The sequence below is a fragment of the Rana temporaria genome, chromosome 12 (assembly GCF_905171775.1).
Source record: "Rana temporaria chromosome 12, aRanTem1.1, whole genome shotgun sequence".
Lineage (NCBI taxonomy): Eukaryota > Metazoa > Chordata > Amphibia > Anura > Ranidae > Rana > Rana temporaria.
In genome coordinates, this window is record NC_053500.1 from 103235051 (window position 1) to 103307139 (window position 72089).

Below are 72089 nucleotides of genomic sequence, written 5' to 3' on the forward strand. Positions count from 1 at the left end.
GATAAGGGTGGGGGAGTAGTGATACTTTCCAAGGAATACTATCAAAACCAGATTTCAGAGATGCTATCAGATGATGCTACATATGGCCTACTTGATAAAGATCCAACACAATCCTACAGGGATCAACTAAAAATATTGGTGAAAATAGGAGCATCCCTGGGAGTACTTTCCCAGAAAGAGAGGATGTATCTAACACCAATAAGCAGTAAGATCCCAACTATATACACACTGCCAAAAATCCACAAGGATCCCACCAACCCTCCAGCCCGTCCGATTGTGAACAGCATAGACTCTATATCCGCAAGAATGGGCCAATATCTGGACAAATTCCTACAAAAGAGTGTGAAAACAACCAGATCCTATCTAAAGGATACAAAGGATCTTTTAAACTGTCTGCACAATGTCACTTTCACAGAAAACCAGCAAATCCTCTTAGTCACAGCTGATGTGTCCTCTCTTTACTCGATCATACAGCATGACGATGCCACGTTAGCCCTAAATTGGGCTCTAAGCCAAAGGGATGACTTACCCCACAACCAAAAAGTTTTTATCGGTCATGCTTTAAATTTCTGTTTGTCACATAATTACTTTTGGTACGGGAACAATTTTTATACACAAAAACGAGGCGTGGCAATGGGGGCCAAATTTGCCCCGAGTATTGCCAATCTGTTTATGGCAGAGTGGGAGGACAAAACCATTTTTAAAGAAAGGAAAGCAGAACTGATTTTTTATAAACGTTTTATCGATGACCTGTTTTTTATCTGGGAGGGAACAGAAGAATCATTGAATATGTTTTTAAACGTTTTAAATAACAACAACAACAATATCAGACTGACATCAGAATGGCATAATAATACCATCAATTTCCTAGATGTGACTATCTTTCGGAAGAATAATAAACTAGAAACTAAGGTTTATTTTAAACAAACAGACAGGAACAGCTATCTACCAACTACAAGTGGACACCACCCCAAATGGCTAAAGAACATTCCAAAGGGACAAATTATGAGAGTCAAACGGAATTGTTCAGATAACAACGACTTTCTTAGCCAATCCAAAATCCTAACAGAAAGGTTCAAGGTGAAAGGATACAACCCCATTTTTTTGGAAAAGATTGTGGAAGAAGTCGAAAAGATCCCTAGAAGCAAATGTCTGGAAGAGAAAGCAATAAATGCAACTTGTGAATCAAACCCCAATGAATGGGGGTTCATTACGCAATTTCACAGCCAATATAAAGAGGTGGAGTCCATTTTCAAAGAACACTGGCACATCCTACTGTTAGACAAAAAATTAGGCCCTGTAATACCTCAGCAACCACGATTCATCTATAGAAGAGCCCCCACTTATGGTGATACAATTGTAAAAAAGATCTTAGACCTACCAATAAAACCGCAAAGTTTCTGGGACAAAAATGGCTTTTTTTCTTGCAGAAGATGCAAACCATGCAAAGAAGTCAAAAATCTGAAAAGAGGCTTGGATCGTTTTTCATCACCCACGAACCGCCAGGAATTTGAAATAAAGCAGTTCATTACTTGCAACACCACCCATGTGGTGTATGCACTTAGATGCCCTTGTGGTCTTCTTTACATCGGACGTACTAAGAGACAACTGAAAATTAGAATTGGAGAACACATCAAAAATATCAGAATAGGATATACTGAACATAATGTATCCCTCCACTTCAAAAAGGAACATAACCAGGACCCATCCGGACTGGAATTTTGGGGCATTGAGCACGTTGAAACACACTGGAGAGGCTCACATAGAGTACGAGAACTCTCAAAAAGAGAAACTAACTGGATATTTTTAACGGATGTCCTAACGCCGAAAGGATTAAATATAGAACTGGACATTAACTGTTTTATAAGTGACACTTGAGTAAAAATAGACCGATTACAGTAACAATTCTCAAGGGTGTTGGTTCCTTTTAGAACAACAGGAAGGGATTTCAATAAAGAGTGCAAGGATATTATTGAGTATATATAAATTAATGTAAGCATGGAATAACGGGTTATATTTTGTGTGGCTTTGCTGGTGCCATGGAGAATTTTTACACAAAAAAATATTTTCATATAAGTTTATTCCATCATGTTCACATTAATATTTCCATTGTGTTCAAAAAGTTTGCACATGGTCTTATATTTATGTATACACATGTAATCCCTCATTTACATCTTTGTGGTACCATGCGTTTTTTAGATTGATGTAATTTATTGATTTTATTAATTTTAATTTTAATTCTTACATCTATTTTATACTTTTAAAAATTAAAAAAATTAAAATTAAAATGTTTTAAAGCATTTTAATATATTTTACACCCTTATATATTTGATCAAGATTTAATTATAATTTTATATGTATACATGGATATGGGTCCATGTGTATGCTTACACACCACTTTCTGCGTGGGTGCATCACCTATATGTATAATCATGTTCAAGATTTAATAAGTTTTGTATGTATGCAGGAATTCTTTCCCCTCTAGTATATGTGCACATATATCATATATTATTTATTTATGTTTTGCTGTACAGACTAATTGGGCGTGTACATACTATAAAATAATCATCTATATATGAGATGCTTTCAGGGCACCCATGATATGGTATGAATATGTCCAATTTAAATGTGTCAGTGGCTGTTCTGGAGAGTGCGGATAATCCCTCACTTGACAGATCGCCTCACACGGAGCGTTCAAGCTCCTTTTATTTGTTCCAGCCCCCTGATGACAATAGCATACACTGCAATGCTCCCTGTCTCCGCTCACGAACGGGCTCTATGGTGGGAGCAGTGAGCTGCAATGGGAGCGCAGTACAAAGCACAGCCTCGCAGATCTCCTCCCCTCCGGGGGCGTGGTTATACACGGCACCAGGAGAGGAGGAATACACCAGTGACACACGGAGGGAGTGTCAGCACCATCCGGAGCTCCGTCATTGGCTGAAGGGCGGCTCAATGCTATTTATTTCCGGGGGATGCATAGGATTAGCACGCTCTTAGAGGAAGTCCGAACGGACGAAACGTCAGAGCGTTGCTATCCAGCATCCCGACCGGAAGTGATGTCATGCGCTCCACTTGGTAAAGGAAACCAGAAAGCAAGCTACAGGAAGGTGTTCCAAGCGGTCTTCAGGGGTCCTACCAGTAACAGTGAGAGTGACACTAACATCCACAATTATATTTATTTGCCTGACTATTTCACCAATCTGGTACGCATGTTGTCTTAAGGGGATACGCTTTTATATGTTTTTTGGGTGAAATTAAATTTTATCAAAACTATATTGCGCTATGTGGATTTTTCCTTCCCCTATGTAACTGCCATTATCTGGAGAGTGAAAATTACACGGTGATCAAGGAGATAGAGCGGTATGCTGATCCAATCAACTAACTGACAGAGATATGGTATATTGAAACGCGGTTTTTAATTAATCATCTGGTGAGTGCTTTCCCCGAAGGGGACCCCATATCCCCCCACGCGGTGAATTTCTTTGTGGTGATTGGAGCACATATCATTGATTCTTCTGATCTGGTTACTATACACAGCACACACAGCAATCCAGAGGTTTGCAGCGCTGCTGCAGGACTATATACAAGCTCTGTACGAGCATGGTTTTATTTTTCTGTCTTTTTACATGATTATTGTGTGGTCCGACATAGTGGCCCGGACGGCATGGCGTCTGGCAAGGTCGGTGGCAGGAATCAACAGAGCCCGTAGAAAAATCAATAGGGACGTGGCCAAGTTCATAGTGAGGAACGGGGGGTTGGTGGCTCGACATATGGAACTGGAGGAAGAAACGTGGAGGTACCTGAGAGGAGACGGGGTTCACCTGAACCCGGTGGGGATTGACATGTGGGTCTTGGGTTTGGAGGACGGGATTCAGAGGGCGATTAGGGTGTGGAGGGGCACCCAAGGGTAAGGTTTTACCTTTGGGTGCGGTGGCGTTGGTTGGTCCCTGCGGGTAAGGAGTAGGCTTTAAAAGTGGAATTAATGACCTGTCGGTGACAGGGGATGATGATGGTGATGCCAGTTAACGGAGGTTAGCTGGAGGAATGGATTATGGAGCACTGCGGTCGAGAGTCGCCTTTGAGCCAGTTCGGCTTGAGGCCTGTCAGAGGAATACAAAACCGGAGTGCAACAATAAAGTCATATATATATGTTTATATATATATATAGTTTACGGAAGGATAGAGGCGTTGCCTGCGGGGACCAACTTCAGGAAGTTCAGTTTATAGCAGATGTGTGCTTATGTTATTTGTTAACCTATTACGTTTTAATAAATCAGGCTGCTACGGCCTATTATTTTCCCCAACAAAATGGTGTGGTCTCAAGTTAATGGGTATAGAGGTTGGGGGGTTGTTAAGGTATGGGAAGGTAATAAGGTTAAGTGGTTTAAGTGGTTTAGGACATCTGTTATACTAGAGTCATGAGAGGTACTGCAGTCCCAGGTTTGCTATATGTGATTTGAGGTCCCAGCATAGACCAACGCTAGGATGGACAGGTTATTTGATGACAGGTGTTATTGTTATGTTATGTTTGAGTTTTTGATTTTTGAAAAAAAAAATATTTTTAATTAATTAGTTATTTTAAATAAATAAGGCTGTTACAGCCTATTTTACTCCAAAACTGCAGTTTGGTCTCGTTAATTAGGTTAAAGTGGATGTCACAATGTAGAGTATAAGATTTCCTATCATCTGTGCCCAGTCTTGCCACACAGAGTTAATCCAGCGCTGAGCAATCCTCTTTTAATGTTCAGTGAAAATTAACAGAATTCCAGATAAAAACTTGCCAAATTATAAAGTCCATTTCTCTGTTCTTGCTTTGTGTTACAGGTTATTTACATATCTAGCTTGGACATGTTTATCATATGTTATGTTATGTTTATTATAATATGAGGTGATCCAAAGTTCATTGTATATTACCAGGATGTGTTATGTGGGGGAGGGGTGGATTTCTCACTTTTTATACTGTGAATCACCTCCTATTATGATTAACATAACGTATGATAAACATGTCCAAGCTAGATATGTAAATAACCTGTCACTCAAAGCAAGGAGACAGAAACTGACTTTTTATTTAGGCAGGTTTTTATCTGTAATTCTGTTAATTTTCACTGAACATTAAAAGAGGATTGCTCAGCGCTGGATTAACTCTGTGTGGCAAGACTGGGCACAGATGATAGGAAATCTTATACTCTACATTGTGACATCAAAAAAATATATATTTTTTTGGGGTTTACATCCACTTTAACCCCTTAACGCCCGCCGCACGACTATTTACGTCCGCAAAATGGCATGGACAGGCAGATGGGCGTATATATACGTCTCTGCCTTCTAGCGGGTGGGGGGTCCGATCGGCACCCCCTCCGCTGCGTGCGGTGGGCGGATTCCCTCGGGGAGCGATCCGGGACGACGGCGCGGCTATTCGTTTATAGCCGATCCGTCGCGATCGCTCTATAAAGGAGACTCGATCGATGATGTCAGTCCTACAGCCACACCCCACTACAGTTGTAAACACACACTAGGTGAACCCTAACTCCTACAGCGCCCCCTGTGGTTAACTCCCAAACTGCAACTGTCATTTTCACAATAAACAATGCAATTTAAATGCATTTTTTGCTGTGAAAATGACAATAGTCCCAAAAATGTGTCAAAATTGTCCGAAGTGTCCGCCATAATGTCGCAGTCACGAAAATATCGCTGATCGCCGCCAATAGTAGTAAAAAAAATTATAAAAATGCAATAAAACTATGCCCTATTTTGTAAACGCTATAAATTTTGCGCAAACCAATCGATAAACGCTTATTGCAATTTTTTTTACCAAAAATAGGTAGAAGAATACGTATCGGCCTAAACTGAGGAATTTTTTTTTTTTTATATATATGTTTTTGGGGGATATTTATTATAGCAAAAAGTAAAAAAATATTGCATTTTTTTCAAAATTGTCGCTCTATTTTTGTTTATAGCGCAAAAAATAAAAACCGCAGAGGTGATCAAATACCACCAAAAGAAAGCTCTATTTGTGGGAAAAAAAGGACGCCAATTTTGTTTGGGAGCCATGTCGCACGACCGCGCAATTGTCTGTTAAAGCGACGCAGTGCCGAATTGTAAAAACCCCTTGGGTCATTTAGCTGCATATTGGTCCAGTCCTTAAGGCCCCTTTCACATTGAGGAGTTTTTCAGGCGGTACAGCGCTAAAAATAGCGCTGCTATCCCGCCTGAAAAACTCCTTCACTGCAGACTCAATGTGAAAGCCGGAGGGCTTTCACACTGAGGCGATGCGCTGGCGGGAGACAAAAAAATCTCCTGTCAGCAGCATCTTTGGAGCGGTGAGAGGAGCGGCATGTATACCGCTCCTTCACCGCTCCTTCCCATTGAAAACAGTGGGAAACCGCGGCAATACCGCCCGCAATGCGCCTCTATAGAGGCGCATTGCGGGCGGTATTAACCCTTTATCGGCCGCTAGCGGGGGTTAATACCGCACCGCTAGCGGCCGTTTCCCGCGGCAAACTCTGCGGTATAGCGCCGCTATTTTTAGCGGCGATATACCGCCAACGCAGCTACGGGTCCAATGTGAAAGGGGCCTAAGTGGTTAAGTATGGGGTTTGGAGTGATAAGGGGTTATTTCAGCAATAGACATCTGTTATACAATAGTCATGTTTTAAATGATAGCAGCAATACTTTTTGGACCATTCCACTACTCCACAAATCGGCCTACTGCTCAATCATCCATTTAAACCAAATCAAACTGTTTTCGGGCAACATCAGGTCAACCTGTAGCCTGTGAGCTAGCAGTCTTCCAGACAATTGAGGGATATTTAATTCATTCAGGCGGCTAATTTGTGTAACCAGATCACTGTTCTTCTGTCTGAATTATCCTTGAACTGGGCTGGAGCTGTTTCAATCACTTGTGCAGCCAGCTGTCTAAATTGCTTCATATTAAGTCGGTAATCAGCTCTCGCCTACAAGGCAAGAAGTCACCTCGTCCCTCTCTTTATTCATGTGGAATATAATATAGTTCATTATTAACATCTGCTAGTTTTATACATCACTGTGACATTTAATACGCCAATGTCCTGCATTTCCTCTCTTTTCTACGTCTGCTGTACACTAAGTAAAATATTTCCAGTGCTAATGATCTTCCGTTTTTTTTTATTTTCAAAGTATAAAGTATAGAAAGGTTTAAGAGGCCGTATGCATCTAAACTTAGATTCAGAGGTGAGTACAGAGCAATGCGTGGTATTGGCAACAGATTGACGTACCATATATAAATATTACAATGAAGTGCTCCTATTAAATGGCTGAAGGCCCCGTGCTAGATATTCATGACCAACGCTTGTTCATGCACCCGTTCCAGATGTAGCAATATGGACTATAATTGCCTGGAAAAGCTATTCCCTTCCATATCTTAGACCAGAGGACTCCAAACTGTGGCCCGAGGGCCAGATGTGGCCCTTTGCTTGCCTTTATCCGGCTCTTAGGACACTATTCTCCCACTGTTCTGCCACTGTTCTACCAACTGACACCAACAATGGGGCACTATTCCTCCTAATGATTCTAATGATGGGCACTATTCCTCTCAATGATACCAATGATGGGGTACTATTCCTCGCAATGATGGGGCACTATTCCTCCTATTGATACCAATGATAGGGTACTATTCCTCCCAATGATGGGCACTATCCCTCTCAATGATGCCAATGATGGGGGACTATTCCTCCCAATGATGGGTACTATTCCTCCCAATGATGCAGCACTATTCCTCCTAATGATACCAATGATGGGGTACTATTCCTCCCAATGATGGGCACTTTTCCTCCTAATGATACCAATGATGGGGTACTATTCCTCCCAATGATGGGCACTTTTCCTCCTAATGATACCAATGATGGGGTACTATTCCTCCTAATGATACCAATAATGGGGTACTATTCATTCCAATGGTGGGCACTATTCCTCCTAATGATACCAATGATGGGATACTATTCCTCCCAATGACGGGGCACTATTCCTCCCACTGACACCAATGATGGGCCACTATTCCTCCCACTGACACCAATGATGGGGCACAATTCCTCCCACTGACACCAATGATGGGGCACAATTCCTCCTAATGATACCAATGATGGGCACTATTCCTCCTAATGATACCAATGATGGGCACTATTCCTCTCAATGATGGGGTACTATTCCTCCCAATGATAGGGTACTATTCCTCTCAATGATACCAATAATGGGGTACTATTCCTCCCAATGATGGGCACTATTCCTCTCAATGATACCAATGATGGGGCACTATTCCGCCCACTGATACCAATAATGGGGTACTATTCCTCCCAATGATGGGCACTATTACGCTCAATGATACCAATAATGGGGTACTATTACTCCCAATGATGGGCACTTTTGCTCCTAATGATACCAATGATGGGCATGGGCACTATTCCTCTCAATGATTGGACACTATTCCTCTCAATGATGGGCACTATTCCTCTCGATGATACCAATAATGGGGCACTATTCATCCTAATGATACCAATGATGGGGTACTATTCCTCCCAATGATGGACACTATTCCTCCTAATGATACCAATGGTGGGGTACTATTCCTCCCAATAATGGGCACTATTCCTCCTAATGATACCAATGATGGGGTACTATTCCTCCCAATGATGTGCACTATTCCTCCTAATGATACCAATGATGGGGTACTATTCCTCCCAATGATGGGGCACTATTCCTCCTAATGACACCAATGATGGGGCACAATTCCTCCTAATGACACCAATGATGGGGCACAATTCCTCCTAATGATACCAATGATGGGCACTATTCCTCCTAATGATACCAATTATAGGCACTATTCCTCTCAATGATGGGGTACTATTCCTCCCAATGATAGGGTACGATTCCTCTCAATGATACCTATAATGGGGTACTATTCCTCCCAATGATGGGCACTATTCCTCCCACTGATACCAAAAATGGGGTACTATTCCGCTCAATGATTCCAATATTGGGGGTACTATTACTCCCAATGATGGGAACTTTTGCTCCTAATGATACCAATGATGGGCATAGGCACTATTCCTTTCGATGATTGGGTACTGTTCCTCCCAATGATACCAATGATGGAGCACTATTCCTCCACCTTATACCAAATGTTGTGATGTTTACTCCTGATGACCACAGTCCGGCCCCCCTAAAGTTTGATGGTCAGTAAACTGGCCCTTTGTTTAGAAAGTTTGGAGACCCCTGTCTTAGACCACATTATTCCTCTAGTGCTCAGCGTTATAAGACTGACATGCAGTTCCGGCACCTCCAGCACTGAATGTATGTAAAAGCAATGGGTGCTGTGGTGTTCTGAAGGGTCTATTGATGCTGGAGAATCTATTGTTGTTGGAGGGGATCGATTGTTGCTGGGGAGGTCTTCTGCTGCTTGTGTGGGAGCTATTATGGCTGGGGGAGGGTCTTATGTTGCAGGGGGGGTCATTCATTGCGGTGAGAGATCTGCTGTTGAGCGAGGAGTCTTTGTTGCTGACTTCTTGAGGGTCTATTGATGCTGGCTGCTGAGGGATCTATTGTTGCTGGAGGGGAATCTATTTTTGCAGTGGGTCAATTGCTGCTGTTGGGTATCTATTATTGCTGGGGTGGGTCTTATGTTGCAGGGGGTCATTCAGTGCTGGGAGGGATCTACTGTTGAGGTTGAGGTTAGGGTCTAATATTCCTGGATGTTGGAGGGTCTATTGATGCTGGCTTTTGGGAACCCATTGTTGCTAGGGTGGATCTATTGTTGCTAGATTTATTTTACTGCCTTTCTTGTTATTAAATTCTATACAAAATACTTGGACACCACAAAATGATACTTGGCTCTATATTCTTTAAAGGAGTAAAGGGGGGGGGACAAATAAAATTGTTGCTTGGAGGTGGGTAGGGGGCGGAGTCAAAGGGTGACTCGGAAGGGAAGAGTTCCTGCACCTATTCTCTGAGAAAAAAAGCCCTGGGTGTATATAATATTCTGTTGTTGCCTTCAGTCGCAACTGACGTTAAAGTGGGGGTTAACCCAAAAATAAATTTTTAACATTACATTCAGTAAATTGTCCTAATGACAATCGGCTGTTTTTTTTTTTTGTACATACCGACTTTCACCGCCGCTTCCGGGTATGTCTTCTGTGGGACTGGGCGTTCCTATCCGATTGACAGGCTTCCGACCGTCGCATACTACGCGTCACGAGTTGCCGAAAGAAGCCGAACGTCGGTGCGGCTCTATACGGCGCCTGCGCACCGACGTTCGGCTTCTTTCGGCAACTCGTGACGCGCAGTATGCGACGGTCGGAAGCCTGTCAATCAGATAGGAACGCCCAGTCCCGCAGAAAACATACCCGGAAGCGGCGGTGAAAGTCGGTATGTACGGGGAAAAAAAAATAAACAGCCGATTGTCATTAGGACAACTCGGCTGAATGTAATGTTAAAAATTTTTTTTTCGGGTGAACCCCCACTTTAAGTAGTCATTCGACTGAGCTTGTGCTGCTATCCCAAACTCAGTTGAACCATTAGACCTTAACTGAAGTATTCCAGTAAATGTAAAAAACCTTCTGCCTTTACAATCACTTAACCAGTTAGCAACCGCCCTATAGACAAAATACGTCTACAAGGCGGTTGCTTAACTCTAGGAGGGCGTCAATGTACGTCCTCCTAGAATCGCGCTCCCGCGCGCCCTATGGGGCGCGCACACGGGAGTCTCCGTGATCGCCGGGTCCTCCGGACCCCACGGATCACGGTAAATCGCCGCTGATAGCGGCGGTTTACCATGTGATCGCTCCGTCCAATGACGGAACGATCACTAGTAAACAAACCGGCGTCATGTGATGACGCCGGTTCCTCCCTCTCCTCTCTGTACCGAACGGTACAGTGTGAGAGGAGAGGGGAGAGAGCGGAAGCAGCAGCAGCTGCTGCTGCGGGCTGGATCTGTGACACATGCAGTCACAGATCCATCCCTCCCTCCCTGTGCAATACTCTGCAATATTACCCCCATACTCTGCAATGCCCCCATACTCTGCAATGCCCCCATACTCTGCAATGCCCCCATACTCTGCAATGCCCCAAAATACTCTGCAATGCCCCAAAATACTCTGCAATGCCCCAAAATACTCTGCAATACCCCGCAATACTCTGCAATACCCTGCAATACTCCGCAATGCCCCGCAATACTCCGCAATGCCCCGCAATACCCTGCAATACTCCACAATACCCCACAATACTCCACAATACCCCACAATACCCCACAATACCCTGCAACGTCGTCTATGGGGATTTTTAAGTAGCAAAGTTTGGCGCCATTCCACGAGCGTGTGCAATTTTGAAGGGTGACATGTTGGGTATCTATTTACTTGGCGTAACTTCATCTTTCACATTTATGCAAAAGAATGAAGAAAAAATACTAAATTTGCCAAATTTTATAACAGAAACAAAGAAAATTATTTTTTTTTACAGAATTTTCAGTCTTTTTTCTCTTATAGCGCAAAAAATAAAAAACCCAACGGTGATTAAATACCACCAAAAGAAAGCTCTATTTGTGTGAAAAAAAGGACGAAAATTTCATTTGGGTACAGTGTTATATGACTGAGTAATTGTCATTCAAATTGTGAGAGCACCGAAAGCTGAAAATTGGTCTGGTTATTAAGGGGGTTTACGTGCCCAGTGGTCAAGTGGTTAAAGTAATGATGAATGACAGTAGAGTGGGAATTCTTGTCCCAATTTTTTTTTACTATATCACCCCTGGGCATGGATGGTGAATCAGGCCCCAGTGGTTTGCAGGTTCCAGATGGAGGTATCAGTCTAGATACATGGACACCTGCCAAGGCTGTATGTGTTTTTTGTTACTTTGCCATTTTATAGGGAATTTCTTCCCTGTTTACTCCAAGTTTTCTAATAAAAATTTTAAAAAATTCGACATGTGTTACTCTCTATCTGCCTCTAAAGTCCATGAGGGGTTCTTTTTTGTTATGCACTTTGTGCAACCTAGCTATTATTGTTAAATATTTGGATGTTTGCAGATTACACTACACCCACGCCCAGCCTTTTTATACTTCTCTTTTAAAACTGAACTCCAGCTAACACTTTTTAAGCTAGCATTTTTTTCTTCTTTTTGAGATGAAGGTTTTATATAAATGAATAAAAGCTGACTATTGTTGTACAGTTTGGTCTGTTAAAGGACATTGGAAAACAGCAGTCTTACTGGTTGGATCACCAGTTGAAAGTAAAGGGAAATGCAGGACACCACGTCTAGTGCCACGTACACACGACCGTTTTTCGGGTTGTAAAAAATTTAAGTTTTTAAGGGTCTAGAAAAATACGTTTTTTTCAACCCGATCATTAAAATGCCTTGCCTACACACGATTGTGAAAAAAAAATGCTCTAGCAAAGCGCGGTGACGTACAACACGTATAACGGCACTATAAAGGGGAAGTTCCATGCGGATGGCGCCACACTTTGTGCTGCTTTGGCTGATTTTGTGTTCGTAAAAGACGATTCGCGCTTTTCAGTCTGTTACAGCGTGATGAATGTGCTTACTCCATTACGAACGCTAGTTTTACCAGAACGAGCGCTCCCGTCTCATAACTTCTGAGCATGCACGTTTTTTTGACGTAGTTAAAGCCCACACACGACCATTTTTTACAACGTAAAAAACGACAACGATAAAAACCACATGAAAAATTAGAGCATGTTTGAAATTTTTAATGCCCATTTTTTACATTGTGAAAAATTCTCTGGAGCCCACACACGATTGTTTTTAATGACATTAAAAAAAAAAAAACATAATTTTTTACAAACCCGAAAAACGGTCGTACGCGGCATAAGACTTGGTAAGCTGGTATATATTATTTTTTATTTGAGTTTTAATACTGCTTCAATGAATTAAACATACAGTTTATTTTAGGTTCTCTGATTCAGCCTAGGTTCACACTGCTGCGAATTCAAAATCGCGGTAAAATGCGCGATTTTACCGCGATTTCGGCCGCAATTTAATGTAAATCGCGGCCCGAAATCGCAAAAAGTAGTACAGGAACTACTTTTTGAAATCGCAGATGCGGCGTCGCACTGATTAGGACAGTGCCATTGCAGACAATTGCCGCCGATTTGAGATGCGATTTGACATGTCAAATCGCATCTCAAATCGTTCCAAATCGTACCCAGTGTGAACCAGGGCTCAATGACAATTGTTCTGCCTCTCCAATCTAAGCATTGAAAGTGTGATCACCGTAACTTACAGTTAGTTGTGTTGAGATGTCGATAACCCCAATCTTATTTGGATAAACAGTAGGGATGAGCCGAACAGGTTCGGTTCGCACCAGAACCTTCAAACGGACCGACCGTTCGTGCGAACATTTAGAACCCTATTGACATCTATGGGACTCGAACGTTCGAATTCAAAAGTGCTAATTTTAAAGCCTAATATGCAAGTTATTGTCGTAAAACGTCTTTGAGAACCCGGGTCTTGCCCAAGGGAATATGTATCCATTGAAAAAAGTTTTAAAAACTGTCGTTTTTTCTGGAGCAGTGATTTTAATGATGCTTAAATAGAAAAATAAAAAAAAATATTTTAAATATTGTACCTGCTGGGTGTCTATAGTATGCCTGTGAAGTGGCACATGTTTAGAACTGTCCCTGCACAAAATGAGATTACTATTAGAAAAAAGTAATTTAAAACTGCTTTAATGTAATGTCTGGTCCCTGCAATATGGATGAAAATCATTGAGAAAAATAGCACAGACACAGACAGTACACACACCACGTAGCTTTAGGTGCAAACTACAGAGCACACGTGCAGTACACACCAAGTAGCTTTAGGTGCTGACTACAGAGGACACAGGCAATACACCACGTGAGAATACTGCAGCTAGCACAATCACCTGCCTGCCAGTAAATTAAGAAGAACTGATCTAGCTAAACTATACAGTGTATAAATATATGTACAACACCTGGGATGCATATATATCCTCTACACACTAACTTTAACCACTTAACGACCGCCCACTGTATATATACGTCCTATTTTTAAAGCTGAATATCTCGGTAACGGCAGCAGCTGCTGCCAGAACCGGGATATCCACCTTTACAGTGGGCTGCCGTGTAAACGATAACGGCGGTCTCCGCGGCGGATTCGCCGCGAGATCGCCGTTATCGGTGGCGGGAGAGGGCCCCCCCCCCTCCCGCCGCTTTTCCGCGCCCTCCGCCGCTTACCGGAGCCGTCGGTAGCGGCGGAGGAGATCGGATGTTGCCGCCTGGAGAGTGAGGACTGTAGTGAGGGCAAGATGGCCCCCACCCGTCCTCATAGCTCTGCTGGGCGGAAGTGACGTCAAAACGTCAGTCCCGCCCAGCCTCTTAAAGAGACAATTTTTTTGTTGTCATTTTTTTAAATGACAAATTTTCCTTTTTTTTTTTTTTTCTTGCATTGAAGCCTAAATATGAGATCTGAGGTCTTTTTGACCCCAGATCTCATATTTAAGAGGACCTGTCATGCTTTTTTCTATTACAAGGGATGTTTACATTCCTTGTAATAGGAATAAAAGTGATAATTTTTTTTTATTTATTTCAGTGTAAAAAATAATAAAATTAATAAAAATAAATAAGAAAACAAAAAAAAATTTTTTTTAAAGCGCCCCGTCCCGAAGCGAACGCATACGCGAGTAGCGCCGCCATATGAAAACGGTATTCAAACCACACAAGTGAGGTATCGCCGCGATCGTTGGAGCGAGAGCAATAATTATAGCCCTAGAGCTACTCTGTAGCTCAAAAAATGCAACCTATAGAATTTTTTAAACGTCGCCTATCAAGATTTTTAAGGGTAAAAGTTTGATGCCATGCCACGAGCGGGCGCAATTTTAAAGCGTGACATGTTGGGTATCATTTTACTCGGCGTAACATTATCTTTCACAATATATAAAAAAATTGGGCCAAATTTATTGTTGTCTTATTTTTTAATTCAAAAAAGTTAATTTTTTCCAAAAAAAGTGCGCTTGTAAGACCGCTGCGAAAATACGGTGTGACAAAAAGTATTGCGATGACCGCCATTTTATTCTCTAGGGTGTTAGAAAAAAAAATATATATAATTTTTGGGGGTTTTAAGTAATTTTATAGCAAAAAAAACTGTTTTAGTCTTGTAAATCCCGAATCTGAAAAACAGGCTCGGGGCTTAAGGCTGCATTCACACCTAAGCGACAGCCGCGTACGCGTGTAGCGGCAGATTTGCCGCGATTACAAATGTATCTTTTTTTTTTTTTTTTTTTCTAAAGTATTCCCATTGCTGTCTATGGGAAAACGCGCCTGTCGCGTGAAAAAAAGGGTCCGGGACTTTTTTTCAGGCGACAGGCGTTGCGCGTCTATGAGATGTGAACCATCTCCATAGACGGCAATGGGAATTCTCCCCTCTAGCGACAGAAGCGTCCCGCGTCGGGCGTTTTGTCGCTTAGGTGTGAATGCAGCCTAAGTGGTTAACTGACTAGCCTGCCTGTCTGCTCTATCTACCTGCAAAAAATTACACTTTATGTCTCTCTCTGTTCTCTCTTAACCACCGCAACACACTACACAAGGCCGACCTGCAGGCGGCCTTTTATAGTGTGGGGCGTGTACTAAACCCCCTGAACCATAATTGGCCAAAGTCACCCTGGCTTTGGCCAATTATGGCTCTCCGTTTTTTGCAAGCTGTGATTGGCCAAGCATGTGGGTCATAGTGCATGCTTGGCCAATCATCAGCCAGCAATGCACTGCGATGCCACAGTGAATTATGGGCTGTGAAACGTAACCCAAAACTTTCATAATTCGACGAACGATCGAACATACGATGTTCGAGTCGAACATGAGTTCGACTTGAATACGAAGCTCATCCCTAATAAACAAACAGTGACTCGATCCAGATGACACCTTGTTGATCTTGTGAAGTTTAATCCATAAACTGTGAGGATCCTACAACAATGAACATCAGATGGGAGAAATGAACAAAGGGTGGGGCTAATTATACAGGATAAACTGAGATACAGGAAGGGGCGGAACCAGGGACAGAATCATGCATAGAACATTTAAAGGCATATCACAAAGCATGTGAAACAAGACAACAATAGTGGCAGCACAGTGGCTTAGTAATTACCGTATATACTCGAGTATAAGCCAAGCTTTTCAGCAATTTTTTTTGTGCTGAAAATGCCCCCCTCAGCTCATACTCGAGTCACCTTTTTGCGCCTGATCTCCCAGGACCCGGTACTGGCCTGCAGTCGGTCCCCTGGACCCCAAACTTGGCACACATGTAGCTCCCCTCCTCTACAAATGTGCAAAGTTTGTTGTCTGGGGGACCTACCGCTGGGGAGCACTGATTTTTCACAGCTGGGCACCCCTTACATAGACTCCCATGTTAAATGTCAGTCTAGGCATGGGCACAGGGAGGCATGCACATGGACACAGTGAGGCATGTAGATGGACACCCTAGGCTTATACTCGAGTCGATACGTTTTTCAATTTTTTTGTGGTAAAATTAGGTTCCTCAGCTTATATTCAGGTCAGCTTATACTCGAGTATATACGGTAGCTCTCTGTAGCACTAGGGTTGGTGAATGGAATAAACCCTATCTGCATGGAGTTTGCATGGTGTACCTGTGCTTGTGTGGGTTTCCTCCCACACTCAAAGATACAGTATACTGGTAGGTGAATTGGCTCTTGTCTAAATTGGCTACAGCATTTATGCATGTGTAATAGGGACTTCACATTGTAAGAAGCATAAAACTCTGCGTAAATTGACAGTGCTATATAAATACCTGTAATATATAAATAAAAAAGTAATGTTACATTCATCACATTTATTTGAAACAGAACCGGTATGTCAATTATTATTAAAAAAAGTGTTCGTTTATGATTATTCTAAGGAATAATAAAAGATCATAGTGTAATAAAGAGCAAGCAAGTGTCATCATTTCCCAGGAGGCAATGGGGTCTTAGCAGGGCTGTCTTAAAGCGGTTCTCCACCCTAAAGTGGAGTCCCGCTGATCGGAACCCTCCCCCCCTCCGGTGTCACATTTGACACCTTTCAGGGGGGAGGGGGGTGCAGATACCTGTCTAAAGACAGGTATTTGCACCCACTTCCGGCCACACGCTACGGGCGAAAGACGGGTTTTTCTGACTTCCCGTCTGTCGCCCGTTGTGTGCTGGGAACACTCGGCTCCCAGCACACAGCGTGTGAGCCAATCGGCGGGCGCAGCGCGACTCGCGCATGCGCCGTAGGGAACCGGGCAGTGAAGCCGCAGCGCTTCACTTCCTGGTTCCCTCAGCGTGGATGGCGGGGGGAGCAGCAGAGAGACGAGCGATCGCTCGTGCTCTGCTGCGATCAGCGCTGGACTCCAGGACAGGTAAGTGTCCTAATATTAAAAGTCAGCAGCTGCAGTATTTGTAGCTGCTGGCTTTTAATATTTTTTCCCCATGGCACATCCGCTTTAATGAGAGGGCACACATGGGCACTGCCCAGGGGCTCCAGATGCATGGGGGGCCCCTGCACTTTCTCCAAAGCAGCTGGTCCTTGAGCCCACGCTGCCCTGAAATTGGGGGCCCTGTGATGGCACTGAGAGTGATAGATACACAGGGGAGGCAGTCTGCCTCTTACCTACTTTATGTCTGTTTACCTGCACTTAGCCAGATTCAGAGAGAGTTACGCCGTCGTAACTCTGAATCTGCGCCGTCGTAACTCTGAATCTGCGCCGTCGTAAATTTAAGTGTATTCTCAAATTGAGATACTTAAATCTAGCTAAGATACGACGGTGGGCGCCGTCGTATCTTAGCTGTCTATTTAGGCCGGCCGCTAGGGGCGTGTACGCTGATTTACGCCTAGAATGCGTAAATCAGCGAGATACGCCTATTCACGAACGTACGCTTGCCCGTCGCAGTAAAGATACGCCGTTTACGTAAGGCGTTTTCAGGCCTAAAGTTATTCCACCAAAAAGATGGCGCAGCCAATGTTAAGTATGGACGTCGGAACCGCGTCAAATTTTTTAATTTTTACGTCGTTTGCGTAAGTCGTCCGTGAATGGGGCTGGGCGTCATTTACGTTCACGTCGAAACCAATAAGTCTTTGCGGCGTAATTTGGAGTATGCGCACTAGGATATGTCCACGGACGGCGCATGCCCAGGGGCCCATGATGCTATTAAGATGGCCCTGGGACTTAGGCCAGGAAGACAGGATGTCTCTCAGCATTACTGTGCCTAAAAATCGCCCAGCATGCACCTCTTCTTAAAAACCAGGAAGAAAAAGGAATTGGTGCACATATGATGGATACGGCCACATCATGAGCTGGAGGATATAAGGCAAGTGTTTGCAATGATTTCTGTAACGATTGGGGAGCTATTAATATGTTTTAGGGACTATTTAATGTGATTAATTTTAGCTTGAAAAAAAAACAATTAATCCCGCTTTAATTACTACAGATATTTGGTGCATGTTGCAATAATCTTTATACATTTCATCTTTTTACTGTATGTATTACATTTTCATATATGAAAATGTGGAATTTATTCATATTAAAATTATTTAAAAAAAATTGTGCAGTGAGAGTTTTTAAAATTGTAAACTCTATGGAGAAAAGGGAGAACTCCTAACAGATGCCAAGACACACTGGGCCAGATTTACATACAAATGGACAGGCGCAGCGTATCAGAGATACACTACGCCGCCGTATCTTACCTGGCTTTAAGTCAAATCCTCAACGATTTCGCGCCATAAGTTACGGCGGCGTAGTGTATTTCTGGAGGCGGAATTCAAATCGGCGGGTAGGGGGCGTGATTCATTTAAATGAAGCGCGTCCCCGCGCCCAATGAACTGCGCATGCTCCGTTTCGAAATTTCCCGCCGTGCTTTGCGTGAAATGACGTCGTTGAACTTAGACGTGAGTTACGTCCTTTCCTATTCACGGACGACTTACGCAAAAAAAAATTCAAATTTCGACGCGGGAACGGCGGCTATACTTAACATGGCAAGTCTAGCTATACGCCGCAAAATAGCAACTTTAACTATACGCCGGGAAAAGCCGACTAGCGACGACGTAAGAGAATGCGACGGCCGCGCGTACCTTCGTGGATCGACGGAAAAAGCTAATTAGCATACCCAACGTGGAAAACGATGCAAACTCCACCCAGCGGGCGCCGAAGTATTGCACCTATGATCCGAAGGCGTACGAAGCCGTACGCCTGTCGGATCGAAGCCAGAAGCCGTCGTATCTTGGTTTGAGGATTCAAACTAAAGATAAGACGCAGCATATTTGAAAGTACGCCGGTGTATACGTAGATACGCCGGCGTACTTGCTCTGAGAATCTGGCCTTAACTTTCTATTAACAGCTTGCCTTTAATGTAAAAAAATAAAATAAATCTGGCTGTTACTGGGCAGATTTCGTATTAATGCCTATTTCCTGGTGCTAGGTGGTTCAACTTCCTGTCCTAAGACCCCATTGCCTCCTGGAAAATTAGTGTCATCATTTCCCAGGAGGCAATGGGGTCTTAGGACAGGAAGACAGGAAGTCTCTTGGCATTACTGTGCCTAAAAATCGCCCAGCATGCACCTCTTCTTAAAAACCAGGAAGAAAAAGGAACTGGTGCACATATGATGGATACAGCCACAACATGAGCTGGAGGATATAAGGCAAGTGTTTGCAATGAGTTCTGGAACGACTGGGGAGCTATTAATATGTTTTAGGGACTATTTAATGTGATTAATTTTATCTTTAAAAAAAAAACAATTAATCCCGCTTTAATCACTACAGATATTTGGTGCATGTTGTAATCACTACAGATATTTGGTGCATGTTGCAATAATCTTTATACATTTCATCTTTTTACTGTATGTATTAAATTTTCATATATGAAAATGTGGAATTTATTCATATTACAATTATTTAAAAAAAAATTGTGCAGTGAGAGTTTTTAAAATTGTAAACTCTATGGAGAAACATAGTTTCTTCATAGACCAAAGTTCTAAAATAATAAATAATATAGCAGCACAATATTATTTATTATTGTTCCAGTAATGTTCCTTGACACACACACATGTATTGTATGGCTTCAGTTTTACTGTCTTGCTATTATTTGCCAACCGTTCACTAGATTTGCCAAATTAGTAGTTCCACAGACATGACACGCTCCTCCCGCCACTGACTGATGCCTACCTAACGAACAGATCAGGGGTTTAGTTACTATGGACACCATCACTCTTTTTTGTACCTTTTTATCTCCTTGGAAACGGGATGCTTCTGGTCTATTTTTTCTCAGAAATATTCGTAATGCGCTCATCAGCAGCCTGCACATGGGGAGGGGGGAGTTCAGTGAGTGAAGTTTTTTTTTTTTTTTAACCATGTCTGTGTTTATGTGCCCCTGTTATCCATGAAGAACCGTCAGTGCTAAAGTTTTCTTGAGTGAGCTAGTAAAACGACCATGATAGGCAGATTGCGGGGGAGGGGGGCAATAAGTATGAAAGAAGGCTCTTAAGAGGAAGAGGTGCTCAGATCCCACATACTCCACATAAGAAGCAGTAGGCTCAGCACAGAACAAATTAGACAAACTGTGCAGCACATACAGACCTGGAGCAAAATAATTCAATTTTTTTCCCTGGACAACGAACAAAGTAGACTTTTTGTATATCATTTTGTCTGTTTGCCTAATTACAAATGAAAGAAAGGAGAGCTTAATATTTTTCAGAAATTCGGAGGAGATGCTTAAAACATTTCTTGATCCATCAAAATATACGGGATTACAGGAACAAAGCAAGCAATATTAAGACTTTCCTGTGGTCACAGAGGTCCTACATAACAATTGTTCTTAATCCAAAATGTAAGGAGATGCTGCCACTGAGAAGCTGCAAGAAGAAGTTGGCTATTGAGAAACTTGACATTATGAACAATTTGCTGTAATCTGTACCACTCTGTAATATCAACTAATCAGCAACCACTTGGTCTAATCTTCTTCCGGAAAAGGCTGATTTAAGGAATTAAAGGGATTGGTCAATTTTGATGTTGTAATGTGAAATATAGAATGTTTATTCCTGAACACGGGACTGCCGAAGAAACTGTGAAAATGAATGTCTCGATCCTGATCTCCTCATCGGACAGTTACCATCCGGAGTCAATTCTCATCCCGGTGCTCTACTCCCTCATTTTCCTAGTAGGTACAGTGGGCAATAGCCTGGTACTGGCAGTACTGCTGAGGAATGGAAAGATAAATAACACGACCAATCTCTTTATCCTGAATTTAGGAGTGGCAGATCTGTGCTTCATTATTTTCTGTGTGCCATTTCAAGCCACCATCTACACCCTAGACAGTTGGGTGTTTGGCCCCTTCATGTGCAAAGCTGTGCACTTCTTCATATATCTCACCATGTATGCCTCTAGCTTCACCCTGACCACTGTGTCACTTGACAGGTAAGACAAGGTCTTTACTTAGAGATTAAAGAAAAAAATCATGATAGTTTTACTATATTAATAAAAGATGACATTTAATAATATAAATAGTATATAATAATATTTAATATGTATTTAAAGGAAAATGACCACACACATAAATCTGGTACTGTATATTATTAATTCATACTATTCCATAATTTGTTTAAAGGGGAAGTTCACTTCTCAAACTACTTTTATTTTAAAAGTGTGTCAAGCCAAAACGCTTTTTGGAGTTTTGTATACAGTGGGGAAGGATTAGAAACCTATTAGGGGCAGACAGCAATAAAAAAAAAACGGGAAGGGGTTCTAATACTTCCCCACTGTATCCAAAATGAAAGTGACATTTAAGTGAAAGGGAGCACCCATGCACCTTAATGCCAGACTATAACGTTGTATAAATTTTAACTAGAATGTGTCAGAAAAAATAACTATTGAAAAAAAAATTAAGGTTGGGCTAATAGTTTTAAAGGGAATTTGTCACCAACATTGCATGAATGCTTAAACATGAATCACTCCTGTTATTAGACCAAGTGACATATTTTCAATCTGTTTCCAAGTTGTAGTTTCAATCTGCACAGGTTACACTCCCGTCATGGTCATGCTGAGTAATAATCTGTAGTGTCATGGCACAAAGCAGTGTGTACAGTTTCATGGAATTCCTAAGATTACATGGCAATATAAATAAAAAAAGTAAGTTTCACTTTTAACAATTTTCTTAATCAGCTTTTATACATTCAGATTTTGTTTTATATGTATTTAAAAGGGTAGCTAGACAATACTTGTCAGTCATATTTAACATACAAAACTATTGTCTCTGGTTTGCAGTGGAGAAAAAAAATATCACATTCATTTTTTCCCTATGCTCTGTCACTGAATCTAATTATTTCACTTAACCTTTGGCTCTTAGGCTCCATTCACACTAATGCTTTTTTAATGCAATTTGCAGAAATGCAGGGAAATTTTTTAACATGGTTTCCTATGGAACATGTTCACATCGATGCTTTTTTGTGCCTCTGCGTTTTTGGAAAGGGTCTGGGACTTTTTGTCCTGCAAAAAGCAGCGTTTTGCATGTAATAGAATTCAATGGACCCGCATCCAAAACGCAAGTACCGTGTTTTTAGCACGATTTTGCCACGATTCGCAGTTTGCGTTTTTATTTTAACCTGTTTATGGCTGGTTGTTAAAGGACATGTAAAAAAAAAATTGCAGTAAAATCGCGGTAAAAATGGCTGTCGAAAAACGCAGCAAGCACCGCAAAAAGCACTGCAAAAATGCTCAAAAGCAACATGGATAGGTGGCTGGATTCACACCTATGCATTTTTAGTGCTTTTTGCATTTTGCACTACATTACGTGTTCCATAGGAATCAGTGGCGGCTGGTGCTCAAATTTTTGGGGGGGAGCACACAAATGAAAAAAAAAACAAAAAAAACACACAATTGCAGCCTCACTGTGCCCATCAAAGGCAGCCACTGTGCCATGCCATCAATTGTCGCCACTGTGCCATCAATTGTCGCCACTGTGCCATCAATTGTCGCCACTGTGCCATCAATTGTCGCCACTGTGCCATGCCAAATTCAGCCACTGTGCCATCAATTGTCACCACTGTGCCATGCCAAACGCAGCCACTGTGCCATCAAACGCAGCCACTGTGCCATGCCATCAATTTTTGCCACTGTGCCCACATCAATTGTCGCCACTGTGCCCACATCAATTGTCCCCACTGTGCCCACATCAATTGTCCCCACTGTGCCCACATCAATTTCCCCCACTGTGCCCACATCAATTGTCCCCACTGTGCCCTGTAAAATGCTTCCAGTCAGATTGCCCCCCCCCCCCTGCCCGGCACTAACCTTTCTGGGGTTCGCCATCCTCCTTCCACGGTCCCTCGATGTCTTCTGCCGCCCTCGATGACGCTTCAGCCAATCAGGTTACTGATAACCAGAATCAGTGAACCTGATTGGCTGAGATGGCCGTCAGTCTTATCCAAGGGACGTAGCCCCTGTGCCATCAATTGTCGCCACTGTGCCATGCCAAATGCAGCCACTGTGCCATCAATTGTCACCACTGTGCCCATCAATTGTCACCACTGTGCCATGCCAAACGCAGCCACTGTGCCATCAAACGCAGCCACTGTGCCATGCCATCAATTTTTGCCACTGTGCCCACATCAATTGTCCCCACTGTGCCCACATCAATTGTCCCCACTGTGCCCACATCAATTGTCCCCACTGTGCCCACATCAATTGTCCCCACTGTGCCCACATCAATTGTCCCCACTGTGCCCACATCAATTGTCCCCACATCAATTGTCCCCACATCAATTGTCCCCACTGTGCCCTGTAAAATGCTTCCAGTCAGATTGCCCCCCCCCCCCTGCCCGGCACTTACCTTTCTGGGGTTCGCCATCCTCCTTCCACGGTCCCTCGATGTCTTCTGCCGCCCTCGATGACGCTTCAGCCAATCAGGTTACTGATAACCAGAATCAGTGAACCTGATTGGCTGAGATGGCCGTCAGTCTTATCCAAGGGACGTAGCCCACTACGTTCCGAGGATAAGACATCCGGGAGCTGAAGGGCTGTACTGGGAAAGCCTATCAGAGCCGATGGCTCCGATAGGCACTTCCGCACAGCCAACCAGCTGTCCTTATTCAGATAATCGGCGCCCAATGTCCGGTTATCTGACTAGGCTGGCCACAATAACATACACTCATGCAATGCATGAGTGTATGTTATTTGCGCGGCGCTGCAGAATGAATTTTTAAAAGCCATAAAGGGCCCATTTTTTTCCTTTTTTTATGACTACAGGAGGGGGGGGGGGGGCGGCGCCCGGGCGCCCCCTATGGACGGGCCGCCACTGATAGGAATGTTAAATGGACTGTAGTGCAAAATGCTCCAAAACTGAGTAGGTGTGAATCCAGCCTAAATCCTCAAGTAGGTGAAGATGAAGTATATGGGCACTGATGCCTTCTGGGATGTCTCCATCATACATCCCAAGAGGCCATGTGCCATATTCTGTGTATGCACATGTAGCGCCCTGCCCCCAATTACTGGGGCCGCTATTCTAAATTTAGAAGGTGTCTGTGCCAATAGTGGGCTCAGACTTTGTTGAATTTCATTTAAATTAGCCTCTGTTCTGGCTATGGTTGTGCTTGAAAGGATTTTCCCCTGTTGCGTGTAGGTAGCGTTAGCATCTCAGGCCCATGTTGGAATACAAGCGAACCATGGTGTGTTAAGTGACCCTTCTCGGCAGCAGCCCAGTGGGAGTGGTGTCCCACTGTGCATTCTGGGAATGGATACTTAAGGGGCAGATGCCGTTTTTCGGGGCCCTTTGCCTCGTTGCCCTCCTGGCGCGAGGCACGTGTGTGTGATCTCGACCTCGGGACGACGTTGGCCCAAGGTCGCAATTCTTTGGAGTAGGCCCAGTTATGCTGGCTGGGGCCTACGATGCAAAATAGGATCCCAAGCTGTCCATCCAAGTGGGGGAAGCTGCTTATCAAAGGAAACCGGGAGAGGACCTGCCCTGGAGGAGACCAAGCAAAGCAAGCTAATGTATCGGGATAGGCCTGGCGACTTCGTTAAAAAAAAAAGGATCCATTACTCTATTGGTCTTACAGTCCGCCGGGTCGGCTTAAATGCTCTTTTACTGTAAGGCTGGAAGTTCGGGACATAATCCTGTGGCAGAGGATTCCTGGCTATTCATCTTTCGTTCTCAGACGGTCTGTGGCAGAGACTGTTCTCATACTGTCCGTGCATCATCCCGGCTGCTAGGCCATGTGAGAGGGGTCTATCCGGGTGAGCAATACCCACTCAGGAGTGAGTGGTGAATACTGGAACTTTAGACATTTTCGTGTATCTGTACCGCGTACCTGAACATTCCCCCTTCTCTCTATACTCTTCACTTTCTTCACAAATTTTACTGCAGCAAAAATAAAACCTATCAGTTGAAGGTTTTACATCTTGTGTGGACATTGCAATTTCTACAGACTTTCCCCCTGGACAACAAACTTGGAGGTAATGTGCAAAACCCAAAATCAAACCAGCAGGTCCTGCGGGGGAAGTCCTACACACAGACAGTTCTCAGCCAGAAATATGGATGTGTTCCTGCAGCCTTTCAACACACGAGTAGGTACAAGTGAAACTCGAACATTTTGAAAAACGTGCAAAAATGGAAAATTGTATCAAATACCTACCGTAATTTTCCTTTCCTGATGCCAAGACATGGCAGCATTACATATGACGCCAGACATGGCAGCATTACATATGATATAGCCCCGCCCCTATATCCACCCACAGGACACTTTAACTCTCTTGTAAAAGTCTGACTGAGTGCAACCTCCCCATTCTCCGTATAAAGTACAAAGATCAGAGAGAGGGTTCGTATGCTGCCATGTCTTGGCGTCAGGAAAGGAAAATTACGGTAAGTATTTGATACAATTTTCCATTTTCCTGACGCCAGACAATGATGAGCTTTTTAGAGGAAGGGTATAATGCTGTAAACTTAATCTTTAGAAATAGAAGCTTGGATAGACTTCCTCCCAAACTACTGTAGTAAGAGCTGCTAGATCCACCCTGTAGTGTTTTAAGAACATATAATGTGATGACCAGCTAGCCTCTTTGCAGACTGCCTCCAGAGACAACCCTGCCTGTGCCATCCAAGAAGATGACATCAACATGGTTGAGTGATGAGCTCTAACCACTTCTGGAGGATCCTTCCCGGCTCTACAAGCCCCGTGAATATTTTCACTATCCAGGCCGAGATGGTTCTGGCCGAAGCCTCTTACTCTCCAAATCTTCATGATTCTGAATGTAGAAGTAGCCCGAGATAGGCTTTGAGGACTTTTGGAATGTCTAACTTGTGCAGATCAGCATCTGATTCCGCTGGGAAGGCTGGAAGCACCCATTCACTGGAAAGATGAAATATGGATGCCACTCTTTGGAAAAATGATCCAATGGTCTCAGCACAACCCTGTCTGGGAAGAACATTTTGGAGTCGACACACTTTCCCCTGAAATTATGGCTAATAGAAAAGCCGATTTTAAGGAGATCTCCCATAAAGAACAGTCTTCCGTCAGAATACGATGAGGGTTTGCTAGAAAACTGTTCCGAGAAGTGATCCACCAGCAGGTTTGCTGCCCATTTCTTTTGGGTAAAATCCAAGATGGCTGAAATTTGCACCTTAAGCAAACTGAGCCCCAAATCCAATTCAGAGAAAAGACAGGTTGAGATAAATGTGGGTCACTAGGGTCAAACTGATGTCCAGCTGCAAAGCTTGTGAACCTAATCTATATTCTGGAGTAGATGGCATTGATTGACCCCTTTATAGAACTCTGTAAAGTTCTAATCCTCTCTGGAAAACATCCTCGCTCTTGTAACCTCTGCCTTACAATTTCCAGGCTGCTAAAGTAAGTCGTGATGGTTGCCGATGTAGTGCATCTCCCTCAGATATGAGGAGTCACCGGCAGAGTGATCGGTGTGACCCAAGGTCTGTGAGGCCAGTAAGGAAAACCTGTGATGACTGCCAAATCTTATCAGGAATTTCAGGATTAAAGAAATTGGAGGGAAGGTATAGGTCAGTTGCCCAACCCTAAGGATTGGTAAAGGCATCTGTCCCCTCCACTAATGAATGAGGGTAGCGTGAGAGGAACCAGTTCCCCTTGTAGTAGGCCGATGAGGCAAAACAGATTCAGTTGTGGGAACCCCCACTCGTGGATGAGCCTTTGGAACACTTCGGGGTGAAGGGACCATTCGTTGGGATCCTTGAATTGTCCGGATAGACAATCCGCTTCCAAATTCTGATAGGCTGGGAGATATATGGCCCTCAAATCTGGGAGATATTGCTGGGTCAAAGTCATAATTGGTTCCACCTCTCTCAGGAGGGATTGGCTGTGCATGTCACCTTGTCGCTGTATATAGAACTGCTGCCGTGTGGTCCAGACGGAGTAGGACTGGCAGATCCTATATGTGTGGCAGTAAAGTGTTCAATGTCAATGCTGGTAGGAGTTCCAGAATATTGGAAACTAGACCCTGAGTGGGAAGTTCCCACCTGCTCTGGATCCCGAGATGCTCGCAGGTGGTGCCACACACTGCTGTGCTGGCATCTGTGGCAACAATGATCCATGGCTGCAGCCCTAATAGACAAAGCCATTTAGCATTTTTTTTTTTTTTTTAATCACCAGAACTCTGGAGCCTCCGGCTGGAGATCCTGATTGGCTGGGCTATACAAACTCTTCCATTGCATCAGGAAGCCTTGTTGGAAAACTGAGTTTCCAGTGAACCCAGAGGATCATCGGAATACAAGAAGCCATTATCCTGAGAGGACTCATGCACTGGGATGCTGACATCACTGGAGCAGCCAACGCCTGTTGGAACATCTCCCTGACTTTAGGGAGTTTGAGGTGGCAAAGAAACTGAGGCCGCCTGAGTATTGAATCGGGCTCCATTGGTAGAGCACATTCTGCATAGGCGCCAACTGGTTTTGGCAATGCTTGCCTGAAAATCGGGACATGTTGATAGGTATATTGCAGGTCCACTGAAATCCTCCAGTAACCTGGTTGAATGACCTGGATTTATGGTATGGAGAGACTCCCTCTTGAGTCTATCCGTATAAATTGATTCAGCCTCTTGAGGTAGTTTTGGAGGCTGCCGTTTGAGCAACCAATAACGGCCTTGCCATTGGTAATGATTAAGCACAAAATTAATGTGTGAAATGTGTCTATGTGACCTTGTGTTAGTGTCATCACTTTGAACAATAAAAGGCAAACGGAATGCCTGGATGTGCAGCCATTTCTTTTCTTACATGGCCTTGCGCCACTGTGGACTGAAACCACCATTTTTCGGCAGTGGTCTTACCAGAACTGGGTCACTTTGAGCCACTTGGTTCCAACTGCCTTCTGGGCAGGCCTGGCGTTAAAAGGGCTTCTGGGTAGCTTGTAGTGTTGAGCAGAATATGCCATATTCGATTTCGCGATATATCTCGAATATATATTCGAATATTCGAGATATATTCGCTAAATTCGAATATTCGTGATATTTTATCGAAAGTAAATGATTGCGATTTTTCGCTATTGCGAATGCGAAAATAATTGCGATTTTTTGATAACTGCGGTAGGAGCACTCTGATTGGCTCAGAATATTCGTGATATTTTATCGAAATATCGCAACATGCGAATGCGATATTTATTGCGCAATTTCGAGAAATGCTGGAGGAGCGCTCTGATTGGCTCAGAATATTCGTGATATTTTATCGAAATATCGCAACATGCGAATGCGATATTTATTGCGCAATTTCGAGAAATGCTGGAGGAGCGCTCTGATTGGCTCAGAATATTCGTGATATTTTATCGAAATATCGCAACATGCGAATGCGATATTTATTGCGCAATTTCGACAAATGCTGTAGGAGCACTCTGATTGGCTCAGAATATTCGTGATATTTTACAATACAAAATAATTGCGAATATTCGGCAAATGCGGAAGGAGCACTCTGATTGGCTCAGAATATTCTTGATATTTTACAATACAAAATAATTGCGAATATTCGGCAAATGCAGAAGGAGCACTCTGATTGGCTCAGAATATTCTTGATATTTTACAATACAAAATAATTGCGAATATTCGGCAAATGCAGAAGGAGCACTCTGATTGGCTCAGAATATTCTTGATATTTTACAATACAAAATAATTGCGAATATTCGGCAAATGCGGAAGGAGCACTCTGATTGGCTCAGAATATTCGTGATATTTTACAATACAAAATAAAAAGTGTTTTGCATTGGTGGTGATTCTTTACTCTATCCATCTGTCACAGCCATTTGTCAATCAAACACCTTGAAGATTGAACACGTTCATGCTGCATGCTTTGGACTTTTTTTCACTTCACATATCAGACATTTTTATGAAAGATTATTTTTCTATTATTGGGACTATATTTCTTTATATATTTGTTTCACTGTGTATTTCACAAGTTATTTGCGCTTGCTTATTTTATAATTTGCCCACATGTCTTGTCACTAGACATATTTTTTATTCTTGTAGAGCGACTCCATTTTCTGTCTTGTATTAATTTATGTTGTATAACATTTTTGAGTTGCTGCTGTATTCTCCCCTTTAAGGTATGCGCAATTTTTTCCTTCTTACAAAAAATAATAATATCAAACATACAAATATTCATAACATACACATACACAAAGCCCCCCCCTTTTGCATCAGAGACAATCAGAGTTCTCCTACCACAGTTATCGAAAATTCGCAATCATTTTCGCATTCGCAATAGCGACAAATCGCAATTTTTTTTTTTTCAATTTGGCAACATAAAAGGATCGCCTCAGCTTAGCTACTCGGCCCAGGGTCTCTAATCATACCAGCAATGCTTTTAGACGTCGATAGGATGTGATCTGTTTTAAAAATCAAATTGAAAAAATGCGAATATTCGGAATTGCGAATATTCACCGCGAAATTCGAAATATAGCGCGATTTCTCGAATATGCTATATTCGAGTCGAATATTCGCAATGCGAATATTCGTGAGCAACACTAGTAGCTTGGGAAGCCGCAAGGATCTTGGCTCCCTGCAATCTTACGATGGATGACTCTGTACCCTTCCAATGCCTTCTGAAGCCCTTGGATAGGCAAAAGCCTCCAAAATCCCAGTACCTGTTTGGCGCTCCTCTGTATGGTTGCCCCCTCTGGCTCTTCGATCTTGGGACAGAGGATCTGATTTCCCTTCTATAACCCTGGAGATGATAGTTTCCAGGGTTTTTTTTTGGTAAAACAGCGCCTTCCCATCAAAAGGCAGTTTACAGCAATTCTGCTTTGAGGATGGGCCAGCCGTCCAGGATTTTTAGTCGCAGTGCTATTTTGGCTGTGACTGAGCCGAGCATGGCTCTGTATGACCATCGAATGATGACTATAGCTGCCTCACCTGTAAAGTCCGCTGATAGTTTTCTCTCATCAAGAGCCTTGGTGACTCTTCTCTTTGGCAGCTGGTTTTAATCGCATACTCCAAGTTCTGCGCCCACACTCACATAGCACTTGCTACGGATGTTAAAGCAATGTGTCAATCAAGGATATCGTGAAAAGAGGAAGAGTCTTCCATCGGAAGTGTCACATTCTTGGCCAGTCTGGTGACTGCCGCATCCACCGCAGGTGGGTTAGATAAAGGAGTCACATCCTTCTCCGTTAGTGGATACAACTTCTGCAACCTATTGGTTGAGGAGGATTTTCTCTCTCCCTTTTCTCATTCCTCCTGAAACAGGCTTCTTATTTATGTCATAAGAGAAAAGGTAGCTTACCTGCTTCTTTAGATTCCTCCTATGAAACCCAAAGGCTTTTTCACACGTGCAGCAGGATCTGCTATTGCCCTGAAAAGCAATCTGCGCTTAGGTCACTTTTCAGAGGCATTTGACATTGTCACTTAGAGGGGACAAGTGTTTATGCGATTTTCAAAGAGCGATTTGTACACAATGTTGCAACTCGTATGAGTGCGGCCCATTCATTTGGTTACCCTCCGTGTGCAAAAAGAAGCCCCTGCTCCTATTTAAGGATGACCAGTTTTACACAATGTTTTAAAAGGCACGTTCTCCTACGTGACCTATCACAGCAGAATTGCATGCACTGAAAGGATAACGGCACCTAATGCATATTGTACAGTGATTGTCACCATTTTAAAATCATTTGTATGGTGTGTAATAACAGGTTTTCTCCTTCTTTGGAGGAGGTTCCGGATCCACCCATTCCAGTGCAGCTTTACTGCCATAACGAATGGCGATATTAGCGTAAAAACAAAGCCTCAACCTTCAGGATTCTCTGTTGAGGAGGAGGCAATATCATCTCCCTCTGCCTGAAAGGTTGGCTGTACTTCTGGGTCTGGGGAACCAGCCTGCCTAATCTGCTGGGCTGGAGTCACCCCTGAAGTGCCTGGTACCCCTCTATTTAGAGAGGGTTAAATGGCTTGGTTTAGACCTGGTGTAGTGCCCATACTGTCCGTCCATTTCTGTCCCTGGCTGCCCGAGATGATTGGAAAATTCAGCCAGGGGGTTGGGGACTATTTTGCTGAGCAAGGTTGACACCTGCTGACTCTCAAACTCCTGGTCTTTGGCAAGCTACCTGAAGCAGTTGCTGCAAAGTAGCTTTCCAGGCATAGGGTCATCTCCACATGACCAACATTTGCCTTTCGGGCGCTGAGCCCTCAGGAGGAGAAGCTGTGAGCGTTCTCTTAAGCGTACATTTGTGCCCTTAGTACTGGGGTCTACCAGGACTGGAGGAGACACTTTCTGCCCTGAAAATCCCGATGATCCAGAGGGCCTCTGAACCTCCTTGAGTGGGTGTGAGCGGCCGGGGTTGCAATAGATAAGAAGGCAGGCTCGTCAGGGCTCAATGCTCTCTATTTTCTCGTCAGGATTCTCAATTTTCTCGTTATGATTCTCGGCAGTGTTTTGCTACCGAGAAACCTGACCGGGTGTATACTTACCTGCCTCCATGGAAACCCGCGCATGCTCGATGAGACTTCGGCGCATGCGCGGTAGCTTCCAAGGCATAGTGTATGGTGTAGCAAGATTGCGGCGACGGTATCAAATGTGACGAGCGCATGCTCGTCGTAGACGATGACAACACCACGTTCTTGCCATTCAAAAGAACGGCGGTTCTTTTGAATGGTGTGTGTGTGTACACTCGGCGAGCAAGAAAGCATGCCAGGAATCTCATCAGGAAAACTGAAGTTTTTTCCCTGACAAGATTCCCGGCCATGTGTTCAGGGCTTATACCTCCTTTTCTGTCCCAGTAACAGCGTGCCCCAAGGACAGGATGTAATAGAATTTCCTTATGGGGACAGAGAGAACAACAAAAGCACATATATTTAATTGTAGCTCCCTGCTCCTGTTGAGTAGGCGCTATTTGTAAATTTAGTTATCTGAGCTGTAGTTTAGCTCAGAATTTCATGCCAAATTATAGGTCTCTGTTCCAGCTCGGCTGTGTTGTTCATCTTCCACCTGACTGTGGGTGTCGCTGTCACCAAGGGTTGGGGTTGGAACTGCAATAGGCTGGGTGTATTGGGTGCTTATGCCCAGAAGCAGCTCAGTGGCGCAGTCCCCGCCGCTGTGCATTCTGGGGAGGGGTACTTAAGGGGCAGACTCCGTTCTGGCGGGGTTCTTCCGATCCCGACCTGATGGCCCTCTTGGCCTCAGGGATGTATTGGCAACCTTTCTGTCTCGGTGCCTACTGGCCCGAGGCTTTGTTACTGCGAGTAGGCCCAGAAGTTTTGGGGCCGACTGGTCCAGGGATGGTCCTGTGCTGTCTTCTCTGCAGGAAGGAGCTGAACAATTAAGGATTCAATTAGAGGACACATCCTGGCCAATTTACCTCACAGTGCGGCCGGCTTGGCTGAAAGATCCTGGCACCGTGAGCTGTGTAATTTCTTTGGAACTTTGCAAAGTGTGTGTGTGTGGTTTCATGATCCTGTGGCAGAGGACCGTGTAACAACTCGACGGTATTCATCAAGTCTGTGGCAGAGACTTTTGTAACAAGCTTCGAAACCGGCTGCTAGGTCAGTGAGAGAGGCCTATCCGGTGGTAGCTGAATCCAGTGTGGGAACAGTTTGTCTACTGGATCCAAGATCATACCCGCAATCCGCAAAGCAAGGTACCTGAATCTTCTCTAACCCTCTGTCTCTCTAAAGGAACTTGTTTAATAAAACGCTTGAAGAAAGGGAAACCAAGTGTTGGTGTGGACATTTGTAACTCTTCAAGAAGGACCCCTAGGACAAGAATGGTGAACAGTAAGATAACGGCAGGCCCAAATCTAAACCAGCGGCTCCTTCAGGGGTAGTGCTACAAAATATTTAATATAGTGAATGAATAGAGAGGCCTCTGTCAGGTTTTTTTATTGATCTCTGTGTCTTCCTGTCTCGGTGAAACTCGCATTCTCTTATTTCTTCTACAACATACATTGGGTGCCACTGCCTACCCACTGCTTGGGTATATCTAGATTGGGGACATTGAAGTTGGGCTTATGCGTAATTTACCTGCCGAGGTACTATTGGGAAATGACCTCAGACTCTTAACTTCTACAATTACCCCTGCTACGAAGTACATCAAGTCACCACCCAGCTACAGGCACGGGAACAACTTCATCCCACTCCAAAAGGGCTTAGGTAAGACCTACTACCTCTGACATGGAACCTGCCCTATCTATCCCGACTTGAGACTCTCCAGAAGACAATGGACAGGGCACCCTAGAAGACAATACCCTTGCCCCAAATAGACAGAAAGCAGGGATGGAACCCAGGAGGGATGGGTGATGTTAGGTTTGAATGGGACTGAGAGAAGCTATATAGGATCACCAGGAGAGGTGGAGAGGAGTGGACCAGATTCCCAGACAGTAGTGCCTAGAAAATATCAGAAAAATCTGTTACAGATTTGGGCATGATATTCCTCTAGCCGGTCATCTGGGGCACAGGTGGACACTGCATCGCCAGCTTGTTAAAAAAAAGTCACTCTGCCAGCTCCTTCTACCACCCCCTGTTCATAAGTGTGCTGCCTCTTGCTCTCCTGTGTGCACAGATAGGATGCTATGGGAGGGAGGGGGGAAAAGAGGACACTACTGTGCGCCACCACCATAGCAGTGTCCTCTAGCACCCTTCACATCACCCCCCCCTCCTGCAATCTGAGCGCAACACACTCATGATCCCTGCGTTCTGAGCATAATGCACACCCGATCTCTGCATTCTGAGCACAATGTACTCCTTAAACCTGCATTCTAAATGTAATGCACGCCTGACCCCTGCATTTTGAGCGTAACGCACTCCTGATCCTTGCATTTTGAGCCTGACGCACTCCTGATCCCTGCATTCTGAGGGCAACACACTCCTGAACCCTACATTCTGAGCATAACAAACTCCTGATCCCTGCATTCTGAATGTACGCACTCCTTATCCATTCAATTCTGAGTATAACGCACTCCTGATCCCTGCATTCTGAGCATAACACACTCCTGATCCCTGCATTCTGAGCAAAACACACTCCTGATCCCTGCATTCTGAGCGTAACACACTCCTAAACCCTGCGTTCTGAGCGTAACGCACTTGTGATCTCTGCATTCTGAGCGCAATGTACTCCTTAACCCTGCATTCTAAATGTAACGCATGCCTGACCCCGGCATTCTGAGCGTAATGCACTCCTGATCCCTGCATTTTCAGCGTGGCACACTCCTGATCCCTGCATTTTGAGGGCAACATTCTCCCGAACCCTGCATTTTGAGCATAACACACTCCTTATCCCTGCATTCTAAACATAACGTACTCCTGAACCCTGAGCGTAATACACACCTGAACCCTGTATTCTGCACGTAACCCACTCCTGAACCCTGCATTCTGAGCGTAACCCTGCACTCTCTTGTAATACTTTTTTTTATGTCCAATGCGTCTACGACAGTGGTTCTCAACCATTTTTAGTGCTGTGGCCCCTTGATAACATTTCCGTTATTTTCGAAGTGTGGGCTGTCAGCACCCAAGGCAAGACAAGTAATTTGTACCCCCAACCCATGGACATTTAGTGCTCCCTGAGTCCCTTCTACTTTGAACAGTATTAAAAGCTCATATGGTACATTTTAGGATGTACCACGCTCTTTCTTCTTTTTTCCCCCCTTTTATCTCTCTCTATCCCAATTTTTTTTTTTTCCCCCGTCCCTCTCTCTAGCCGTCTTTCTTGTTCTTTCTCTTATTCTCTCCCTTTTTTCCTTTCTTCCGCCCCCTCTTTTCTTCTCCCTTTCATGTATTCTCTATTTTTATTCCTTCTCTTACTCCTTGGAGGGGGGAATGGGATAAGTGGCAGTGGTGGGGGGAGTTCTGATCGGCCAACTTAGGTGCTCTTGATCAAGGTCATCTGCTGATCTGAGAACTGTAATGGGGACTTTAAATGGCAACTATAATTCACAGGTAATGTTACCCACTGTGTCTCCAACTTTGTAGTGTCTCGTAACAGTGACACCTATGCTGAAGTCAGGAGATAGGGTCTCCTACAGCCCCTCTCATCTCACAATCCTCACCAGTCAGCGGACATCTAGTCATGCCGTGAACTGAATGGGCAGCTGCGAAGAGGCTGAGTGGGTGGACTTGGGATCCAGGGACAGCCCTGCTGGGCAGCCGCAAAAAGGCTGGGAGAGTGGTGCGGGCTTCAGGAAGAGCCCAGGATTTGGTGACCCCTGGCAAATCATCATTTGACCCCCCGAGGGGGTCCCGACCCCCAGGTTAAGAACCACTGGTCTACAATCTACATTTGGGGTTAACAATGCATCATTACTAGGGATGAGCCGAACACCCTCCTGTTCGGTTCGCACCAGAGCCTGCAAACACACCAAACGTTCACGTGAACTTTAGAACCCTGTTAAAGTCTATGGGACTTGAACGTTTGAAATCTAAAGTGCTAATTTTAAAGGCTAATATGCAAGTTATTGTCCTAAAAAGTGTTTGGGGACCTGGGTCCTGCCCCAGAGGACATGTATCAATGCAAAAAAAGTTTTAAAAACGGCCGTTTTTTTCGGGAGCAGTGAATTTAATAATGCTTAAAGTGAATCAATAAAAGTGAAATATTCCTTTGAATTTCGTACCTAGGGGGGGTGTAAAGTAAGCATGTGAAATAGCGCATGTTTCCCATACTTAGAACTGTCTCTGAACAAAGTGTCATTTCTGAAAGTTGCGGCTATAATGAATTGTCGGCTCCCGGCAATTCAGAGAGAATTCATTCATAAAAATTCCAGGCCCTTCGATATGGGGTTCCCCCCAAATATCCATTCCAGACCCCTTATACGAGCACGTAACCTGTTCGGCCACAGAAAAGAGAGGGGGACAGAGAGCGCCCCCCCTCCTGAACCGTACCAGGCCACATGCCCTCAACATGGGGAGGATGTCCCCATGTTAATGGGGACAAGAGCCTCATCCCCACAACCCTTGCCCGGTGGTTGTGGGGGTCTGCGGGCGGGGGCTTATCAGAATCTGGAAGACCCCTTTAACAACAGGGACCCCCAGATCCTGGCCCCCCCTATGTGAATTGGTAATGGGGTCCCTGCTCCAACGTTGTCGGTATGCAGCGACGGGTGATCTCCTCTCCGGTCCAGCGTTGAGAAGATCGTCCGGGATCCAGAGCGCAGCATCGCCAGCCGCCTGTCTCCACCGGAGATAGTCCGGCGAATGACGCTACTGAAGCTAGTGACATTTCTTATATTGGTGAGGCGGGGGCCACCCGTCACTTGACCCCGACCCCTCTGACGCAAGGGGGAAGCCTGGGCTTCCTCAGTGACGTAGCAGAGGGTGCGTCATAGCGGAACAGGGTCACGTGACGGGTAGCCCCGCCTCACCTATATAAGAAATGTCACTCTCTTCAGCAGCGTCATTCGCCGGGCTGTCTCCGGTAGAGACAGGTGGCTGGCGATGCTGCACTCTGGATCCCGGATGATCTTCTCATCGCTGGACCAGAGAGGAGATCACCCGTCGCTGGATACCGACAACATTGGAGCGGGGAGCCGGGACCGAGAGTGGATTACCACCAATGGATTTTTTTTTTCTTTTTAATAAAGGACTTTTTTCCAGGGTGTGTGTGTTTTTTTTACAACTATTTACACTTTCTTCGTGAAATAGTAGGGGTACAATGTACCCCATTACAAATTCACATGGGGGGGCAGGATCTGGGGGTCCCCTTTGTTAAAGGAGTCTTCCAGATTCTGATAAGCCCCCCGCCCACAGACCCCCGGGCAAGGGTTGTGGGGATGAGACCCTTGTCCCGATTAACATTGGACATCCTCCCTATGTTGAGGGCATGTGGCCTGGTACGGTTCAGGAGGGGGGGCTGCTCTCTGTCCCCCCCTCTTTTCTGCGGCCGGCCAGGTTACGTGCTCGGATAAGGGGTCTGGTGTGGATTTTTAGGGGAACTCCACGCCATTTTTTTTTTAATTTGGGGTTGAGTTCCCCATAAAATCCACACCAGACCTAAAGGGTCTGGAATGGATATTTGAGGGGAACCCCAGGTAATTTTTTTTTTAATTGACGGCGGGGTTCCCCTTAATATCCATACCAGGCCTGAAGGGCTTGGTAATTGAATTTGTGGGGACCCCACGTTTTTTTTTTTATGAATGAATTCTCTCTAAATTACAGGGAGCCGACAATTCATTATAGCCGCAAGTCAGTTTTAAATGACTTTTTTTCTTTCAGAAATGACACTTTGTGCAGAGACAGTTCTAAGTACGGGAAACATGTGCTATTTCACATGCTTACGTTACACCCCCCCCCCCCCCAGGTACAAAATTTAAAGGAATATTTCACTTTTATTGTTTCACTTTAAGCATTATTAAATTCACTGCTCCCGAAAAAACGGCTGTTTTTAAAACTTTTTGCATTGATACATGTCCCCTGGTGCAGGACCCAGGTCCCCAAACACTTTTTAGGACATTAACTTGCATATTAGCCTTTAAAATTAGCACTTTAGATTTCTCCCATAGACTTTAACAGGGTGTTCCGCGGCTTTTCGAATTTGCCGCGAACACCCCAAATTGTTTGTTGTTCGCCGAACAGGCAATGTTCGAGTCGAACATGAGTTTGACTCGAACTCGAAGCTCATCCCTAATCATTACCCATAGTAGATCAAAAAGTGGATCAGTGTGTTTTGTACACAGTGCAGGAAACACACATAGAACATGCCTTTCTGGCATCTTGTTCTGGTGTCACTGGCCCTAACAACAGAGGCCCAGATTCTCGTAGAACGGCGTAACTTAGGGCGGGCGTAACGTATCTCATTTACGTTACGCCGCCGCAAGTTTTTCAGGCAAGTGCTTTATTCACAAAGAACTTGCCTGTAAAGTTGCGGCGGCGTAGCGTAAATCACCAGGCGCAAGCCCGCCTGATTCAAATTAGGCGGGTAGGGGGTGTGTAGCATTTAAATTAAGCGTGTTCCCGCGCTGAACGTACTGGGCATGCGCCGTTCGTAAAAAAATCCCAGGGTGCATTGCTCCAAATGACGTCGCAAGGACGTCATTGGTTTCGACGTGAACGTAAATGGTGTCCAGCCCCATTCACGGACGACTTACGCAAACAACATAAATTTATAAATTTTGACGCGGGAACGACGGCCATACTTAACATTGGTTGCCCCTTATATAGCAGGGGCAACTTTACGCCGGAAAAACCTAACGTAAACGTCGTAACTTTACTGCGTCGGCCGCGCGTACGTTCGGGAATTTGCGTATCTAGCTAATTTAGGCGACACCTAGCGGACAAAAAAAAAATGCATTTAAGATCCGACGGCGTAAGAGCCTTACGCCTGTCGGATCTAATGGATATCTATGCGTAACTGATTCTAGAAATCAGTCGCATAGATACAACGGCCCAGAATAGGACTTACAACGGCGTACATGGCGTTGCGCCGTCGTAAGCCCTTTGAGAATCTGGGCCAGAATACCTAGCCCAGTGATTTTCAACTTCATCAGTGTTGTTCAAGTAGATCTCCATCTCTCTAAGGTTGCCTACCCCTGATCTGATATTGTTTCACAATTCCACTGGTATTAAATTGTTGTTTTCATTGTTGCCCAGTCCACTTCTCAAATACTTTTCTGCAGGGCTTATTTTTATTCTAAAACAAATTATTCACTATTGGTGTGTTGGTGTATTGTTGGGTCTACACACAGGATGTCTCATCATTTGAAAATGTAAGTGGAACGCAACATTTCCAGCAGCTCCTTTAACTAGTTACCGACCGCCCACCGTCGTTATACGTCATCACTTTAAAGATGAATATCTTGGTAACGGCAGCAGCTGCTGCCACAATCGAGATATTCATCTCTTCAGTGGGCGGTCCGGTACACGATAACGGCGGTCTCCGCGGCGGATTCGCCGCGAGATCGCCGTTATCGGTCTCCTGCGCCCTCCGCCGCTTACCGTAGCCGTCGGTAGCGGCGGAGGCGATCGGGACTGTTCGGCAGCTGAGCGGGGACGAGACTGAAGGAAAAATCTCCTTCGCCCGTCCCCATAGCTCTGCTGGGCGGAAGTGACGTCAAAACGTCAGTCCCGCCCAGCGTCTTAAAGCAACATTTTTTTTTTTTGTCATTTGAAAAAATGACATTTCCAATTTTTATTTTTATTTTTTTTGCATTTAAGCCTAAATATGAGATCTGAGGTCTTTTTGACCCCAGATCTCATATTTAAGAGGACCTGTCATGCTTTTTTTCTATTACAAGGGATGTTTACATTCCTTGTAATAGGAATAAAAGTAATAATTTATTTATTTATTTTATTTCAGTGTTAAAAATTGTAAAATAAATAAAAATAAATGCAAAAACCCCCAAAAAAATTTTTAAAGCGCCCCGTCCCGACGAGCTTGTGTGTAGAAGCGAACGTATACGCGAGTAGTGCCCGCATATGAAAACGGTGTTCAAACCACACAAGTGAGGTATCGCCGCGATCGTTAGAGCGATAGCAATAATTTTAGCCTTAGGCCTACTCTGTAACTAAAAAAATGCAACCTGTAGAATTTTTTAAACGTCGCCTATCGAGATTTTTATGGGTAAAAGTTTGACGCCATGCCACGAGCGGGCGCAATTTTTAAGCGTGACATGTTGGGTATCATTTTACTCGGCGTAACATTATCTTTCACAATATATAAAAAAATTGGGCCAAATTTATTGTTGTCTTATTTTTTTATTTAAAAAAGTAAATTTTTTCCAAAAAAAGTGCGCTTGTAAGACCGCTGCGCAAATACGGTGTGACAAAAAGTATTGCAATGACTGCCATTTTATTCTCTAGGGTGTTAGAAAAAAATATATATAATGTTTTGGGGTTTTAGTCTCGTAAACACCAACTCTGAAAAACAGGCCCGGGGCTAAAGTGGTTAAGGGTTATTGCTACAATTGTATTTGTATTACCCAATACTATTATAAATATTAAATCCATAAAAAAAAATATCTTTAACAGACTAATGAAAATAAAAATAACCACGGCAGTTTTTATTTATCTGTCAAGAGAAGTTCAGTTAATGATACTTGTCCATAATCATTTAAAAGCGGACGAGGTTTATGGATTGGTAATTGGACTAAAATGCTCTTTATTAAAACATCTTTACAGCAATCAAGAGTCACTGAACACATGGGCTTTCAGGTTTATATGATTTCAATATGAATAATTACAGGGGGAAATTTTTTTTCCAATTCTATTAACATTGTATAGCAGACATGAATTGATACAGAGATCTATAGTTCTGTTGTTCCATATAATTTGTGAAAAAAGCGCTGCAATGCCGCATACACACTGTCGGAATTTCTAACAACAAATGGTCGATGGGAGCTTGTTGTCGGAAATTCGGACCGTGTGTAGGCTCCATCGGACATTTGCTGTCGGAATTTCCGACAACAAAAATGTGAGAGCTGCTTCTCAAATTTTCTGACAACAAAATCCGTTCTCGTAAATTCCGATTGTGTGTGGGCAATTCTGACGCACAAAATTCCACCATTGCTCTAAATCAAGTACGAGACGGAAGCGCTCGGTCTGGTAAAACTAGCATTCATAATGGAGATTGCACATCCGTCACGCTGTAATGGACTGAAAAGCGCGAATCATCTCACGCCAAACTTCTACTAACACGACTGGTATTGAACATCCCTTAAATAGTGCCGTGGTACGTCAACGCGTTCTTGGCGTTTGAAATTTCCGACAACATTTGTGCGACTGTGTGTATGCGAGACAAGTTTGAGCCAACATCAGTCTGAAAAAAATCCACGGTTTTGTTGCCGGAATTTTCCAATCGTCTGTACGCGGCATAAGGGGTGTTTCCATTGAAAGATCTAGAAATGTTTGCATTTTTTATATTGAAAGATAAACTATAGACAAAAGTTTGAAGGGATGCATTATTAAAGCTCTGTGATCAAAAACACAACATCTTTTTAAAGCATGCAATGTACAGTAAGTACCTGAATTTAAAGCAGTATTAAACCCAAAAGCAAACATTTTTTATATTGCAGCTTACTAATTCTTAGCTGTGGTGGTTGTATTGTTATCCTTTTTTTAGGTATTCTTTCTTCTATTTTCATTAGGTAATCCAGTCAGTAAACTTAGTACACACGGGCCGAATGTTGGCCGGTTCATTAAGGCCCGTACACACGATCGGATATTCCGACAACAATTGTCCGATGGAGATAAAGGGAGACTTCTGGATACCCGCACTCCAAAAAATCTTTTCATTTTTTAAGCTATGATTAAACACTAAGTAATAGTGTGAAACGCGTCAGTATTTTTCCGTCTGCTGTGGCATGTATTTTTATATCCTGTTTTATCAATAAAGGCAAACATTTTGTGGAGTGCGGCTGTCCAGAAGTCTCCCTTTATCTTCATTGCTATATGCATTGCCAGCACCTGTGACTTCTGATCCAGTGAAGAGGTTCATTACAAACGGAAATCTACCTTGAGCGGTAAAATCCCTTCCCCTATCTGTTCTTGGACTTAACAATTGTCCGATGGACGAGTTTTGTCGGATAATCTGACCGTCTGTATGCTCCATCGGACTACTGTTGTCAGAATTTCCGACAACAAATGTTGGGTTTTCATGCTCTCAAATTGGCCGACAACAAATGTGTTCCATCGGATTATCCGATCGTGTGTACACAAACATGTCGGACTAAAATCCAAAAGTACAACCATGCATGCTCTGAAGCGTTCGGTCTTGTAAAACTAGCGTTCGTAATGGAGATATTACATTTGTGATGTGGCAAATTATGGAATCTTGAAATGCAGCACACATTCTCTTCTTCTTTATAACATGATAATAATGAAGCTGCTTTGCTGGTGATACTGATGGAGTAATGACAATTATTTTAAAGGATTTGTGGTCTAGTGATATGAAGAATATTTTTTTTTTTTGGATCAAGTTACCACAGCCCCATTATCCCCTAGTGGTTTTGAAGCTCAAAGATCAGACTCTGTTTGTGTCCCTTGTTATTAATTTTACATTGTATTTTTGAAATGTACCTGCCTACTCCCAAACTGTCATTTAAAGTTAAACACATAAGCAAGTATTTGTTATATATTTTTTTATTATTGAATAGTAAACTCAAGAAGGGCATATACAAAACAAGTACAAATTTGTAGCACAAGGAAGCTCATCTCATCAGGCCTTTAGTCAAATGTGAATATATGTAACAGTGTAGCGCCAATAAAGAGACCCTGTAAGGGTTCTCCTGTGAAACCAATAATAAGTGACATGGCCTCACTATCTGTTCCCAATATGGGATATCAAAGATAGGTGGTCAGGAAGTGGTAAGAAATGTGAATCAAACCCTATGAAAAAATGATTGTTCAGAGGTATAGTCACCGCAGTGATCCTATACCATATTAACCAATAAGTGTTCAAACCTATTATAAATGAACAAATTAAGTGAAAAAAAGTCCTATACTATGGAAGAGCAGTATAAATGCAGTCCACAGTAAATAGTGAAGACAACCAATCCTGTGATAGTAATCAGTCCGTGCTTTGTGAAACAACAAACATGTCTTCTCCTCAGCTGGTTATCATGAAACATATGTTCTCAGCAGTAATCCTCAGCATTTGACATATAGAGATAGGTGGGTACTCTTACCGGATCAGGTGGACCCTCAAACTCACCATACGGCAGGAGGGTCTTTAAGACTTGTATAGACCGACTGTCTGATCCAGATACCGTCAGGATGGACTCCTGGGCAGAGCAGATTTCCACGAATATCCCGATGTCCAGAGAACCGCTTGATGTTATGTTGACATGTAGTAATGTTGCTCAATCACTCCCAAGCCGAGAGAAAAAAAGAAAAAATGCTCATCATAGTGTAAAACTAATTTAATAAAAAATTCCAGAGCTTCACACTAGTGACAGGAACTCAATAAAAACAAATGGTATAAAAATTACAAATCACTGCAAACAATTGCAAGACCACACGTGAAATAGGAAAAAAAGGGCTGTATAGTGAAACAGCAACTCTCCCCCTTGATGGGTGGATAAGAGTTTTTCCAAAAAATGCAGTGGAGATGCGGCGAATCAGCAACGCGACCGGTTTCGTCTAAGATAGACTTCAACTGGGGTATCTGTCTGACTCTCGCCCCTCACCTGCATTATATATACTGACACATATGTCAAACTGCCTTCCAATCCCACTTTGAAAATGAAAACCTCTCTAACAAAACTCATCGAAACTGGGGCTCGTATGGGGATCCTGGATAAAAAGGAACGGGGATACCTTATTCCAAGTTTGCCCCCAGTCTTGCTAACATCTTTATGGCCAAATGGGAGGAGGATGTCATCTATGCTTCTCACCGGCCAGAGATTGTGCTCTGGGCTCTTGCAGTGATTTGTTTTTTATACCATTTGTTTTTATTGAGTTCCTGTCACTAGTGTGAAGCTCTGGAATTTTTTATTAAATTAGTTTTACACTATGAGGAGCATTTTTTCTTTTTTTCTCTCGGCTTGGGAGTGATTGAGCAACATTACTACATGTCAACATAACATCAAGCGGTTCTCTGGACATCGGGATATTCGTGGAAATCTGCTCTGCCCAGGAGTCCATCCTGACGGTATCTGGATCAGACAGTCGTTCTATACAAGCCTTAAAGACCCTCCCGCATAATGGTGAGTTTGAGGGTCCACCTGATCCGGTAAGAGTACCCACCTATGTCTATATGTCAAATGCTGAGGATTACTGCTGAGAACATATGTTTCATGATAACCAGCTAAGGAGAAGACATGTTTGTTGTTTCACAAAGCACGGACTGATTACTATCACAGGATTGGTCGTCTTCACTATTTACTGTGGATTGCATTTATACTGCTCTTCCATAGTATAGGACTTTTTTTCACTTAATTTGTTCATTTATAATAGGCTTGAACACTTATTGGTTAATATGGTATAGGATCACTGCGGTGACAATACCTCTGAACAATAATTTTTTCATAGGGTTTGATTGACATTTCTTACCACTTCCTGACCACCTATCTTTGATATCCCATATTGGGAACAGATAGTGAGGCCAGGTCACTTATTATTGGTTTCACAGGAGAATCTCTTTATTGGCGCTACACTGTTACATATATTCACGTTACAAAGTATCAATTTTGTTGTGTTGGCTGCCTGATTTTTATTTTATTTTATTTTATTTATTTGGTTAGCGCAATATATTATTATACATACTTTAGTCAAATGTATCGCCCACTGTCAGTCCCTTCGGGATCCATGCCTCATTCATCTTCATAAGGGGGAGGTAATCTAGACTTTTTTGATCTAGGCGACTTCTCTTCTCAGTGACAATACCTCCTGCTGCACTGAAGGTCCTTTCTGAAAGGACACTTGAAGCGGGGCAGGCCAGAAGTTCTATTGCAAATTGGGATAGCTCAGGCCACAGGTCAAGCCTGCACACCCAGTAGTCAAGGGGTTCATCGCTCCTCAGAGTGTCGATATCTGCAGTTAAGGCGAGGTAGTCTGCTACCTGTCGTTCGAGTCGTTCTCTGAGGGTGGACCCCGAAGGGCTGTGGCGACGCGTAGGACTGAAAAAGCTCCGCATGTCCTCCATCAACAACACGTTTGTAGAGTGTCCTGTCCTTGCCGGCGTGGTCATGGTAGGAGGAGGATTACTTTCACCTCTTCCACTGTTAGATTCCCGTTGTGCTGTGACATCACCCTTATGCCGCATACAGACGATCGTTTTTTGTGATGAAAAAAAATGACGTTTTTGAAAACGTCATTTAAAATGATAGTGTGTGGGGAAAATGTCGTTTTATGTCTTCAGAAAAACGACCAAAAAAAAATTCCAACATGCTCGAATTTTTTGTGTCGTTTTTCAAAATGTCATTTTTTGTGTCAATGAAAATGATAGTGTGTGGGCAAAACGACGTTTTTAAACCCGCACATGCCCAGAAGCAAGTTTTGAGACGGGAGGTAAAACTACCATTCATAATGGAGTAAGCACATTCATCACGCTTTAACAGACAAAAAAGCACAAATCATCTTTTACTAACAAGTAACCAGCTAAAAGCAGCCTCAAGGCGAATAGAACTTCCCCTTTAGAGTGCCGTCACTTTGTTCATCATTTTTCAAAATGATGGTGTGTATGCTACATCGTTTTTGAAAATGAAGTTTCAAAAATGTCGTTTTTTTTCATCACTTCAAACGTCATTTTTTTTTCATCACAAAAAACGACCATCTGTATGGGGCATTATACGCTGTGTAAAGTATACTTTTTAATTTATTTTGGAACTGCTGCATCCTTTCCGACTTCCGGTAATTTGGTAACATTTCAGGCACTTTCTGCTTATACCGGGGGTCTAGTAGCGTGGCCACCCAGTACAGGTCGTTCTACTTCAGCCTTTTTATACGAGGGTCCCTCAACAGGCACGACAGCATGAAAGACCCCATTTGCACAAGGTTGGATGCTGAGCTACTCCTGTCCCGTTCCTCGTCCTCACTGATCTCACTGAAGGTCTGTTCTTCCTCCCAGCCACATACAACACCACAGGTACCAGATAGGTGACAACGAGCACCCTGGGATGCCTGCTGTGGTTGGTCTTCCTCCTCCTCAAAGCCACATTCCTCCTCTGACTCCTCTTCCTCACACTCCTCTTCCAGCGTTTCTGCAGGTCCAGCAAGCGTTCTTGATAAGGCTGTTTCTGGTGGTGATGGTGACCACAACTCTTCCTCTTCCTCTTCACGCTTATCTACGGCCTGATCCAGCACTCTTCGCAGGGCACGTTCCAGGAAGAAAGCAAATGGAATGATGTCGCTGATGCTGCCTTCAGTGCGACTGACTAGGTTTGTCACCTCCTCAAAAGGACGCATGAGCCTACAGGCATTGCGCATGAGCGTCCAGTAACGTGGCAAAAAAATTCCCAGCTGCGCAGAGGCTGTCCTAGCATCCCGGTCATACAAATACTCGTTGACGGCTTTTTCTTAATGGAGCAGGCGGTTGAACATTAGGAGTGTTGAATTCCAACGTGTCGGGCTGTCGCAAATCAGTCGCCTCACTGGCATGTTGTTTCGCCGCTGGATATCTGAAAAGTGCGCCATGGCCGTGTAGGAACGCCTGAAATGGCCACACACCTTCCTGGCCTGCTTGAGGACGTCCTGTAAGTCTGGGTACTTATGCACAAAGCGTTGTACAATCAGATTCATCACATGTGCCATGCACGGGACATGTCAATTAGCCCCAAATTCAATGCCGCCAACAAATTGCTTCCGTTGTCACACACCACTTTGCCGATCTCCAGTTGGTGCGGAGTCAGCCACTGATCCACCTGTGTGTTCAGGGTGTACAGGAGTGCTGGTCCGGTGTGACTCTCTGCTTTCAGGCAAGTCAACCCCAAGACAGCGTGACACTGTCGTATCCGTGATGTGGAATAGCCCCTGGGGAGCTGGGGGGGTGCAATTGATGTGGAGCAAGACGCAGCAGCAGAAGAGGACTCAGCCGAGGAGGTTATCGAAGAGGATGGAGTAGGAGGAGTAGAGGAGGTGGCAGCAGGCCTGCCTGCAAGTCGTGGTGGTGTCACCAACTCCTCTGCAGAGCCACTCATTACATGTTTGTCAGCCGGCAGCAGGTGTACCCAATGCGCAGGTGTAGGTGATATACCTGCCCTGACCGTGCTTTGCAGACCAGGTATCAGTGGTCAGATGGACCCTTGCCCCAACACTGTATGCCAGGGATGCCATGACTTCCTTTTGCACAATAGAGTACAGGTTGGGGATTGCCTTTTGTGAAAAGAAATTTCGGCCGGGTACCTTCCACTGCGGTGTCCCAATAGCTACAATTTTTTTGAAGGCCTCAGACTCCACCAGCTTGTATGGTAAAAGCTGGCGGGCTAAGAGTTCATGTGCCTTCGCAAAGCAGTTGTACCTAGGTGGGTGTTGGATTTCCCACGACTCCATTTCTTTTGGCACAGGTTGCAAATGGCATCGCTGTTATCAGAGGCAGACACACAAAAAAAATGCCACACTGCTGAGCTTTGCAATGCCGGCATTCTGGTGGTAGCAACAGCATGCGTTGATTGGCGTGCTGTCTGGCTGACCCCGGGTGCCGATACATGCTGTCTGACTGTGCCACTAGCTCCTTGCGACGACCTCCCCCTGCTTCCAACTCGTCTCCTCCTCCTCTCTGTCTCCCCATCTGAACTTTCCCCCTCTTCTTCTTCTCTTCGAGCGGGCACCCACGTGACATCCCCGGACACATCGTCATCATCAACCACTTCACTTGTATCTGACAACTCAGCAAAGGAAGCAGCAGTGGGTACATCATCATCACACCATACGTCCATGTGTGTAATGCTGCCTGACTGAGTCATATCCCTTTTATCTACATCCTCTGGCAATAATGGTTGCGCATCACTAATTTCTTCCAACTGATGTGTAAATAACTCCTCTGACAGATCAAGTGAAGCAGCTGTGATGCTAGTGTTGGTAGTGGTGGCATGCGGGCGAGTGGTAACTTGAGAGTAGGGATGAGCTTCGAGTTCGAGTCGAACTCATGTTCGACTCGAACATTGCCTGTTCGGCGAACAACTAACAATTAGGGGTGTTCGCGGCAAATTCGAAAAGCCGCGAAACACCCTGTTAAAGTGTATGGGAGAAATCTAAAGTGTTAATTTTAAAGGCTAATATGCAATTTATTGTCCTAAAAAGTGTTTGGGGACCTGGGTCCTGTCCCAGGAAACATGAAAGACCGGGCTTTCCCAGTGACGTACGAGGGTGCGCCAGAGGGGGCGGGGTCACGTGACGGGTGACCGCTTCCTCTATATAAGAAATGTCACAGCTCCAGCGCGTCATTCCGCTGGGCTGTGTCCAGCGGAGAGTGGAGCTCCCCTGCTGTGCTCTGGACGGATGGATCTTCTGCATCGCTGGACCGGACCGCTGATCATCCGTCGCTGGAGAGATCATCCATCGCTGGATAGGAGACAGTGGATTCACATCGCTGGATTTTTTTCTACGGTGTCTGTGTGTGTGTTTTTTTTTAACTATTTACACTTCCTTCGTGAAATGGTAGAGGTACAGTGTACCCCATTACCAATTCACATAGGGGGATGCCAGGATCTGGGGGTCCCCTTTGTTAAAGGGGTCTTCCAGATTCTGATAAGCCCCCCGCCCGCAGACCCCCACAACCACCGGGCAAGGGTTGTGGGGATGAGGCCCTTGTCCCCATCAACATGGGGACATCCTCCCCATGTTGAGGGCATGTGGCCTGGTGCGGTTCAGGAGAGGGGGGGGGCGCACTCTGTCCCCCCTCTTTTCTGCGGCTGGCCAGGTTAACGTGCTCGGATAAGGGTCTGGTGTGGATTTTTAGGGGGACTCCACGCCATTTTTTTAAAATTTGGGGTGAAGTTCCCCTTAAAATCCACACCAGACCTGAAGGGCCTGGTATGGATATTTGCGGGGAACCCTACGTGATTTTTTTTTTTTTTTACGGCGGGGTTCCCCTTAATATCCATTCCAGACCTGAAGGGCCTGGTAATTTAATTTGGGGGAAATGACACTTTGTGCAGGGACAGTTCTATGTACGGGAAACATGCGCTTTTTCACATGCTGACTTTACACCCCCCCCCAGGTACGAAATTTAAAGTAATATTACACTTTATTGTTTCACTTTTAGCATTATTAAATTCACTGCTCCTGAAAAAACAGCCGTTTTAAAAAAAAAAAATTGAATTGATACATGTTTCCTGGGACAGGACCCAGGTCCCCAAACACTTTTTAGGACAATAACTTGCATATTAGCCTTTAAAATTAACACTTTAGATTTCAAATGTTCGAGTCCTATAGACTTTAACGGGGTTCTAAAGTTCACACGAACATTTGGTGTGTTCGCAAGTTCTGATGCGAACCGAACAGGGGGGTGTTCGGCTCATCCTTACTTGAGAGGTGCCCGAAGCTGAGCTGGAGGAGGATGGTGTGTCAAGGTTATGAGCGGAAGCTGTAGAAGATTGGGTGTCCTGTGTTAGCCAGTCAACTATGTCCTCAGAACTTTTCGAGTTCAGGGTACTTGGCCTCTGAACACTGGGCATTATTCTAGGGTCAAAGGGAATCACAGCACCACGACAGCCCCTGCGGGGTGGCCTGCCTCTGCCAGTCATTTTTTTTTATTTGTTTAGTTGTACTATGCGTGCAAGCTACTGTGACACCAGATATGAGTGGCACTGGCAGAAGTTGGCAGAGTAGACGCTGTAGGCCTGACACACGCCTGCAGACAACTAACTGCTATTCTATTGCAGTCAAAATTGTGTTTTTTCTTTTTAAATTTAATATACTATGCCACCAGATATATGAGTGGTGGCACTGGGCAAGTGGGCACAGTTTACACTATGAGCCTGACACACGCTGGCAACTGACTACTATTCTATTGCAGTAAATTTTTTGGGTTTTTTAAATGTTATGTACTGTGCCACCAAGATAGATGAGTGGTGGGTGGCACTGGGCACAGTGTACGCTGTACCCCTGACACACGCTGGCAGCCAGGCAACTGACTACAATTATCTTGCAGTAATATATATATATATTTTTTAAATGTTATGTACTGTGCCACCAAGATAGATGAGTGGTGGGTGGCAATGGGCACAGTGTACGCGGTACCCTGACACACGCTGCCAGCCAGGCAACTGACTACTATTATATTGCAGTAATACTTTTTTTTTTAAATGTTATCTACTGTGCCACCAAGATAGATGAGTGGTGGGTGGCACTGGGCACAGTGTACGCTGTACCCTGACACACGCTGCCAGCCAGACAACTGACTACTATTATATTGCAGTAATACATTTTTTTTTAAATGTTATCTACTGTGCCACCAAGATAGATGAGTGGTGGGTGGCACTGGGCACAGTGTACGCTGTACCCCTGACACACGCTGGCATTCAGACAACTGACTACTATTATATTGCAGTAATAATTTTTTTTCTTTAAATGTTATCTACTGTGCCACCAATATGAGTGGTGGGTGGCACTGGGCACAGTGTACGCTGTGATCCTGACACACACACGCTGCCTTCCTAGCAGGCAACTGCAATTAGATTACAGAGAAAAAAAAGCTGACTGATATACTAGCCCTAAAAAGGGCTTTTAGGGGTTACTAGCCCTAAAAAGGGCTTTTTGGGGTGCTGTCCTTACAGCAGAGATCAGATGAGTCTTTCAGGACTGGAGTGGACACTGAAAACACTAGTCTAGCTAGAACTTTCCCTATTAATTCAGGAGCAGCAACACTATCCCTCCTCTCACTAAGAATGCAGGTTCAGAATGAATCTAAAATGGATGCTGCCCGAGAGGTGAGAGGGTCAGGGAGGGAGGGTATGCTGCTGATTGGCTGGAATGTGTCTGCTGACTGTGAGGTAGAGGGTCAAAGTTTGCTCAATTATAATTAATAGGAGACGGATCGAACAGCGCATATGTTCGCACGCATCGGCGAACGCGAACGGCAAAATTGCCGCAAATTATTCGCCAGCGAACAGTTCTGTACATCTCTACGCAAGACACCAAAACTGTAAGTACTAAAATCTTTTTTTTACAGGAATGCGGGTCCACTTTAGGGGTGCGCGCTATACGCCGGAGCGCGCAATACCCCGATAAATACGGTAAGTATAACATGTTTGTTATTAAAAAAAAAATTGCTTAAATCTACAAATTAAGATCTTTTGACATTAAAAGGAGCAGTTTGGAGTTGTTAAAAAATAAACATGCATACACACCTCAATGCTGCAGCATTGGTCTGAAGCTGCAGCTGTCCTCTGCTAGCTCTAAGCCAGAGAACTGATTACATGACCAGTGATTGCTCAGTTCTCAGTCAGCTCTGAGCAGATAGCTGGTGACTGTGCTCACTGGAGCACCGTGATGGGGAGGGGGTGGGAGTGTCTGGCTTCAGCTCTCAGCCGTACACTCAGGGGCTGAGCCAGCTGGTACTCAGGGATCTGGGTGGATCCTGACAATATGGACCTGATCCTTCTAGAGCCTGAAGTGGCTCTGTGATGGTTAGGTCACAGAAGAGCACCTGTAAAGGCATTTCTGTGACCCACAAAAGAAGTATGGTCAAAATAGCTTTGGCCATACTTATTTTTTAATATTGCACCCCAGGGTTCTGTCCTGGGACCAATCTTGTTTGACGTGTTCATAAACTATATAGATTTTTTTTAATACATTTCTCAATCTCAGTGTATGCTTATGATACAAAGCTGACACAGGATATAGAAACTTTACAAGAGGACCTAGTGGTGCAAGTGTGCTTGCCCTATTTATTTACCACATACACTGGTTTCGCTAAGGACATACCTTTGATTGCCCAGCGCATATAGTCTAGCACCGACAATACGTAGCACCACCCTGACCAGTTTTGTCACAAATGACGTTTTCAAAGGGCCCGTGCCCTTTGAAAACGTCATTTGTAATGAAACTGGTCAGGGTGGTGCTACGTATTGTCGTCACAACGTCCCCACGTGACCCCGGAAGCACCGGCGTACAGTTCTTTAAGCTAATGCCGGCTTTTTTAAATTTTGGGATTTTATATTTTTCGCTTGTTGTATCGTTCCCCTTTTTTCAATAAATGATCCAGCTAATTTTTGACATAACGCACTATTGTAGCCTTTCTCATTTTTTTACCACCCACGGACTTACTCCCCTTGGAGAGAGGGATATCAGCATATTCCCATCGGTAACCTTAAGAGCGGAGGCGAGGAGATTTACAGGAGCTGGGCGACCTAGATACCCTGGATGACCACTAAGATCCCGCAGAGGTTTGATCTGCAAGCTTCTATGACCTTGCCATTAGAGGTCCATCCAATCTGGTAAGGATCCATCTTTTCACCTGTGTGTGCTGCACCAGGAGGAATTCATCTTGGTGGTGGTGGACAGTCATTTAATCTCCTTCATCCTTATTTCCACCCGTATGCATTTTTCTTTGTGGGATTGAACTTTGGATACAGTGAATTTGTCTATTTACTTTAGTTTCTGTGCATCCATTTGCATACTGGTTGTTCGTTTGATTTATGGATATCTGATCTGGCAGAGGATTTTTTGTGACGTTTTGTATCACAATCTTTTTTTGTATTAATTTATATTTCCTTGCTTTTCACTGTATGATATTTATTTCACTTTAAATATTATTCCTTATTTTATTCTTATTTTTTCACTTCAATAATTATTTGGATCAATATATATATATATATATATATATATATATATATATATATGTGTTCATATGCAATTTTATAGCGCGACTATCCTTTCTTGCACATTTTTCACATGATTATCACATGTTTTGTATCACGGCTTATTTTCATCTAATACTTGTTTTGTCATATATTTACCACTAGCGCAGTATTTACCCCCCGTCCGTCCGTCCTCAGTGTGTACCTAACTCCCCAGTCATCACCAAGTTCCTGTTCTTGTATTTGTGTCTCTTTTTCCTTGTTAGTTTAACTCCTGGTTCCTGTCTGTTCTCAGTCTGCCTAAACCAAGTTACCCTACTTTGGTGATATATCTAAACCTGTAGATTTCTTTGATCTTACCTCGCTAGAACTCCACCTGCTCTGACCTTGGCTATGTTTTTGACTACATCCCTACCTAATCCTTGGGTTTAAATGCTTGGCTCTTGGTACTCCAACAGCAACCCCTGGCTGCTCAACTCAACTCAACAACTCTACATTTCTTAGTTTGCCTTCACAGGGGGGTGAATAGCACCTAATTTTAAGGCCATGTAATCTGATGTCTAAGTTTCACAGGAAACTGGACCACCCCTTCCATGGATAGAAAGCATTCTCGTAGGGTGCTAAAGGTAAAGGGAACCGATGTAGTGGTCATCTGGTCTTAACAGAGACCTGCCTTAAAGTATTGTAACTTTCCTGTATGAATCAATAACCAGTGATTGTGTACATCAAAATGTAATCAGTGTACTCCAAAGATATCATTTATATAACAAATGCTGTGGCATGGTCATGGACTTATACTTATAATTATACTTATACTAATATTGTCATGCAGAAGCACAGTTGAATGTCCCTTACATTGAGACCAGACTTGTTTGAAACTGTGTTGAAACACAAGTAAATGAGCAATGTTCATTGTACCAGTGGTCAACATTTTAGAACAATACTATTACATGTAGTAACAGATACAAAATACACTTCCCTAGCATTATTCATAATTCTTAGGCCTCGTACAGACGGGCAAACATGTACGATGAAAACGGTCCGCCGGACCGTTTTCAGCGTACATGTCTGCCCGGAGATTTCTGTATGATGGCTGTACACACCATCATACAGAAATCCGCGCATACTCGATACGCGGCGACGAGGCCGCGCCGACGCCGCGAAGACGTGCGCGGCCCTGGCAGTTCAATGCTTCCATGCATGCGTCATAATCATTCGACGCATGCGAGGGATGGCGGCCGCTCGGACATGTACGGTAGGTCTGTACAGACGACCGAACATGTCCGACGGACAGGATTCCAGCGGGCATGTTTCTAAACATGTTTAGAAATATTTGCCCGCTCGAAAAAGGCCCGGCGGGCAAATGTACGCTGGAATCCTGTCCGCTCGGCTGTACAGACGACCGAACATGTCTGCTGAAACTGGTCCGCGGACCAGTTTCAGCAGACATGTTCGATCGTCTGTACGGGGCCTTAGGCCCCATACACATGATAGAATCCATCCGCTGAAAAATCCCAGCGAATGGGTTTCAGCGGATAGATCCTATGGTGTGTACACTCCAGCGGATCTGTTTCCGCGGATATTTCTCCCCTGGGATGGATTCCAGCAGATCGAATATTTGCTGACATGCTAAACAAATCTATCTGCTGGAATCCATCCCAACGGATGGATCCGCTGGTCTGTATAGACTCACCGGATCCATCCGTCCGAAGGGATCCCCTGCATGCGTCGTAATGAATCATCGCATGCGTGGAATTCCTTATATGACAGCGTCGCGCAAGTCGCCGCGTCATAATCGCGGCGACGGCGCGACACGTCATCGCCAGAGGATTTCGGCGCGGATTTCAATGCGATGGTGAGTACACTCCATCGCAGAGAAATCCGCTGAAATCCTCGAGAGGATTTATCCGCGGAAACGGTCCGCTGGACCGTATTCGCGGATAAATCCTCTCGTGTGTATGGGGCCTAAGAGATAATTTTGTTTAAAACCCAGAGAAAATGCTAACCAGACACATTCCAGTTATAATATTGTAAATTAACATATTATGGGCAATGGCATATATTGTGTTTTGGTAATTGAGGGACTTTCTCAGTGCTGTACTGGGGCCATTGAGCGTAGAAAATATATGCATCAGATGATCTATTAATTAAAGTAATATACAATTACTACATTATTAACTATAAAGAAGAAAAACGTTATGTAAAAGTTGACCACTGATTGACCATTCATTACTGTCTTTTCAGGTATCTTGCAATACGTTATCCATTGCGTTCCCGGGAATTGCGCACTCCCAAGAATGCCCTGATGGCTATCACTCTAATCTGGAGCTTGTCCTTGATCTTTTCTGGTCCTTATCTCAGCTACTACCAAGAGTTTCAGCTGTCTAATCTAACTGTCTGCCACCCAGTCTGGCAAATATCACATCGCAAGACCATGGACCTTTGTACTTTTGTCTTCAGCTATGTCATTCCTGTGCTGATTCTCAGTCTCACCTATGCCCGTACTATAAGATATCTTTGGACATCTGTAGATCCTATTGAAGATATGTCCGAATCCAAGAGGGCAAAGAGAAGAGTGACTCGCATGATCATCATTGTTGCCGTGTTATTCTGCCTTTGTTGGCTTCCCCACCACTTGGTCATTCTTTGTGTCTGGTTTGGATACTTCCCCCTTAATAACTTTACATATGCCCTTCGTATTCTGTCACATCTGGTGTCTTATGCAAATTCTTGTGTTAATCCAGTGGTGTATGCTTTGGTCTCTAAGCACTTCCGAAAGGGGTTCCGGAAGATATTTCGCTGTCTGCTATTACGTCAAAGGGCAGCCAATAAGATCCATGTGGTCCCTGCTGCCCATGTTGGTGTCAGCACTCTGGAGGTGGCATGCACAGAAGTGACTCAATTAAGTGAGGGCCCCTTGCATTGCTCTGCCTGTTGCCAGGATCCTGGGAGTCCTTGGGAGGAGACAGAGAGAGCTGGAGATAAAAGAGGCCCGGAATTCCTCAGATTTAATATTACATAGGCAACAGAGACATAGTGAAGAGACACCAATGGTAAAATACTAAGTTTTGCTTATGAAAGATTTTGGGCTCTGATTCAAGACATCACCATGCTGTAATTAAGCAACCATTCATATACTGCATAGCATAGAAAAAAGTGCAATAAAGAATAATAAATCTTAGCAATGAGTTGTAATGCCTAACCACACTGAACATCAGAAGCTGATGTCTAGTTGCTTACAAAGCTATATTATAAATAGTTTAAATGGACATTATATGTGTTAAAATTACAACCAAATGAAAGCTGAATATTGTACTTTTCAAGTTTTCATGACTTACTACACATTTGTGTTCTTTTCAGTATGGTATTGATCGGTTTCCTTTTAAAGTATATAAGCCACTTTCAGTTCAGATACTTTAGATATTATTGTTCTGCAGCCTGTATGAAAAAAAAAAAAAAACGTTGTTTACGTCGGGTCACGACGTATTAACATAAAACACGCCCCCATTACATCCATTTAAATTCCGCGCCCTTACGCCGCCGTAACTTACGGTGCGAATTCGTTAAGGATTCAAACAAAACAAAAATAAGTTACAGCGGCGTAGCGTATCTTAGATACGCTGCGCCCGGCGCAGATGTATGTGGATCTGCCCCTATATGTTGTTCTATTGGTTAGTAGCCACCACCACCCATACTCAGTGTTGAGTCAACAGTATAGCACTCAAAGAAATGGGGAACAGAACCAGTGACAAGAATGATCAGTAGACTGCCCTAGTTTTTGGAGATAATGAGACACGTTATAGCAGCCTTTCTCAACCAGGGTTCCTTTTGAGGTTTATATGGGTTCCTTGAGCACTGAGCAACTTCTGCCCCCCATATGAGTATCCACTGACACTTATGATTTTTTTTAACTATCTGTAAGCGGAATTCTTTGCAATTGTGAGTAAAATTCTTCCTAGTGACCATCGCACTAATGTTTTGTTAGCTGTAGATATCGTTAGGCCGCGTACACACGGTCGAACATGTCCGCTGAAACTGGTCCGCGGACCAGTTCCCGTGGACATGTCTGACCGTGTGTACGGCCTAGCGGACAGGTTTCCAGCGGACAAAAGTTTCTTAGCAAGCTAAGAAACTTGTCCACTGCAAACATGTCCGTCGGACATGTCCGATGGTTAGTACACCTAATCGGACATGTCCGCTGGTTATGACGTGTAACCAGCGTCCCGAAATCCCGCGCATGCGTCGAATTGATTTGACGCATGCGTGGAAGCATTGTACTTCCGTGTTTGAGAACGTCGGTGTCTTCTACGTCACCGCGTTCTCTGTCAGCAGGGATTTTGGTCTGATGGTGTGTACACACATCAGACCAAAAGCTCCCAGGAGACATGTCCGATGAAAACGGTCCGCGGACCGTTTTCATCGGACATGTCTCCTCGTGTGTACGGGGCCTTATACTTAGTAGGGTTCTGTAATGCCCTGTACAAACGATCGGTTTGTCTGATGAAAACGGTCCGATGGACCATTTTCATTGGACGAACCGATCGTGTGTGGGCCCCATCGTTTTTTTTTCCCATCGGTGAAAAAAAAAATAGAACCGGTTTTAAAATTTTCTGATGGTTAAAAAAACGTTAGAAAAAAACGATCGCCTGTGGGAAAAACCATTGGTCAAAAATCCATGCATGCTCAGAATCAAGTTGACGCATGCTCGGAAGCATTGAACTTCATTTTTCTCTGCACGTTGTTGTGTTTTACGTCACCACGTTGGACACGATCAGATTTTTAACTGATGGTGTGTAGGCAAGACTGATGAAAGTCAGCTTCATCGGATATCTGATGAAAAAATCCATCGGTCCGTTTTCATCGGATGAACCGATTGTGTGATGTGGCATTAGCCCAGAAAGTTATTTAGCCTACAGGTCCCTTGAGTTACCTGCTGTTAATAGTAAGTGCCAAATTATAATTGTTTCAAGCAACATCCCATTAAAAAACGGAATAAAAAAAGTGATGTAACCTTTATAAGTCATCAGCCATAATCGTCCACCAGTCTGCTAACACTAAACAGCTAAAAAATGTAAGCTTAAGTGGTTTTGGGGCACCTCATCATTGCACGTTGTACTGTGTTATTAAGTGATAGACTTAAGTTGGTCATACACAGGAAAATTTTAAAGCTTTACATGAATATGGCAAAAATTGAAAATTGTTATCACTTACTGCAATTTTCCTGTCCTGAAAAACTCCATGACAGCATGCAAAAAGGTTGACTCCACCCTCACTCCTATCTCAAGGACCATTCTTCCATAAATTTTGAGACTGATCTAGTCCACATGTTCCATAATTAGACTACTCAACAACAGGGAGGGATCCTATGCTGCCATGGAGTTAATCAGGAAAGGAAAATTGCGGTAAGTATTTAATAATTTTCTGTTTTTCCAAAACGAACTCCATGGCAGCACACAAATGGGAAAAAACTATCTTCAAACAAGGGTGGGATACTTTGGTCAACAAAACATTAACACCAAAAATAACTGGATAAGGGGGCTAGCTTTCCTCCACAGTAAGCCATAAAAATGGAGGCCCATGTTGTCCCATATGTTCCTTGAAATGGCCAAAAGTAAATGGAAACTGTAGCAATTGTCAGCTAAAAAATGGTGACAACACAAGTCAAAGCATATATTACCAGCACATCATGGCTCCTGGTGGAGCATATTGCTTTCGCTTCCATAGGAGTCAAGCCTTATGCCCCGTACACACAGTCGCTTTATGTGATGTAAAAAAACGACATTTTTAAAAACGTCATTTTAAATGACCGTGTGTGGGGAAAACGTTGTTTTATGTCTTCTGAAATACGACAAAAAAAAAAATTGAAGCATGCTTCAACTTTTTTGTGTCGTTTTTCAAAACGTTGTTTTTTGTGTCATAAAAAATGACCGTGTGTAGGCTAAAACGACGTTTAAAACAACGTTTTTAAACCTGCGCATGCTCAGAAGCAGTTAGGACGCGAGTTTAAATGGAATAGAGTGCCGTCGTACGTGCTGAACGTAACCGCTCTTTGCTAGAGCTGTTGGAAAAAAATGATGGTGTGTATGCTACATCGTTTTTGAAAATGAAGTTTGAAAAACGTCGTTTTTTTTCATCACATAAAACGTTGTTTTTTTCTATCACAAAAAACAAGCGTCTGTACGCGGCATTACTCTTATATCCAACAATAAATCTGGATGTATTCTTCACTCTGAGAATTGCCTAAATCTCTAATGAAATCAAAGCTGGTGAATAAGCTCTAAGTAGCCTGGCATCCTGTGAATGGAACTGACCATTCTAAGTAATCCAACTTGCAGGGAAAACAATACCAAACTTGGCAGAAAAACAAAAAGGGTCCTTTGTAGCTTAAAGTATAACTACAGGAAAAACTTTTTTTTTTAGTTTTAGAAAGAGTGAAGAGGGATTAGTGATAACAAGAACAATTTGGGACTAGACCTGGTTAGGTTAAGTGCCTTCATCCCTATCTAAATGAATAAAGGAGCAAGGGCGGAGTGGGACTTTGAATGAAGCGCATAGGTTACATCAATGAAATCTATTATATATGTCAATAATATGGTACATACAGGTAATCATGATACATACTGTAATAAATATCCAATACAGTTTGTATATATGCACACATATAATGTTACTTCCCATCCCATGAGAGTCATCCATTGTGCAATATTTAGAGTGTCATTTGACCTGGTTCGGGAGCCCTTTGCTCTCATCCCTTCTGGGAGCTGCGACATGCTGCCGAATCTCCTCCCTCCCCGGATGTTTTGGGCGGAGGACACCCTCGCACCACGCATCGATGTCAAGCCCACTCCCCCCTTCCTCCTTTTTTCATGGAGAGGGATTAGAATGCTTGTCAGTTTTTATTGCTGTCTGTTCCCCCTGTACGGGATTAGCTCGGTAGAGGAGGTGTGTGACCCCCTGGATGGGTTCACTACACACTGAACGATACAGAGAAACAGCCGAAGACAGTTGAAAACAAAGAATTTGGTTTATTCTTCCAGCTTGCTGTAAACAATTGCAAGCATCCAAACAGCATAAACAAAATCAAACATAAAATAAACCCTGTCCACTTGGGGCATCTACCTTCACCACACAGGAACCTATATGTGGAGTCTGGCACATCCTACTGCTGAGCAGACACTGCTGGTCATACAGCAGAAAAACAAATAGTCTTTTTGATTTTTATCACACTGAAAAAAATCAACAGCACCTCACCACTTTAGAAGTATTTCTGTTCACTGCTCTCCTTCACTCAAAAACCCTCAGGATGCAGCAATCAGTAGTAATCCTCTGGATTACTTAGAGGCCTTAATTGCCTCATTCTAAACAGCTGAAGTTTTCTAACGCCCTTAAACCTTTCTGGCTACTTCTTCAGCCGACACATGATAATAATTGGTGTATTGTCTAAACAAGGCAGAAATGTATCTCCCGTCTGTGACAACACCCACAGATTTACCTGACTTCCTGTCACACCCCGTTAAGGATATTCACCCTCTCTATTTGTCCTGTTTACCAATATTGAAAGTAAAAGAAAATACCAAATTTGAGTTGTCCCCAGAAAAGGAATAGAGGGAAAATCTTTCAATGGGACACTAGTTCTGGTGACCTCCCTGAGGGGCCTCAAGGAATTTCCTTAATTTGCAGGGATTTTCTCTCACTTCCTGTTTTGGCCATTGAACAGGAAGTGAAGGGAAATTTCAGCAATGGGACACAGATGGTGGAAAAAAATTGTCTGGGGTTATAACTCTCCCTTGCTCTATCCATATGAAAACAAGTTTTACTTATAGTTCCTAGATCTCTGCCAATTTACTGGCAGACACTGACCAACTTGTGACAAATGGCAGGTCAAACTCACACCGTGCTGTCACTGATACACAATGCTGGTCCTCTGGGTTTCACCCTGCACAAAGATTTTCCAGCTCGTGGGACCACAATCTACAGCAGGTGGCGGCCGACTGAGAGCGAACGTCAATAGATTTTGTTAACTACACAGTTAACACTTTACTGTGCCACCACATATTTTTATTGTAAAATATCAACTGTTCACAATAATAGCAATAGCAATAATTACTGTAATTCACACTGTTACCACAGACAGGTATACCCAGAGATTTACCATATAGTAGTGCCAATAGATGGCTATTGGAGTGAAACTGGGATGTGGATTGTGTTAGATCAGTGGTTCTCAACCTATCTAGTGCCATGACCCCTTAAAATTTCCCAAGTTGTGGGGACCCCTAACAGTAAAACTATTTTTGTAGCATAGGTTGTCAGCACCCAAGGCAAAACAAGCGATTTGCGCCCCTAACCCACGGACATTTAGCGCTCCCCGAGTCCCTTCCACTCGTACAATATTAAAACCCCTTCTCGTACATTTTAGGTTTTACCACTCTATTTGTTCTCTTTTCTTTCCCTTCTGTACCTGAAAGACAGTAAGCAATATATACATCACCAATCATGACCCATCGGGAGACCGTCACCAGCCCCCAGAAACAACAAGTCCCCCCTCCACAAACAGCACCCCAACCATTGGTGTTACCACAGATTTATTTATTTTTTTAAACCTCTTACGCCAAGCCCACCAACAACTGTGGCCTTACATATAGTCGAAACCTCCTCGACTCCCACCTGCCTATCCTCTTGACTGTTTCCTCGTCAAGCCCATTACGTGCCGCCTCTGTTGCTGCCCTAATTCTAAAGGAATGCCCCCAAACACTTTCTAAACACTGCAATGAATTGATACCGTGACAAAGGAGCCCCATTCTCATGCAACAAAAAGGAACCGTCCACTTTCGGGCGTACTTCCAGGAACTCCCACACCACCCCAACTGGGCACAGGTCTGAACCAACAATAGGGAACACCTGCACCGACTTACCCCTCCCCCTCTGATCCGTTTTGGATCTCCTTAGAAACAGCGTGACCCCTTCTTGTGCCCACCCAACGTCAGCAGCCATCATGCCGCCCTGCACCTTTTTAGAGGGGCTAACTAACTCGCCCACACTAAACGCTCCAAAAAACGCCAGCGCAAACGCTGCACGGAACAACGCTACTTCGTACCGGGACGAACACAATGTCCCCACTTCCCCCATAATACCTCTCACAATGTCAAACGACACCGGGCGCCGAGCATCCATCCGCCGCCCCTGCTTTCTATAACCCTTGAGTGCTTATCGCACCCAAAAATCCTTCGTAAAGTCCGGACACCCTTGCCACTTAAACAAGAACGCCAGACTCGCCTATTTTTTATCCAATACCGACTGTGACACCCCAGCCTCCATATTCCTGGACAAAAAATACAGCACCAAAACCCGTACCTCTGGTCCAGCCGGATCCACCGCCACCTCCCGAACCAGCGCCTGCCACTCCAACCATGCAAACATATTCGCCAGCACACCGAGGATCATTTAAAAAAACATCCAAAAATTCTTTAATGCATTGAAACGATCAAAAACAGCAATGTTTCGAGGTCGCACAGGACCTCTTCGTCAGGCTCATTTGCCTGACGAAGAGGTCCTGTGCGACCTCGAAACGAATTTTCAGACCATGAGCTGGAAGTGTTCCAGCAGGGCCTGAAATTCTCCCCTAACAAAGATGTGGATAAATTCGAGCTCTTTATTGATGTGGAGAAACACATTAGAAAGTTGAATATAAAAAAACATTTTGCCGGAAAAACAAACGATGCTATACAAAAAAAGTCCTGAAAAATTTGTGCATAGTGGTTTGAGGAATCAATCCACTTTCAATCCTTATAAAAGTTCTAATCATCACATTGAAGTCTTCCGTACATTAGTGCAGGATGATATACAAGACATGGAATTAGTCCGACATAGCTCCAATGTTCAATTTAAAGAAGCAATTAAATCTATTGAAAGTAATAGAAATATAGTAGTCAGACCGGCTGACAAAGGGGGGGGCTTGTTATTTTGAAAAGGGAATATTACTACCAAGAGATGCAAAGACAGCTTGACGATTCTAATACATACATACTTTTGAGGGGTGACCCTACTTTAAAACCTAAAGGGGTTTTCCACCCATTTTTTAAGTTTATTAAAAGTCAGCAGCTACAAAAAGTGTAGCTGCTGGCTTTTAATAAACTGACACTTACCTGCTCCAGCGTTCCAGCGACGCGCCGGCCGGGGGTCCGCTCCTCTCCCCCCCTCCCCGGCCGGCGTCTTCATTGTCACTGTGGGCACCCGGCCGTGACAGCTTTCGGCTTCACGGCCGGGCACCCACTGCCTGACGTGTCCTAGGCAATCGCCTACAGGGAGGGGCTGCCAAAAGGCGATTAAGCTTAATCGCCTTTGCAGCCCCTCGGCGGAAGGAGGAAGTGGGACAGGAAGTCCCCTTCTCCTGAAGCCCCCACTCCCCCCCCCAAAAAAATTACATGCCAAATGTGGCATGTAAGGGGGAGAGGAGTGGGTTAAGAGGAAGTTCCATTTTTGGGTGGAACTCCTCTTTAAAGATTTATTAATTGATTGGGTGAATGAGGGACTGGACAGAGGGATTCTTTATCCGAAAGAAACGGATTACCTGGTCCTTCATGCACCCAAAATTCCGGTCTTATATACTTTACCCAAAGTCCATAAAAACAAAGAGAATCCCCCAGGCAGACCTATAATTAGCGGTATAGGATCACTTTTTCACGATTGGGGGAGTATCTGGACGGGTTTTTAAACCATTGGTATCCCAAAGTCTGTCTTATCTCAAAGATAGCAAAGATCTAATTGTAGCACTCCAAAATCTTCAAGCTACTGACCATACAATTATGGTGACAGTAGACATTGAATCGCTCTACACTAATATTCGACACAAAGACGCCTTGATAGCTCTTCGTTGGGCCTTAAAGCGTGAATCCAAACTTAAGAAGACCCAAATTAACTTTTTGATCAAAGGATTAGAAATGGCGATGGCAAACAATTATTTTTGGGCTAATAACCAGTATTTTAACCAAGTTGGTGGAGTAGCTATGGGCGCTCGCTATGCACCCAGTGTGGCCGATATTGTTTTAAACAAATGAAAAACATGAAAGTATTTTTTTGGAAAAGCATTCTTTGAGTTTCTACAAACGATATATTGATGACGTGATTTTGTTTTGGGAGGGGTCAGCTGACAGTTTGAAGTTATTTATAGAAAAAATGAACAACAACAATTATGGGTTAACCTTTGTAGCAGAAACCAGTATGACTGCAGTAAACTATCTAGATCTAACAATAAGAAAAAAAGACTTAAGGTTTCAGACCCTTACGTATTTTAAAGCCACCGACCGGAATAGGTTTGTACCCACTAAAAGCTGCCACCATCCCCTATGGATAGGGGCTGTGCCTAAGGGGCAGTACATGCGATTAAAACGCAACTGCGATACAGATGAAGACTTTATAACACAAGCTAAACATCTCACAGATATGTTTTTGGAAAAGGGTTATGAAGCAGACACCTTGCAAGTTTGCAATCAAGTTGCGGTTTTGGACAGACAATCCCTGCTAACCTCCAAACCAAAGAGGGAGTTCAAGAGTGAAGCCGCCTTTGTCTCTGGATTCCATAGGCAATATCGGCAGGTTGAGGCCATTTTCAAACGGCACTGGCCCATTTTAATGAAAGACAAAGTTTTAAAATCATCTATCTCTAGTGTACCCAAATTCATTTACAGGAGAGCCCCTGGCTCTTGTTATTTGCTTATCAGGACTCCTCTAATATATATATATTTTTTTATTCAGCATATATATATATATATATATATATATCTTATTATATCCCTTGAGGAACTAGTATTATTACTATTATAATTTTATTTAGTCGATTGAATACAGGGTTTTAATGTTGTGTATTAGTCGAATATTGCTATGCACGTCTGGAGGGATGCGAGGGTAGCGAATTGCCTTCCCCCCTCGATGTTTTTAATGTTTAGTGCCAGTGGTGCCATAAATGTCTATTTTCTGTCAATATAATTTATATTTCTGTATTATAAAGCATTGCGCGACTACTGGGTAGGAGCTTGTAATGTTTTGTAATCTAAACGGCACCAAGGCTGCTTTTAAACTAACTTTCCCATTCGGACCAATGAGTAGTCATTCGAGACTACATATACCATCATGCATCAGTGACCGGGCACGCCCCCTGAAGACGTTCAATACAACGAAACGTACGTCGGAGGCGGTACCCGGTTACGTGACGTGCCCCCCCGCTCGTGGAGCTGACAGCTGGGAACGCGAGGCTGTGCTACGGCCGTAGCAGAGAGACCGGAGGACCCATTACCATTCGTACCGCAACATAGCGGTGACACGTCTGCAGCCCCAGTGCCGGGTAGGCACATATACAGTAAAAGGCCATCTTGGCTTTTGTTTTTTTGTCCTTTGTTTTTAAATAAGTTTTTATTAAATCAGTATTACACTATTGGCTTCTCCATTGTTTTTTTTGCATATCCCTATTTGGAATCCCTGGTGATGAGGCTAATATCTTTTCCTGTCGGCATGTGTGCAGGCACAATCCTGCATAAGCTCATGTGACTAACATTTTAATTAAAGTCTATAAAATCTGGTAAGCGCATCCATTTCTCATCAGCACAGTTTTGGGTGTTAAAGAAGACTGGAGTGTGGTGGTGGCATTTTCCTTTTTCACTTAAGCAAGATACAGCACATTTAGAAGATTTATTATCATTACTAATTTGTGACACTTCACTTGATATAACATTGGGACTTGATGTCATTGAATCCTTCATGACTTAGAGACATTATATTTCTAATATTTGTATTATTATATATTGTTAAGTTTTTTCTCTTTATGATCACTATACCTATATTTGATTGAATTATCACTGAGTGGTCTAGCGCCCTCTATTTTCCTTTTTCACTTATTACAATCAGTATTGTCTAGGAGGTGCAGCTTTATATTATTTAATTCTAATTTTATATATTTTTGGCGCTGAATTCACTTTTTCACTGCCGGAGAGATGTCCGAAGGTTCAAAGACCCCTATCGCCCTGAGGCATCCCGTGACCACACCGAGGCTGCCTTCTGAGCCTGCGGAGCTCAGGATGCTGGTGACAGATACAGGCATTAGACTGTCCTCGGCGGGGCAGTTTGTTTTATTGTCCTCTGAAGGGACAGAGATGTTGGGCCTCCTGTGCCCCAAATGTGTGAAGTCTGTCCTTCCTTCTTTTCTTCCTTTTCTGTTTGTTGGCAGGTATCAGGTCAGCATTCAGGCTCGAATGCTTTAGGACACTGGGGACAGTGTCATTTCAAGTGGGGAGGGTATGTAGCGCCCCTCTTGCTTTCAGCGTGGGCACTACACTAAAGTTAATGGGGAGTGGGAGAGTTACTTTGCTCCCACTCATGATTTGTTCAAATTTCGGGACCTCTGTCATTCCATAATTGTCCACTGGGTCAGTCTGTGGTCCAGGGATGCAGTGCCATCCCTGGCCAGTAGTTGGCCCCAGAGGGGTTCTGGCAGAGAAAGCTTTCCCAGCAGCCAATTGGAGGAGTTTTCCCTCGCGGGGCATGCTGGGGGAGAGTATATCTGGGACAGGTGTCATGTGTTCAGAAATCTTCACGGGGTCCCCGTTCCAGGTGCGGTACCCACCTTCAGGGTACGCGCATCCATGGACCCCGCCAGCGCGGCCCACCTGGCCAAAGCTCAAGGCTGCATTGAACCTCATCCGGGAGGTGAGAGGGGACCCCAGTGTTTTGCTGGGTTCCAGGACCTATTGAGAAAATCCCAGTCTGGGATCGGTTGTCCGGACCACTGACAGGTATGCTTGCTGTCATCCGGGGGGCCTGTTTAAGGAAAAGTCCTTTATTGAAATTGGCCTGTGGCCGAAGCCCTGGAGCCGGGTCTGTGAGACAGACCTGCTCCTCCCAGACAGTTCATAGTGACACTTCGGCTGCCAGGCCCATCATAGGGGTCTGTCCTGGGGCACTTTACCCACTCCAAGTGGATTAGCGACGAGTTACAGAAGTTGGTGCTATACAGAGTAGTGCTGACTACTCCATTGCTATCTAGGCCTGATACTGCAAAGTTTTCTCCTTCTATCCTTTCATCATTCTTGTCCTTCCAAAATGATGTTGATGTTGGCCGTGTTGGCCTAGAAATAAAGCATTGAAAACCCTTCAGTCACTGTCTGGACCTTCCATCACTATTTGTTCCACCACTGCACCCCTCGAGCGAGCCATGTCAGGGTAACTTAATTTGCTGATCCCAAATCAATCAGCGGCTCCTTCGGGGGTGAGCGCTACATACATTTTTATTGAGGGTTTTCAAATTAAACATTTACAGACCAACTAGGGAAGCCATTAGAAAAGAAGCAGGATCCTCAGTCCAAACAACTGATAGTGTCATGTTATGAAAGTAGGGCCTAAGGGCCAGATTCACAGAATAGATACGACGGCGTTTCTCCTGATACACCGTCGCATCTCTTGTCCTATCTATGCGGCTGATTCATAGAATCAGTTCCGCATAGATAGCCCTAAGATCCGACAGGTGTAATTGACTTACACCGTCGGATCTTAGGATGCAATACTTTGGCCGCCGCTGGGGGGATTTCGCGTTGTATTCCAGCGTCTGGTATGCAAATGAGGATTTACGGCGATCCACGAAGGTTTTCGCGTTCGTTACGTCGTCACTAGTAATTTTTTCCCGTCACAAAGTTACACCTGCTTTAACATGGCTTAACTTTAGTCGAGCCATGTTAAAGTATGGCCGTCGTTCCCGGGTCGAATTTCAATTTTTTTTTTGTTTTAGCGTAAGACGTCCGGGAATACGAATGGACGCTACGCATGTCGCCGTTCTAAAAAATGTCACATCGCGCAAAGCACGGCGGGAATTTCTAAACTGAGCATGCGCAGTACGTCCGGCGCGGGAGCGCGCCTAATTTAAATGGTACACGCCCCATTTGAATTGGGCGGGCTTGCGCCGGACGTGTTTACGATACACCGCCGCAAGTTTACAGGTAAGTGCTTTGTGGATCAGGCACTTACACTGAAAACTTGCGGCGGTGTAACGTAAACGGGTTATGTTGCGCCGCCGCAATTGTACGAGAATCTGGCCTTAAATGTCCATTAAATTGAGTTGTTGATGTGGGTTTTATGTACATTTCAGACAGGCATGGTCCCATTTAGTTGGAAAGTACGCATTTCCATTGTGATGAAGGAAGGTCCAGAGATTATTAAAAATTAAAAAGAGAAATAGGGGAAAGATAATAAAGAAAATAGGAGGTTAGAGGAGTAGGATATATGGAATATAAGACATACAGGCCCAGATTCACAGAGATCGGCGTATCTCTGTGCGGGCGTAACGTATCTCATTTACGTTACGCCGCTGCAAGTTTTTCAGGCAAGTACTTTATTCACAAAGCACTTGCCTGTAAAGTTGCGGCGGTGTAGCGTAAATCACTCGGCGGAATTCAAATTCAGCGGGTAGGGGGCGTGTTTCATTTAAATGAAGCGCCTCCCCACGCCGAACAAACTGCGCATGCGCCGTCCCTAAAATTTCCCGGCGTGCATTGCTCTAAATGACGTTGCAAGGACGTCATTGGTTTTGACGTGGACGTAAATTACGTCCAGCACCATTCACGGACGACTTACGCAAACGACGTAATTTTATAAATTTTCGACGCGGGAACGACGGCCATACTTAACATTGACTGCGCCTCATACACCCAGGGGCAACTTTACGCCAGGAAAAGCCTAACGTAAACGTCGTAACTTTACTGCGTTGGGCCGCGCCTACGTTCGTGAATTCGCGTATCTAGCTAATTTGCATACTCGACGGGGAAATCGACGGAAGCGCCACCTAGCGGGCAAAAAAAAATGCATTTAAGATCCGATGGCGTAAGAGGCTTACGCCTGTCGTATCTAATGGATATCTATGCGTAACTGCTTCTATGAATCAGTCGCATAGATACGACGGCCCAGATTAGGACTTACGACGGCGCACATGGCGCTGCGCCATCGTAAGCCCTTTGAGAATCTGGGCCACAGTATATACAGATGTTCACTGTGCATAACAGAACTCCAGTGTCCATAATTATCCAGAAAGGGGTTCCTCAGGTCAATAAAGTACCAAAGTTAGGGCTATTGCTAAAGAGTTCCAAGGTCAGGGCTATCACCAAAGAGTTCTGAGGCAGTGACTCTGAATTTTTTAGGCTGGATCTACAAGGCATGCAGCCTTTTTTCTGACGCAGGGTACAAAGCATGTTAGTGTGTTACAGTATGGGCATTAAGGCCCCATGCACGCGAGAAGCAAATGTAAACTCAAGTTTTTAAGGCAAAAACCGGCGTTTAGCTGCGTTATACTGCGTTTGTGGCTATCAGTCTTCATAACAAAGACATTGTAGACCCTCCCAAAGCTTTGAAACGCAAAAACGTTTGCGGCAGAACCCAAAATTGTGCGTCTGAAAAAACGAGCCTAAACCCAACTGCTTTAAAACGCCAAAAAACGTGATTGTGTGCATGGACACATAGGATAACATTAAATGTGTTCAGGGGCAGTTGAAAAAAATGCCCAAACGCCTCTGAACTCGAGTTTACCAGCGTCTCGTGTGCATGGGGCCTAAAAGGGTGGTTCCTTGGCTTGCAGGGTCCTTTGAAGCCCGAAAAAATGCAGCCTTGCCTGGAATGCTCTTTATGTGGTTTGATGTGGTGCCATTCAGTTAATGGAACCCCAATGCACTATACAGTAGAGTAAAATGCACAATGCAGGTCATTACAACGGACATACTGTCTGTTGTGATGTGCTGCGTTGCTAAACAAGGGCCATGTGCGTTTTTTTGATCCATTGATGAGCATTAACAATTGGCTGCGTTAACGTAATGCATGTTAACCACTTCAATACTGGGCACTTCCCAGGCCAATTTTTCAGCTTTCAGCGCTCTCACACTTTCAATGACAATTGCATGGTCATGCAATGCTGTACCCAAATTACATTTTTATCATTTTGTTCACACAAATAGAGCTTTCTTTTGGTGGTATTTATTCAAGACTCCGGTTTTTTTTGCAATATAAGCGGAAAAAGAGTGGAAATTTGGGAAAAAAAGGAAAATTGTATCATACTTACCAGTAATTTTCCTTTCCTGGTGCCTATCCATGGCGGCATACTTGTGATAGAGCTCCGCCTCGACTCCTCCTTCAGGGCTAGTGAATAGAATAAATTAAAGGCATAGCCCCTCCCCCAACATTCTCCGTAATATAGAATACCGAGGGTGGGAGTGTATGCCGCCATGGATAGGCACCAGGAAAGGAAAATTACTGGTAAGTATGATACAATTTTCCATTTTCCTGGTGCCTCCATGGCAGCATACTTGTGATAAATAACTAGCTGATATGGGTGGGATAATGCTTAACAATAAACATTTAATTAGAAGAAGACATAGCAGCCTGAACTGCCCTTCTTCCAAACTCAACAGTCGTGAGAGCTCCTAGACCAATATGGTAGTGTCTGAAGAACGTATGGTGAGAAGACCAGGTGGCGGCCCTGCACACCGTCTTCAACAAAACATTAGCCCTTGCTGCCCAGGAAGCCGAGACTGCCCTTGTAGAATGAGCATTTACTCAGGATGAAGAATATTCTTTACCCTGTAGGCCTTCTGGATTAACTTTACAACCCAAGATGCCAGAGTTCTGATGGAAGCATCTTTGCCCCTGTATTTACTGAACAGTACAATGAAAAGTCTCTCAGAGTTTTTGAAGGGGTCGTGGCTGCTAGGTAGGCCCTGAGCACTCTGGATACATCGAGCTCACGACAAGACTCTGAACCTGTGTCTGTAAACACTGCTAGTGCCCAGGTTCCAACAGGTGGCTTGGAGTAGCGACCTTAGGTGTGAACCCTCGAAGGGGCGAAGTTCCACCCTGTTCGGGAAGAAGGAGATGTGGTCGTCACCCATCCCTAAGGTGTGAAGTTCCGAGATCCTTCTGCCAGATGTAATGGCTAGCAGGAAAGCCGTCTTTAGTGTCAGGTTCCATCTTGCTACTTGTTCCACTGGAGCAAAGGGATGGTCAGATAGAATTTCAAGGACCAGGGACAATCCCACTTAGGAAATGATCGTCTGACAGGTGTCGCCGAATATTTAATACTCCTCTGAGGAAAGTGACTACCAAGAGATCCTCTACCCATCTCTTACTTGTTGCGGCAGAGACTGCTTCTACCTGCACTTTGAGGGAGCTCAGACCAAGCCCCTGAATGAAACCTAAAATATTGGACGTAGAGGGAAGGATTGGATCAAATCCATTTCCGGTAGCAGATGACAAGAACTTGTCCCAGATTTTTGATTATATGGCATTAGTTGCCGGTTTTTCTGGCTTTTAGAAGGGTTGTTATGACTCCTGGGGAACACCCTAGGGACTCGAACCCTCGCCTCTCAACCTCCAGATTCGAAGATTCAACTTCTGGAGGGTTTGGATGAACTAGACTGCCCTGTGACAGAAGTTGAGGGAAAGGAGGGATCCTGATTGGAGAGCTCACACTGAGGCGCATGGCTAAAGGGAACCAGGGTCTCTTCAGCCAATACGGAAGTACTGCCACCACCTGGACTGACTCCCTGAGGAGCCTCAGGAGGAATTTGAATTTTAATGGCCTGGGAGGAAAGGCATATGCTGTGGTGAACCTTCAGGGGCATAACAGGGCATCCACTGCCTCGGCTTGTGGATGCTGCATTCGAGAGAAGAATCTGTCCAGCTTGGTATTCTTTGGGGAGACTAACAGGTCTACCTGAGGGGGATCCCACATGCTGGCAATCTGATGGAAGACGAGGGGGTGGAAAGCCCATTCGTTGTTGTCCAGGAAGTTTCTGGGCAACGTGTCTGCTTCCGTGTTCAACCTGCCCGGCAGATACATTGCTCTGGGGTCCAGGAGGTTCTTCTCTGCCCAGAGTGTGATCAGCATCACCACCCTGAGGAACGACCTGCTTCGAGTGCCTCCTTGCTTCTGCAGATAAGCGACAGCTGCCATGTTGTCTAGATGTAGAAGTATTCTCTGGCCTCTGATTTGGGACGCCAAAGTTAGTCCCAAGAAGGCTGTCCTCATCTCCAAGATGTTGGATACCACTCCCTGGGTAGAACATGACCATCTACCCTGTATTCTGGTTTCCCCGGAATGGGTTCCCCAGCCCTGTCCGCTTGCATCGGACATAATTGTGATCCAAGGATGGGGGACCAGGTGACTAGGTTTGGAGAGGTTTTCTGGAACTGTCCACCAGTGAAGATTCCTGTGCATTACTCCCGTCAGCAGTATCGTCTGGGATAGTCGTCGTTTCCTCCACTGCGCCAAGAGACCTGTCTGGAACTACCTTAAGTGCCAATGGGCCCAAGGAACCATGGGTATACAAGGAGACACTGCGCAAATGAGGCTCAGACACTGTGAAGCTGTCAGATACAGGCTCCGGATGACCTTGATCATTCTCTGGGTGACAATCCTTGCCTTTGGCGGTGGTAATGACACTGTCCCCTCCTGAGTGTTG

General features: G+C 44.2%; 1 protein-coding gene across 1 annotated transcript; it reads left to right on the forward strand.

Moving 5' to 3' along the window:
* The first annotated feature begins 20375 nt into the window (after positions 1 to 20375).
* On the forward strand, positions 20376 to 55789 carry GALR2 (galanin receptor 2). The gene is made up of 2 exons (XM_040329996.1): positions 20376 to 21433; positions 54853 to 55789. Exons 1-2 carry the CDS (start codon positions 21048 to 21050, stop codon positions 55628 to 55630), a joined length of 1164 nt encoding a protein of 387 aa, XP_040185930.1. The 5' UTR covers positions 20376 to 21047; the 3' UTR covers positions 55631 to 55789.
* Positions 55790 to 72089: the final 16300 nt, after the last annotated feature.

Coding starts and splice junctions, on each gene's coding strand:
- GALR2 (XM_040329996.1), top strand. CDS start 21,048: ATGTTTATTCCTGAACACGGGACTGCCGAAGAAACTGTGAAAATGAAT. Junction 21,434..54,852: donor ACCACTGTGTCACTTGACAG/GTAAGACAAGGT, acceptor CTGTCTTTTCAG/GTATCTTGCAATACGTTATC.